This window comes from Aegilops tauschii, chromosome 1, assembly GCF_002575655.3.
Source record: "Aegilops tauschii subsp. strangulata cultivar AL8/78 chromosome 1, Aet v6.0, whole genome shotgun sequence".
Classification (NCBI taxonomy): Eukaryota; Viridiplantae; Streptophyta; class Magnoliopsida; order Poales; family Poaceae; genus Aegilops; species Aegilops tauschii.
Window position 1 is genome coordinate 221678884 of NC_053035.3, and position 72089 is coordinate 221750972.

At 43.2% G+C, this 72089-nt stretch overlaps 1 protein-coding gene across 9 annotated transcripts; it reads right to left on the reverse strand.

Annotated features, from left to right (window-relative positions):
- Positions 1-14914: 14914 nt before the first annotated feature.
- Positions 14915-19859, reverse strand: LOC109733364 (uncharacterized). 9 transcript variants are annotated; one of them, XR_012205663.1, is made up of 8 exons: positions 19111-19859; positions 18933-19014; positions 18766-18839; positions 18033-18191; positions 17203-17339; positions 16815-16939; positions 15719-15919; positions 14915-15155 (listed from the first exon to the last, which is right to left on the reverse strand). XR_012205663.1 is itself a non-coding variant. In XM_073511172.1 (6 exons), the coding sequence occupies exons 2-6, from the start codon at positions 18979-18981 to the stop codon at positions 16762-16764; spliced, it is 597 nt and encodes a 198-aa protein (XP_073367273.1). In that variant the 5' UTR covers positions 18982-19014; positions 19111-19859; the 3' UTR covers positions 16487-16761. The 9 variants fall into 9 exon arrangements, 1 of the variants encoding a protein (XP_073367273.1); XR_012205662.1 differs by having other exon boundaries at positions 14915-15158; XR_012205658.1 differs by having other exon boundaries at positions 14915-15172.
- Between the last annotated feature and the right edge of the window lie 52230 nt (positions 19860-72089).

The window sequence follows — 72089 nt, forward strand, 5'->3', positions numbered from 1 at the left end:
CTTCCAAGATAGTGGAATCATCACTAAATAAAGTCATGACCTCTCCAAATCCACTTTCATATTCATCACAATAAGCTTCAACATCCTCCAAAATAGTGGGATCATTACTTCCTAAAGTTGACACTCTTCCAAACCCACTTTCATCAATATAATCATCATAAGTAGGAGGCATGCTATCATCATAATAAATTTGTATATCAAAACTTGGGAGGCTAAAAATATCATCTTCATTAAACATAGCATCCCCAAGCTTGGGACAAACATTAATTGCAGCAAATATATTCTCAAATATGTCATTCTCATCAAACATAGCATCCCCAAGCTTGGGCCTTTTCATATCATAAGCATATAATCACTCTCATCATTAATAGTATGGATAGCACCAATACTATAGCAATTATCATCATCACAATGAGTAGTAGGAGCAACATCATTTGGGAGGGATACCTTTCTACCTTTGCTTCTCCGTATTTTCTTTTTCTTCTTCACATCATGTGTGGGTTTAACCCTCTTTTTTGAGCTCCTTATTAATGAGATTGGTTGAATAGAAAGCTCCTCCTCGTTACCTGATTCATCATAAGAAATAATAGGAGGATATTGGGAAGTCTCTTCCCTTTCATTAGTATTTTCATCATCTTCTATTTGCTTTCTTCTCTTTATGTAATTGGCAATATAAGGATTTTCAATGCAATTCACCGCACAATACATAAAACTTTCTTCTAGATCAATATCATGGAATTGCTTAAGGTTATATTCTGGAATATGCTTAGTTAGACGTTTCATTTCTTCATAACCCAAAAGCAAACTAACTTCATTATGATGTGCAAGGGAAATCAAATCATCACAATTTTTGGACACGATTCGATCATGAAACAATTTGCATCGGAGATGTAAATGACCACGTTCATTGCAAAGTTCACAAGTACGGCAAAGAAATTTTAAATTTTCAGCACAAACATCTAGCCTTTCTTGCAACCATTTAGTTTCTAAATACTTATGCCTCTTGCAAAATCTATCTTCCCTATTTGGTGTGTACTTGCAAACTCTATGCACTCCACAAAAGTTGACATGCTTATAAGAGACATTTTCATCATAACTAGTGCAATCATCATTAGTACTATGGATATTCAAAGAGTTCATACTAACAACATTGCCATCATTCTCATCATTCAAAGATTTAGTACCAAACATTTTATAGACTTCTTCTTCTAGCACTTGAGCACAATTTTCCTTTTCATCATACTTACGAAAGATATTTAAAAGATGAAGTGTATGAGGCAAACTCAATTCCATTTTTTATAGTTTCCTTTTATATACTAAACTAGTGATAAAACAAGAAACTAAAAGATTCGATTGCAAGATCTAAAGATATACCTTCAAGCACTCACCTCCCCGGCAACGGCGCCAGAAAAGAGCTTGATGTCTACTACACAACCTTCATCTTGTAGACTTTGTTGGGCCTCCAAGTGCAGAGGTTTGTAGGACAGTAGCAAATTTCCCTCAAGTGAATGACCTAAGGTTTATTAATCTGTGGGAGGCATAGGATGAAGATGGTCTCTCTCAAACAACCCTGCAACCAAATAACAAAGAGTCTCTTGTGTCCCCAACACACCCAATACAATGGTAAATTGTATAGGTGCACTAGTTCGGCGAAGAGATGGTGATACAAGTGCAATATGGATGGTAGATATAGGTTTTTGTAATCTGAAATTATAAAAACAGCAAGGTAACTAATGATAAAAGTGAGCACAAATGGTATTGCAATGCTAGGAAACAAGGCCTAGGGTTCATACTTTCACTAGTGCAAGTTCTCTCGACAATAATAACATAACTGGATCATATAACTATCCCTCAACATGCAACAAAGAGTCACTCCAATGTCACTAGTAGCAGAGAACAAACGAAGAGATTATTGTAGGGTACGGAACCACCTCAAAGTTATCCTTTATGATCGATCAATTCAAGAGTCCGTAGTAAAATAACACGAAGCTATTCTTTCCGTTCGATCTATCAGAGTTCGTACTAGAATAACACCTTAAGACACAAATCAACCAAAACCCTAATGTCACCTAGATACTCCAATGTCACCTCAAGTATCCGTGGGTATGATTATACGATATGCATCACACAATCTCAGATTCATCTATTCAACCAACACAAAGTACTTCAAAGAGTGCCCCAAAGTTTCTACCGGAGAGTCAAGACGAAAACGGGTGCCAACCCCTGTGCATAAGTTCATTGAACCCGCAAGTTGATCACCAAAACATATATCAAGTAGATCACGTGAATATCCCATTGTCACCACAGATAAGCACGGCAAGACATACATCAAGTGTTCTCAAATCCTTAAAGACTCAATCCGATAAGATAACTTCAAAGGGAAAACTCAATCCATTACAAGAGAGTAGAGGGGGAGAAACATCATAAGATCCAACTATAATAGCAAAGCTCGCGGTACATCAAGATCGTATCACCTCAAGAACAAGAGAGAGAGAGAGAGAGAGAGAGAGAGAGAGAGAGAGAGATCAAACACATAGCTACTGGTACATACCCTCAGCCCCGACGGTGAACTACTCCCTCCTCGTCATGGAAAGCGCCGGGATGATGAAGATGGCCACCGGTGAGGGATCCCCCCTCCGGTAGGGTGCCGGAACGGGCTCCCGAGAGGTTTTTGGTGGCTACAGAGGCTTGCGGCGGCGGAACTCCCGATCTATTGTGCCCCCCAATGTTTTTAGGGTATATGGACATATATAGGCGAAAGAACTCAGTCCGCGGAGCCACGAGGGAGGGGGCACGCCTAGGGGGTAGGGCACGCCTCCCTGCCTCGTGGCCTCCTCGAAGCTTCCCTGATGTCCACTCCAAGTCTCCTGGATTGCTTCCGTTCCAAAAATAACTCCCCCGAAGGTTTCATTCCGTTTGGACTCCATTTGATATTCCTTTTCTTCAAAACACTGAAATAGGCAAGAAAACAGCAATTTGGGCTGGGCCTCTGGTTAATAGGTTAGTCCCAAAAGTGATATAAAAGTGTAAAGTAAAGCCCATAAACATCCAGAACGGGTAATATAATAGCATGGAACAATCAAAAATTATAGATACGTTGGAGACGTATCAGTTGGATCCCAAGACTTTAAATCGATATCGGTTACTTCATATACACCTTTAGGCTGGTGTGTGGGCTTCCTTGGAGCATTCCTCCGTGTCCTGACCGGAAGGGTAATTGCTGCAGCTCTATCCCGTTCAAGATTACTTGATCCCTCACCATCTATTGAAGACCTAGGGTTGTCAGAATCAGATGAAGATACATTGCCTGAAGCATGAGTGTTGTCGCTGCTAGTCGACATCTACAGAGAACACATGCAAAAGAACACATGCAAAACTCAGGGAAGGAGGATAAGCATAACACTAACAACTTGGTATCAAGTTGTCTAAACATGTCATGCAATAATTAAGAAAATGTACGGCTCATTTGTTAAGTTTGTGTGACTCGTGCGCCCGCGATCTGTAAATCGGCAGTAACTTATTGGAACAAATATAGCTTATATGTACTAGTTAGGAAGGTAGATAATGAACATATACACGCTCTCCGTTATTTTATAGACAATTTGGGAACATACGGAACAAAATAGGAAGATGGATTGCGAGGAAATATGCCTCACCGTGATGGAGAGCAGTAACTAACAGGTTTCTTAATGCAAAATCGGCCGGACCACAGGAGAGGCGAGGGTTACAAGATCGATATGCTCGAAGGTGGCTGGCGAGCAAACGAAGACGGCGAGGCACGAGTAGCCGCGTGTTGGGAACGGCAATGGAGGTAGGCTTGACACCGAAGAGCGGGCACACGGCCGGGGTGAGCACGCCGGCGCCGGAGAGGGTTCTGCTGTGGATCTGGGGGAGGGGGAGCTGGCGATGGAGATTGGGTGGACTAGTTGAGTGAAACGCGGGTGGGCGGTGGGGGATGTTGGTGGCCTAGGTGAAAAGGGTGGAAAATATCCCCGGTCGCCACACGGAAAGGCCTATGCAAACGGTTGCCTCTAAGCACTCGTGTGCACAAAGAGAATAATTTTGTTTCAAATGAAGACGTGCTAATTTTGAAATGAATACGTGAGTTCATCGTTTCGCCTCTAAATTTTTCCCACATTAAGCAATCACCATTATACCACGGGTTTGATTTGCAGGCGCATTTCAGGTCTCGTGTGCTATATTTAAGACATTATTTATCATTTACCATGCATTTTGGCATATAAATCAAATACTAGCCGGACTGCATTTGCTGTCGAAAGGGATGAGGATTGTTGTTCGATCTGGGAGCATCCAATGGTGCGGACGTATGATCCGTGGGGTTTGGGTTCTGGCCAATCAGAACGCACGACTCAGATTGCACGCGCAGCAAGGGGGGCATCGGCCACGGTTTGGTAGACACACGGCTTTCGTGAGTGAACCATGTGCTATTTGAAAACATTTAAATGAACAACATCATATTTTTGTTTGAATGAAAACAAGAGTTCATCGTTTCGCCTCCAAATTGTTTTCCATGGTAAGAAATCACCATTGTACCCTATGGTTCAATTTTCTCGTGCATTTGAGGTATCGTTTGCTATATTTGTGTCGTTTGCTATAGTTGCAACTACACGTGGGTGATAGCTAGCAAGATCATTTGTGTGTAACTTTGGGAGTTTTCATTCATTGTTCGAGAAACGGGAAAAAATTCAAACAGTTCGGCTGCAGGGTGTGGCCAGAGGTGTAAGCCTTGTTGGTATTCTAATTACAGTAAATGCATATAGAGTCCGGAAATAACGAACATCGGTGTGTCACCGTGGCAGGATCCCATGGAAAATTTTTGGTAAAGATGGCACAAGTTTTGATGCTCACACCTTCCAAATCGGAGCATCTCACAAGAAGGATCATAGTTTCCAAAAGGAGACGCAACACTTCAGACTCCAATCGTCAGTGACTACATCGTTTCGCCTCGAATTTTTTTCACGGTAAACAATCACATATATACCCTAGGTTTGATTTTTCTGGTCCATTTCAGGTCTCGTTGCTATATTTAAGTCAATTTTTTGCACTTACCTTGCATTTAGTGCATATAAATTCAAAACCATTCTACAACTACATGTGGGTCTTAGTTAGCAAAGAAGGTGTACAAATCATTTGTGTGTCACTTTGCGGGTTTTCATCCATTGTCCGAGAAATGGGGAGAAGTTTCAAACATTTCGGCCGCGAGGTGCGGCCACCGGCGTAGGCCTAGTTGGTATTTTAATTATAGGGAATTCAGATGGAGTCTGTGCCCGTGGCATGCTCTCACGACCCCGGGGGAAATTTTGGTAAAGTTTGGCACAAGTTTTGATGATCGCTCCTTCCAAACCGGAGCATCTCACATGAAGGACCATGGTTTCCAAAAGGAGACGTGTCAATTCAAACTCCAGTGGTCGGTGACTTCATCGTTGGGCCTCATAAAAATTTCCACGGTACGCAATCACCATTATACCACGGGTTTGATTTTCTAACGCATTTCGGGTATCGTTTGCTATATTTAAGACCTTTTTTGAATTTAATGTGCAATTTGTGGATATAAATAGAATCACAACCGGAACTGCATGTGTTGTCGAAAGGGATGAGGATTGCCGTTTGATCAACGAGAATCCAATGGTGCAGAGGTACGATCCGTGGGGTTTGGGTTCTAGCCAATCAGAACGCACGACTCAGATCGCGTGCGTGGCATGGGGGCATCAGCCACGGTTTGGTGGACACACAGCTTTCGTGAGTGAACCGTGTGATATTTGAAAACATTTACATTAACTAACAGCATATTTTCGTTTGAATGAAAACATGAGTTCATCGTTTCGCCTCCAAATTTTTTTCCATGGTAATAAGTCACGACTATACCCTATGGTTCGATTTTCTGGTGCATTTTACCGGGGGGCAGGCATGGCTAGCAATCTCAAACTTTGAATATGATAAAAAAATCTCATTTGCTATATTTGAGTCATTTTTTGCACACACACACACATATATATATAAAGTCGCAACTACACGTGGGTGTTAGCATGATCATTTGTGTGTCGCTTTGCGAGTTTTCATTCACTGTCTGAGAAACAGGAAACAACTTCAAATAGTTCAGCCGCAGGATGCGGCCAGAGGCGTAGGCCTTGTTGGTATTTTAATTTCAGGAAATGCATATAGAGTCCGAAAAATAACGAGAATCATTGTGTCACTGTGGCGTGCTCTCACGATCGCATGGAAAAATTTTGATAAAGTTTGGCACAAGTTTTGGTGCTCGCACCTTCCATACCGGAGTATCTCACAAGAAGGATTATAGTTTCGAAAAGGAGATGTGGCACTTCGGACTCCAAATCGTCAGGTACTACATCGTTCCACCTCAAAAAAAATCATGGTAAACAATCGCGGATATACACTTTGTTTGATTTCCCGACCCATTTCAGGTCTCGTCTGCTACGTTTAAGTCATTCTTTGCACTTACCTTGCATTTAGTGCATATAAAGTCAAAAACCCTACTACAACTACATGTGTGTGTTTTAGTTAGGCTATACTTAGGCTACTCATAGTGGAGAGTATCGTATACTAGTATCATGCATATATATGAAAATAGTGTATGATACTACCTTTAATTATAGTGCATAGTATAATAGAGTAGTATCATAGATGATCATATTTATCGCCATGCATGACACAAATTAGCATCGCATTTAACATGATACGGTATCTACCTAGATTTTACTCTAACCCTCTCTATCTTCTTTAATTCTTTGCCACATCAGCATACTTGCTATTTCCGAGTGGATGATACCGGCTAAGATACCACCACTATGGCCAGCCTTATAGTGGGGAGTATCATATACTAGTATCATGCATATGATACTAGTGTATGATATTACGTACGTACCTTCGTAGTGCATAGTATCATAGAGTAGTATCATAAATGACCATATTTATGGCCATGCATGACACAAAGTAGTATAGCATTTATTATGTTACGGTATCTACCTATGTTACTCTAAACCACTCTCCCTTCTTTAATTCCTTGTCACATCATCATATTTGTTATTCCCGAGTGCATGATACCGGCTATGATACCCCCACTATGGCCACCATTAGCAAAGAAGGTGTACAAATCATTTTTTTGTCGCTTTGCGAGTTTTCATCCGTTTTTCCGAGAAGCGGGGAGAAGTTTCAAACATTTCGGCCGCGAGGTGCGGCCACTGGCGTAGGCCTAGTTGGTGGTTTAATTACAGGAAATACAGATGGAGTCCGGACATCATCAAAATCGATGTGTGCCCATGGCATGCTCTCACGACCCCGTGGAAAAAATTGGTAAAGTTTGGCACAAGTTTTGATGATCGCTCCTTCCAGACCGGAGCATCTCACATGAAGGATCATGGTTTCCAAAAGGAGACGTGTCAATTCAAACTCCAGTGGTTGGTGACTTCATCGTTTGGCCTCATAAAATTTCCACTATACGCAATCACCATTATACCACATGTTTGATTTTCTGGTGCATTTCAGGTATCGTTAGCTATATTTAAGACATTTTTTTGAATTTAACGTGCATTTTCTGCATAAATATAAAATTACAACTGGAACTGCATGTTTTGTCAAAAGGGATGAGGATCGCCGTTCGATCTGGGAGCATCCAACGGTGCAGACGTACGATCCGTGGGTTTGAGTTCTGGCCAATCTGAAAGCATGACTCAGATCGCGCGCGGGGTTTGGTCGGCACATGGATTTCATGAACGAACCATGTGCTATTCGCAAACGAGATTGCATATTTTTGTTCACACATACTGTAGTGAGATCAATTGAGTGTGCTACCTCTATGATATAAAAATATTAATGATGATGATGATGATGATAGTAATAAACAGTTCATATTCATTGCCTGAGCTGACAGCATATCAAGTTCAACATATTAACGGTTCTTACATCAACAGAAAACCGGGCATAACTCATAAATTCAGTACACGTGATAGTTCTAAATTGAACGAATTAAGTTGCAGGGTAGGCATAATGACTAGTCTTACGGCTTAATTCCCATGTACATGGGGGAACCGGGATTATTAGGTTGACCCCGAATGAACTTGGGTTTTCTGGTGATTTTACGCTTCTCTGTTACATGGGTGCATGATCCCTTGGCTGGCAACCCAGCAAATTCATCGTACTCGTCCTCATCAGCAACATCCTCGACACCCAGTACCCTCTTCTTCCCATGGATCACTACATGGCAGTTCTTATGCAAGGGTTTTCCGCATAGAAAATCTGGGTAGCATCACTGGCAAGAATGAACGGGTCCGCATGATATGCCATCGTTGTCCTGTTAACATAGGTCCTCCTGTAATCATCAACTTTTACATGACCAAGAGGGATCCATGCGCACCTGAATAATGCCACCTTAACTTTCACATAGTCAAGCTCCCAAATCTCTTTGATGCTTCCATAGTACACCCTTTTATCAGCTTCATCTACAGTCATGCATTCTATTCGAACAGAGATGTTCTGATATGAGGTCTTCTCATCACATTCCTTGGTGTAGAACGTGTATCCATTTATGTCATATGCTTGGTACGTCAACGTCGGTGATGGCTTTTGTGCCAACCACATAGCAATGTCATCGATGGATCCTTGTGCCAAACGATTCTTCAGCCATTCGGTGTAGTTCTTAGTGTGCTCCTTCATCTCCACATCTAATGAAGGCACCATTGGTAAGAAGCTTTGGCGTATCTCCGCCAAGTGTTCTTCGGCATAAGCGCTGAGAACTGGGTTGTTAAGCAGTACCGTCAAATGGGCTTTCTCTGCCAATTCTCTGGGTGCAGCCATTTGCGTGCCAGCAAGGACCGACTTACCTTTCAGCCTTCCCTCGTGGCGAGAGAGGGGCAAACCTATAGGTCTTTGTTTCATGTATTCGGTGCAAAACTCAACCACCTCCTCCGTGGTATAACCTTGTAGGATGCTTGCCTATGGATAGTTTCGGTTCCGACAAAAGAGCTTCATTATTCCCATGAACCGCTCGAAGGGATACTTGTTGTGAAGAAACACAGGGCCACAATACTTTAACTCATCGACAAGGTGCACAGTGAGATGGACCATGACATCAAAGAATGATGGTGGGGAAAATTCTCTAGGTTGGACAATATTCTTGTAATATCATCTTGCATATGATCCAACTCTTCGGGATCTACAACTTTTTGCCATAGTTGGTTGAAGAAAACACAGAGCTCAATGAGTGTGTTTCTTATATCTTTGTCCATCAGATTTCTGATGACCACCGGGAGGATTTGTGTCAACATTACATGGCAATCATGTGACTTCATGTGTCCCAACTTCATTTTACCTGAGCTCACATCCATGAGACTTCTGATGTTTGTGGAGTAGGAAGAGGGTGTCTTAACTGACAACAAATAGGTGAAGAACTGTGTTGCTCCTTTTGTACTAAAATTGTAACTCTCGTGAGCTTTGATGAATTTGTTATCATCATATGCTTCACTCTTGCATTTTGATTAATCAACAAGCATATCAAGCTGTGAACCGTCACCATCCTTTCTTTTACCTTTAATCTTGAGTAGAGTACCAAGGATAATTTCACATACGTTCTTCTCTACGTGCATGACATCGATGCAGTGACGTACACGTAGAATCTCCCAGTAAGGTAATTTCCAGAACACTGATTTCTTCTTAAACACTTGACCCTTGGGTGTTTGTTTCACAATCAATGTGTGCTTCTTACCAAGCACAATATTAATTTGTTTAGCCATGTTGTGGACCACCTCCCCATCATAGGGTCTTGGGCCCACACCTACCTCTGCCGTAGCATCAAATTCAGCTTTCATCTTTCGGCATGGGTGATTTCTCCGTAAGAACCTACGATGATGCAAATACATGGTTTTGCGCGAGTTGGGAAGAAATCTGCTAGCTGTCCTATCCATGCATGTGACACACCCTACATCTCCCTTTGTTTTCTACCCCGATGGGTTGCCTAATGCCAGAATATCTTGAATGGTGTGCACCAGCATCACATGTAGATCAAAAATCTCCTTTCTGTAAGCATCATAACATTTTATAGAAGGCGCATCTATCCACACTATCAGCAGTTCTTCTACCGATAGCTGAAAGTAAATGTCGATGTCATTTCCAGGTTGCTTCAGGCCTTGGATAATCATTGACATCATAATGTATTTTTTTTCTTCATACACAACCAAGGAGCTAGGTTATATACGCATAGAAGCGTCGGCCATGTGCTGTGATTGGTGCTCATATCGCCAAAAGGATTCATCCCGTCAGTACATTCCACGAGCCTTATACTTCTAGGATCCTTGGCAAAGTCTTGAAACTTGTTGTCGATTAATTCCCACTGAGCCCCATCTTTCGGGTGCCGCATATACTTATCCACAATTCGCTCATCATGATGCCACTGCAACCTCTTTGCCTCTCTAGGGTTTGCAAACAAACGCCTCAAACCTTGGAATTAAAGGCAAGTACCAAACAACCTTGAACGGGATTCCTGTCCTGATCTCGTCATCCAATTTGTACTTGTCCTTTCCTCTCCTGCGCTTGTATCGTGCATGCTTGCATGTGGGACATGCATGCAAATCTTTGTACTCACCACGGTACAATATACAATCATTCACACAAGCTTGTATCTTCTGTACTTCAAGTTCCAATGGGCAAACAATTTTCTTCGCTTCATTCGTGCTTCTGGGGAGCACATTATCTTCCAGAAGAATTTGTTTGAAAAGACGTAACATCTATGTGAAGCCCTTGTTTGATAGACCGTTTGCTACTTTAAATCTGAGAAGCGCCAGGGTGGCACTCAACTTGCAATATTTCTTTTTGCAACCTGGATACAATTCTTTCTTGGAGTCCGCATCGATGGTTGGCAGATCCTTGTACCCAATCATATCCTTTTTTGGGCCCTCGAAATATGCAATCATAGCAGCAAAATCGGGCATATCAAGATCGTCGTCATCTGCGTCAATGTCTTGGTTTTCCAGTGGGCGTTTCGGCTTTCCGGTGTTCCATTGGTAGATTGACGCCTCTGCCCCGATGTTAGATTCAACATCCATGTGACACTAATCGGGGTTTGGCATCTCGCAGCCCTAGGTATCTTCATCCATGACCTCCTCTTCACCGTGTCTGGTCCAACGTGTATATCCATCCATGAATCCCTGAGAGACTAAGTGCCATTGGACATCTGCAACTTCACGTGACTCTGTATTGGCACAATCAGTACATGGACACATGATGTAATCCGCATCACCAATTCTCCTCTTTGTACTTTCATCCAAATTCATGAACTCTGTCACACCACTGATAAAATCCGTTGTTCTCCGATTCTTCATTCATCGAGATCGTTCCATCTGCACCACATGAATGGTAATTAAAAACAAAACAACACCATTAATAAGATTAACTGCTGCCCAAAGATGCGTGCATGTCGGATTCAGGGTTCCGCAGACCCTTGAGAGGTTCGAACTCTGGATTGCGTGCGAAGAACTCGTCCTCCCCAGTCTGCCTGCTCACCAATTCCACGGCCTAGCTCGACGAACCAAATGGACAAGAGACATGGCCGTTTACCCAGGTTCGGGCCACCTTGCGGTGTAAAACCCTACTCCTCATTTGTGGTGGATTGGCCTCGAGGGGTTGTGGATGAACTAGTACAATGGACGAACAACCTCAGGAGGTGAGGTGTTCTTGTGCTCGATGAGCTGGTGAGCTGGTCAGGGTGGAATGGATCCGATCCCTTCTATGGTGGTGGCTAGGTCCTAATTATAGTGGCCTTGGTCCTCTTCCCAAATGTAGGCGGGAAGGGATCCCACAACGGCAAAATTCAAAGGGAGACAACTAGTACAAGTTATCCTGACAAAAGTAGTCTTCGCCTACAAAAGCGTCTGGTCGTGACGCCGCGGTGGGCTTCGCGATGACCTCCGTCCTGCCGTCCTGGCCGTCTTGGTCTTGTTGCACCGAAACAGAAACCTTTGCTTGATTCCTTGGAACTCCGCGCCTACGCTTGCCTCCTTAGCACCAAAGAGGAAACTGGTACACTGCACCCGTTGGCGCCCACCTAGCCTTGGTCATCATGGCTCACCTCATATGAACCTCACGAGGTGCACCTTGCATAGATATCTCCACTCCTCGGGAGCCAGCCTGGTGAGGCTGCCCCCCAGGGAGGTCTTGGTGTCGTCCGCCTCGCGAGGCTTGGCCCCTGCACTACAAAAAAAAGACACATCCGTGACATTTTGGGCCGAGCGAAAAAAATTTGTCATACTTATGACACTTCTATGACGATAATTGTGAAAAAACCCGGTATCATCATAGATGTGGTGGGCTCCTACTTCTATGACAAAAAATCATGACAGAAAATGGGCTTTTCGTCCTGGGCGGGCCGGAGACGCAGCTGCATGACATTCTTTGGGCCGTCCATGATGGAAAAAACCGTGGTAGAAGCGAGGGCGAGGAAAATTTCGGGGAGTTCCCGGTTACGGTGGGTGGTGGGGGCCGAGTGATGCGCGTCTCTCGTACACGTATGCGCATGTGTGCGAGGCGTTGGCTCTAACTGAACCCGAGCGAGGCGTTGGGCTCTAACTGAATCCGAGCGATTGCACTGCAGGCTACGCGTTACTGAACCTGAGTGATCAATTGATGGCTGTTAACTAAACCCGATCGAGCGATTCCTTCGCTACTGCTGTGGGGGTGGATGAACAGGACACCATGGCGTTGCCTCTGGATGAACAGGACCCCGATCGATCGAGCCGGTTGGGGCTGGATGAACAGGACCCCGTGGAGGGCTGGATGAACAGGACGACCCCGTGGAGGGCTGGATGAACAGTAGACGGTGGAGGGGTGCCCGTGGAGGGGTGGTTGAACAGTAGCCGATGGAGTAGCGCGCGGTGGAGGCTGGATGAACAGGAGCCCGTGGAGGCTGCAGGAGGTCGACGGTAGCCCGTGGAGGCTGGAGGAGGTCGACGGTGGAGATGAACAGTATCCCGTGGAGTCCCGTTTTGCGGTACGCCACATCCCTCCCGATGAACAGGACCCCCGTTTCGACCGTAGCGCTCCAACACAAGTCTGTTTCGTCCGTTTTGCGGTACACCACACCCCTCCCGATCAACAGGACCCCCGTTTCGACCGTAGGAGGTCCGTTTCCTCCGTTTTGCGGTACGCCAGACCCCTCCCGATGAACAGGATCCCGTTTCGAACGTGGTCGGTCGAACACAAGGCCGTTTCCTCCGTTCTGCGGTACGCCAGGCCGCGTTTTCATCGCCTGTTCCGTCCAAGCCCTCCTGATGAACACGACGACGCATTCCGTTCCGACCCAGCCGATTGGCTCCCCATGAACACGACGACGTTGTTTCTCCGTTCCAACCCAGCCATGTACACAAGCCCTGGCCGTACGTATGCGCGAGTAGGCGTTCGAGACCCCGCCCGTGTGTACACATACGTGGCCGTACTTTCTTTCTTGCACACTGGCCGCTGTACGTACGTGTACATGCTACGTGCGCGCCTCTACTACGACACGTGCGCGCCTCTACTACGACACGTGCGCGCCTCTACATCGACCAGTATATATGTACGTACACGTTCACGACCAGAATGATAACGCTACGTACGCTTCAATCAGGTGGGTCCCAACTGTCAGGCACTTCCTTGCGTGCGAAGATGTAGCTGGTGGGTCTCAGCAGTCAGGGGCGAATCATTTTTTTTTGCCTGGACGCACTTCCTTGCGTGCGAAGGTGTAGCTGGTCGGTCCCGGCAGTCAGGGGGGAAACGTTTTTTCGTGAAATACGGTGGCCCGTCCGGTGGGTCCCTGCTGTCAGGTGGAGGAATAATTATTTTGCGCGTAATAAGGAGGCACTTCCTTACGGCCGCCGTGGACCCAGCTGCCAGCCTCTCCACGCACAGTACTCTTCCGATGGAAGTCGGTCGTTGACCACATTGACCACGCCGCGCCGAGAGCACCACGGCGGTGGACGACGGCGAGGCCTAGGAAGGGGACGACGCGGAGCCGGGGAAGACGCAGCAGTGGATGCCCACGCGAAGAGGAGTACGAGGGTTCACTAGTTCGACTGCGGTGTGAGGCTGCCGTCGCCGCAGAATAACAGGGGGTGTGGGTGAGTAGAGGGATGGCCTGGCCAGCGGTGGGAGTAGTAGGGGCGGTGAGGCCTCCGCGGTATCACAGCCGGCCACGGGAGGCAGGAGCATGCGGCACGACCGGCACTGCTTCGGGCGGCTGGAGCACGAAGACCAGAGGTTGAAGAAGCACTACGGCCGTTGGATGGACATCATACGGTCACTGGGAGTATTGACTAAGTTGACAAAGCCCTCCGTCCCCGTCAACTTAGTAGGCCCACAAGTCAGCCTCCCACCAAGGTGGGTCCCAGCTAGCAGGGGGAGCATTCATTTTTTTCACTACAAGAAATATGTCAACTTCTGACCTTGACTATTGGTCACTGAAAGGTCATTGTTTTTCATTTGCGACCTTTTTTGACAAAAAACAGAAGGTCAAAAGCTGGCAGTCGTAAACTGAAATTAACGATCCTCTCTGTGAGAAGGTCATAGACGTTTACGACCAAAACAGAAGGTCGTTGAACCCATGACCTTTTGTTTTGGTTATTGAAAAGGTCGTAAATTAGAATCAGCCCGGTCCATTTTGATGTTTTAGATGGGCCAAGCCCAACAATTTAGCCTTTCTATTTTTTTTTCCTGTCAATTTTTGGTCGACTTCATGGGCCAAGCCCAACATTCCGGGAGTTTTAATGTTGGGTCATGGGCTTCTTGGCTCAAGAGTTTCAGTTTTTCTTTTTCTCAGAAGATTGGTTCCAATTGTCAATTTCTAGTAATGGGACCCGGTTGTCAGGGTCAAGTTCTTTAGATTTCATTTCATAGTAAATAAGTAACCAATATCTAAGTCAGCACTAGCAAAATACACTGCTTGAAATAGTAGCCAGAATGGCAATCACAGTATTACAACATGAATACATTTTTTTGTGGGTAAACGCGGATACATCATACAACACAAATACAATGGCAATGACAGTATTACAAGCTCTACTGCTTCTGTCGACCTTCTTCAACATGGACCTCCTTCAGTCCTTCTATAGCAGTCACAAACTCTCCTTCTCCTTTCAACCTTCTTTTGCATGGAGCTACTGTGAGAGGAAATCTATAGTTAAGAACAAAATACGTATATAAGCAGTTGGGTACATATCACTTTGGAAAGTACAAGATATCATTTGGCTGGACATGAATATCACTTGTGCATGGGACAGTAAAAGGAATTACAACTAAACAACAATTCAGCATGAATTGGTAAAATGAACTGGCAAAGAATGCACTGTCCAACTGATTCAGCATGAGAGTCCGACGGCGACAGCACCAAGCAAATTCAGTGAAGCGTATAAGTAGATTCAGACCAATTGGTAAAATGAAATCTACTCTAGGGAGGATCACAGATTCAGACCAATATTTGCAAGCATGTAAATACTGATTCAACACTAGGGAGTACTGACTTTTTCTGGCAGCGAGAAAGCAACTCAATTTGGCAAGCAGTGCAATACCAAGTGAATTTAGTCAAACATGCAAGTGAATTTAGAGCAGTAGCACTAGGGACTAGGAACTGACAGCAGTAGCACTAGATTCAGTCAAGTGAAAGTGAATTTAGAGCAGCAGCAAAATCAGGGAACGTGAGAGAGGTAGAGGGAGGCTCAACCATGAATTGCTGCTGCCCCATGGTTGGGTATGTAATTGTCGCCGCTCCTCCTTGTGGATGCCAAGGTCGGAGACGCCGGATCCGTGCGGCTATCCACCTCCTATCCGCACGAGCTGAAGCAAACCGTAGCAGGTAGTCCACCAGAACCTTCTTCCTCTTTGGTTGCACCAGCGGCGTCTGCAGATCCGCCATGGCCGGAGGCTGACTTCTAAAATGAAAAAGAGCACAATGAGATGTTAGCTTTGCCATGATGATATAGTAGTAACAGGGAAGCATACCAGGGATAAACTGTACACAGGGAAGGCAATAAATAACAAAAGCAGCAGTAACATATTCTCATGACCACCAGGACATAACCATCCCAATTCCATTTTACCATGTACTGTACGGTTTAAAATTGAAGCATATCAAGAAGAAATTGTACACAGGCAAGGCTGAAAAGAAGAACAGAACATTAGCATTGTCATGGCCCCCAAAGACAATATTTTAGACAATATTTTAGAAAATATTAGGCATTGTTCATCTTATATAACGAAAAAACTCATAAATGTCGATCGACTACTCCAGAAATGCAATATATAAACCCAGTTGGAATTGATAACTACAAGCTACAGCAGCTCAAAGTGGCAGTAGCTAAAACGCAAGCATTGTTCAAAGACAAACAACAAGAATCCCAGTAATGGATTGAACTCAAGATCCAGCATCACCAATCTTATTGTATGCAAACAATATTATTTTATTTGTTTATATTACTAAAAGGTGTATGAGGTCAGATCAAGAACACTATTATTAAAACAGACATGTCTTCCTTTATGTGAAGAAGTCTGCTCCCTTCATTAATTAGTAGTAATCATTCCATGCTTATCAACCGTGTGCGTGTGCTTGATCATGGTCTGGAGATTACACGCATAGAGGAATAGAATCCTAAACACAATAGCATCAAACAGCGGTAGGTGCTCAACCCATTTACCATACACAAGCAACACTCAAACCATAGCATGTGCATATATAACTTGTGTCACATTGGGGGGTTCAGAATGTACTCAATATATTCTAATAAATATAACATGACCGAATTTCTTTTGGTCAACATCACCTCCGAGCAACTTGATGTAACCACCACCGCAGACAAGCTTTTGCTCATGCTTCACCGTGAACTGCAGCACGAGTGTCTTGTCCTTCTTGCTGAACTCAGGGTACTCCGCCGAGATGGCATAGAACCTGTAGTCCACAAGTAGTAGATATGACAATAGCAGTAGTATAGATTGTAGTAGTAAGCATGCAAGGAAGCACTGCAGCATTTGCTAAACTTTTCAGCTAAAGAACTCTATCTCAAAAGGCCTGAAAGAAGATTACATAAGCACCAGAACACCCTAACCACCACCAATTCTCTTCATAGTTGATGAGACGACATTTACCGTACATAAATCTGATGTAAAAAATTAAGCAATATGATACAACAGCAGGCAAGTAGTATATATCACTCATGGGCATATGGAGCGAGGCGGGAGGCGAGGCGGAGGTAGTTCATGTGCTCAGTGCGCTTGCGGATGGCGCTCTCTGCATAGATCTGGGCGCCGTCGGTGTTGCCCTTCTCGATGGCCTTCTTCACCTTGAGCTTCTGCCATTCAACATATAAACATATAAGTAAAGTATACTAATTCTAGAAGAGAAAACACAAAGCAATAAAGGATAAATGGACCATTTCCCCACAATTTTTTTCCTGATTCAAACATCTAAAGTCCAGCCACTGATGTCTTAAGCATGTGTTGTTGGTATGACCACACATGAGAATCAACTTCAGAGAATAAAAATCACATTTGCTCAAATTATGCAAGAAAATCAAGGGCCCCTGCCCTCCCACTTTCCTAGAACAAAATGAATACATGAGCAGCAGCTCTATAGGACTGATGATGCATGTACTACCTGGGAAAAAGCCACCAGTAGCAGTTTGTTATAGTAGCAGGGTCAGTGAACTTTCCAAATATGGATTCAGCAAATGCATAGTGAGTTCACTTGTTAATTGGCTAGTTTAGTTCTACTAATAACCTACAGAGCAACTAAAACTGTGCTGCTATATATAGACACACAGCGTAGATGAGAAAAATGGAAGACATGAATTTGATGCTATCTTGAAAGTAAAAAAGAACTATATTTATCACAACTTTGAAAAGTAACTAAATAGTGCAATGGTATAATATTTGATACGGCAACCAGGAAGTGGTATAATACAAATGCTGATTAACCAAATTACAAAAGAGATCCCAAACATTTGGTGCTCACAGGTAGAACTTAAGAATCATTGGTGAATTACTAGTGCAGGTGGGTAAGCTCCAGGTGCAGGCGGGTATCCTTGCTGTGGAGGGTAACCTCCCTGCTGCGGCAGGTACCCTGCCGGAGGGTATCCCCCCTGGCCACCGGGTGGGTACCCATGACCATCATTGCCTCTTCCCATTGCTCTCGAAGGATCTAACTGCACATATCATGATCAGACAAATGTTTGTACACGATATATAGAGAAATGTTGCTGTCCCCCCCAAGCATAGTGCTCGAATTACAGGACAGAAATCTTGCAGTCTTTAAGCACAGGAATTTCCAATAAACACGTGATGTACTGTATGTAACAGTTGCTAATATATTTTCTTGTCGGTTAGAGGGCCTGTAGCACCCACCGCCACATTGATGTGTTTATGCCAGCTAGAGCAGAACTAATCGTTCTCATTCCAAAACATTTGACTTGGTAAAAGAACCATATGCTTGAGTGAGTGGTGCGTGCAAGCAATCAGACATGGTCCTCTGACTAAAATAAACAGGGCAGCAATAGCCAACCATTCGTGCCGACCTGCCTACCCAAATCCCCATCCCAATTTCCATGTGACCAAACCATGTCCATGTACCATCGTGCCTAACAAGCAGCAATCTATCCATACAGGACGGGTGAAACATGCATGTACTAATCAAACATGAAAGGCATGCATACATGATTAACCAATCGTGGAGAATTTGCGGGTTTTCTGAACCAAAGGCAACAGAGAGATGGAACAGACCTTCCATTCCATGGCACTGGCAGGAGAAGGAGGATGCTCTCCTCGTCGTGCCATCGCTGGCTGATGTGCCTCACCTACAGAGAAGAGAAGAGAAGGGACGAGGGGGTCAGGGAGAGACGGAGAGAAAAGGTCAAGTAGAAGAAGACAAGGGGAGGAGGGATTCATACCGTAGCACCGACCGTCGTCGAGGTCTTGGAGGCTGCGGTGGGTCGCCATGGCCGTTGCTGGTCGCCGTTCCTCCTATCCTACCTGCAGAGATAGAGACAGAGACAGAGACGGGGTGAGATAGAGAGAGAGAGAGGGAGATTGAAGGAGAAGAAGAAGAGGAGGATGAGGGATTCATACCAGACCATAAAGCCGTCGTGGATGCCTTGGAGTGCTGCGGTGGGTCGCCATGGACGGGCGGCTAGGATTTCCGGCCAGTGGGAGGAGGGTGGATCTGACGGCGGCTTGAGCTGCTGCTGGAGTGGGTGTGGATCCACTGCTGGAGGTGGAGGGAGGGAGAGAAGGGTCGCCGGCGATGGAGGAGGCCGGGGTTGAGGGAGGTCGGCGGCGGCGGTTGGGTTGGATCGAGACAGGGGAGGAGGAAGATGATGCGGGGCTGGGGCTGGGGTTGGGGGAGTGGAGATCGGCGGCGGGGCCGGGTTTGGGGTTGCGGGAGAGGAGAGGATAAGGCGCGGCTCGGGAAGGAGGGTGCCGCCTCCGGCGACGGGAAGCTAGGGTTAGAGAGTGGTGAGGGAGAGGCCATGGCTATGGCTCGCCGGGTGTGACGCCGTCGTCGATGAGCGGCAACGCGTCTGTCGCCGACGAGGCCGAGGCGGGCGACGCGCACGTCTACTATGGAAGAGGCGCCGGGGCCATGGGAGAAGGGGCCAGCGTTGGACAGGACACGCAGGTGGGAGATCTGAATCGTTGGAGAGGGAGAGAGAATGAGGAAGGGCGCGGGCGGCGAGGTTGGTCGAGGACGAGGGAGACGAGGGGAGAGTGAGGGCGGGGCGGAGGTGGGTGGCGGCGAGGTTCAGAGGGGTGGGTGGCGGCGACGAGGGGGACGAGGGGGATCTGCATCGGGGGAGAGGGGAGAGGATCTGACGGGGGAGGGAGAGAAAGAAAGAAAGAATGGAGGCGGGGGGGGTGGGTGGAAAATGTCCATGAGGACAGACCTAGGGTTTCGGCTCGGGTGGGTTTGGGCCGTTGGATCCGGAAGCATCCGATGGTGGTTGATGCGTGATCCGCGTGATATGCTCATGGTCCAATCAGAACGCAGCAAACCATTTGATGGCCTTATGACCATATAAATTGGTCGTGATCGATTCAATATAAAAAATTTCATTCCATTTTTCAGTGCTCAAAATGAGTTTTTTTGTGAAAGTCCTATCAAATATTTGTTCAAATGATATCATATTTTGCACAAGTTTACATCTTCGATTTGCAAACAATATTGACAAAGGGAGTTTTTATTTCCTTTGCATGAAAGATCAATTTTCCATTTTTCGAGTGCCCAAAATAAGTTTTTTTTGAAGGACCTATAATATATTTGTTACAAAATTATGCCAAATCAATTTTCTAAAATACTAGGACATATTTAATGCACAATTGACCAAATGGTTGGGTGTAAAAAGTTTTGATGCACCTCTCGTGAAAAAAGACAAATTTCCGCCGATTCAGCTGAAAGCGGGTCAAATTTGAACTGCAGCTGCCTTATAGTTTTCTCTTTATTTTTTCTAAAAATCATTTCTAGGTACATAAGTATCTATTTAATCAGAGAAACACCAAAAAAATCCAAGATTCAACCACTAGCTAGGAACGGTTATTCCCGCCATTTTGACCGCATTTTGAAACGGGCATAAAAAATTAAAAAAAAATCAAAAAATTGGAAAACCTTCACATTGTGTCATTATATGTGGCCAAGTTACCAACAAAAATTATAAACTTGTAATACGGCAATTATTTTAAAAAAGTGTTCTCAGAAACGAGCTATCAAGTGTGAAGATTCATGGTTTTCAAGCCAAATGATCAATCTTATGGCCACATTCATGACATAGTTTGTTCAAATGATCTCATATTGTGCAAGTTTACATCTTGGAATGGTAGACAATGTTGCCTAAGGAAGTTTTCATTTTCTTTGGACGAAAAATTCATTTTCCATTTTTCGAGTGCCCAAAATGAGTTTTTTTGTGAAGGACCTATAATATATTTGTTGCAAAATTGTACCAGATCAATTTTCTAAAATACTAGGACATATTTAATGCACAATTGACCAAATGGTTAGGTGTCAAAAGTTTTTATATACCTCTGGTGAAAAAGACAAATTTCCGCCGATTCAGCTGGAAACGGGTCAAATTTGAACTGCAGCTGCCTTATAGTTTTCTCTTTATTTTTTCCAAAAATCATTTCTAGGTACATAAGTATCTATTTAATTAGAGAAACACCAAAAAATCCAAGATTCAACCACTAGCTAGGAACGGTCATTCCCGTCGTTTTGACCGCATTTTGAAACGGGCATAAAAAATTCAAAAAAATCAAAAAAATGGAAAACCTTCGCATTGTGTCATTATATGTGACCAAGTTACCAGGAAAAATAATAAACTTGTAATACGGCAATTCTTTTAAAAAAGTGTTCTCAGAAACGAGCTATCATGTGTGGAGATCAATGGCTTTCAAGCCAGATGATCAATCTTATGGCCACATTCATGGCATAGTTTGTTCAAATGATCTCATATTGTGCACAAGGGTGCATATTGGGATGGCAAACAATCTTGCCTAAGGAAATTTTCATTTTCTTTGGACGAAAAAATCATTTTCCATTTTTCGAGTGCCCCAAATGAGGTTTTTTGTGAAGAACCTACCAAATAATTGTTGCAAAATTGGACCAAATCATTTTTCTAAAATACTAGGCCGTATTTAATTCACAATTGACCAAATGTTTGGGTGTCAAAAGCCTTGATCCACCTCTGGTGAAAAAGACAAATTCCCGCTGATTCAGTAGGAAGCGGGTCGGATTTGAACTGTAGCTGCCTCATAGTTTGCTCTTTATTTTTTCCAAAAATCATTTCTAAGTACACAACTATCTATTTAATCAAAGAAACATCAAAATGTTTCCAAGATTCAACCACTAGCTAGGAACGGTCAAGCCCGCCGTTTTGACCGCATTTTGAAACGGGCATAAAAAATTCAAAAAAATCAAAAAATTGGAAAACATTCCCATTGTGTCATCATATGTGACCAAGTTTCCAAGAAAAATAATAAACTTGTAATACGGAAATTATTTTAAAAAAGTGTTCTCAGAAATGAGCTATCATGTGTGAAGATTCATGGCTTTCAAGCCAAATGATCAATCTTATGGCCACATTCATGGCATAGTTTGTTCAAATGATCTCATATTGTGCACAATGGTGCATCTTGGAATTCCAAACAATGTTTCCTAAGGGAGTTTTCATTTTCTTTGCACGGAAAATTCATTTTCCAATTTTTGAGTGCCCGAGATGAGGTTTTTTTGTGAAGGAACTACCAAATAATTATTCCAAAAATGGACCAAATCAATTTTATAAAATACTAGGCCATGTTTAATGCATAATTGAAAAAATGGTTGGGTGTAAAAAGTTTTGATCCACCTCTGGTGAAAAAGACAAATTCCCGCCGATTCAGTAGGAAGCGGGTCAAATTTGAACTGCAGCTGCCTCATAGTTTGCTCTTTATTTTTTTCCAAAAATCATTTATAGGTACATAAGTATCTATTTTATCATAGAAACACCAAAAGTTTTCCAAGATTCAACCACTAGCTAGGAACGGTCAAGCCCGCCGTTTTGACCGCATTTTGAAACGGGCATAAAAAATTCAAAAAAATAAAAAAAATTGGAAAACCTTCGCATTGTGTCATTATATGTGACCAAGTTTACAGGAAAAATAATAAACTTGTAATACGGAAATTATTTTAAAAAAGTGTTCTAAAAAATGAGCTATCATGCGTGAAGATTCATGGCTTTCAAGCCAAATGATCAATCATATGGCCACATTCATGGCATAGTTTGTTCAAATGATCTATATTGTGCACAAGGGTGCATCTTGGAATTCCAAACAATGTTGCCTAAGGGAGTTTTCATTTTCTTTGCACGGAAAATTCATTTTCCATTTTTCGAGTGCCCGAAATGAGGTTTTTTGTGAAGGAACTACCAAATAATTGTTGCAAAAATGGACCAAATCAATTTTATAAAATACTAGTCCATGTTTAATGCACAATTGACAAAATGGTTAGGTGTAAAAAGTTTTGATCCACCTCTGGTGAAAAAGACAAATTCCCGCCGATTCAGTAGGAAGCGGGTCAAACTTGAACTGCAGCTGCCTCATAGTTTGCTATTAATTTTTTCCAAAAATCATTTCTAGTTACATAAGTACCTATTTAATCATAAATACATGGTTTGGTTGCGATACGTCGAGGTTTGGATGGTGGCCGAGGGCCCCAACTCTAGAGCGCGTAAACTCACATGCCCGCCGCGTGGTCACCGCGTGACCATGGCGTTGCCATGTGTTCTGGGCGGCCTAGGCATGTCTAGTGGGTTGGGCACTCCCCAGGTAGGTGCTACGAAGAAAATCACAACATAAGATTCTCACGAGGAGACCGATCGATGCTCAAACATGAATAAGCAGCCAAGTGTTTGATTAGCGGTACGGGAAATGCACATGGCTAATGGGCGTGAGTTTTGGCTGAGGATGATCAGTTACTAAGAAGACCGTCTTCACAAATTTTCAGCTCAAAAGAAGGAGCCTAGGTGGTACTTGCTTTGCAAAGTACCACATTGGACATAAATACGAATGTTGAAGCTGGGCTCAAAATAATGAATGGATTGAGCTGGCATTTGGTGGAGGATGGTTATTTGGGCATAGGAAAGCACTGTAGAAAATGGATACCATTTGGACATGCCAAAGTGGTACTTCCTTCACAAAGTGTTTTTCTGAACAGAATAGGAAAATTAATATTTTTGAATTATTTTTGAACTAGGCAAGGAAGGTTTTTTACATATTTGACGAAGATATGACCCAAAGAATTTATGAGATTTTTTGGGAATTTTGGGAATGACAGAAATATAGGTTGCTCCACAACCTAGGGCAAAAACTGCCACATGGACATGACACATAGGCAAAACTGATGAGGTGGCGCCTAGTCATAGCAACCCACCACAATTTACAAGGTTATGACCATCTATATTGGTCATGATCAGCTAGAAATAAGGCAGCGGACCAGTGCTATCTGCTTTATGACCATTTCGTGTAAGGAAATTACGACCTTTCTGACCAAAATGGTCGTTATAGTTTAGGGTTTGGAGCCTCCCGAACAGCTTTTGACCAATTGGTCTGAAATGGTCATAGATCTATGACCAATTCTTCCAGGGTCACTGACAGAAGGTCACTAGTTGACATATTTCTTGTAGTGTTTGTGCGTAATAAGGAGGCACTTCCGGTGGGTCCGAGCTGACAGCGGAGGGAACCTTTTTTCGCGAAATACGGTGGCCCGTCAGGTGGGTCCCAGCAGTCAGGGGGGAAACGTTTTTTCGCAAAATACGGTGGCCCGTCCAGTGGGTTCCTGCTGTCAGGTGGAGGAATCATTATTTTCCGCGTAATAAAGAGGCACTTCCTTGCTGCGGCCGTGGACCCAACTGTCAGCCTCTCCACGTACAGTATACTTCCGATGGAAGTCGTTCCTTGACCACGTTGACCACGCCGCGTTCCGTTGCATGCATGCATCCATGGGCGTGGTGCGTCCCCACTATCAGCCTCTCACGTACAGTCATCTTCCGATGACTCTCGGTTGTTGACCACGTTGACCACACCGTGCCGAGCGCACCAAGGCCGGTGGACGACGGCGAGGCCCCAGACTGGAACGACCCGGAGATGGGGAAGACGGGGCAGTGGAGTCGCAGATGGAGAGGAGTGGGAAACTTGACTGGTTCGCGGGTGGGCGCTCTACTGCTACTACTAGGAAAACCCTTACCAGTAGCGCTGGGTTTCTTGCTATTAGTAGCGCGGGCGGGCGCGCTACTGCTACGGCGCTACAGCTATTTTTTAGCAGTAGCGCTTGTTTGGCCCAGCGCTACTGGTATCTAAAGCTAGCTGTAGCGCGTTTTCACCCAGCGCTACTGATAATTATCTACAGCGCGTGGAACTAGCCAGCACTACTGTTACTTGAGTGCTACTAGTAATCTTTACCCCCACGCCACTGCTAACTTTTGTATTTTTTTTTGCGTTTTGGCTCTGTACACAATTAAACAGATCCACCGTTTATACAATAACATGCATATTCATTGAAAAGCAAGTGAGTCATCGATGAGCCAAAGTTATTAGAAGTCTCAACATGTCTCAAATATCTTATCATCATCAATCATGGTCGAATACATGTCTCGAAATAGCGTTACAAGTCATTACAAGTTCTCAATACATGCAACTACATGGTCACATACTCATGTTTCATCATCAATGTAGACTATGATATGACGCATAGAAGATAAGAGCAATCACGATGATCAAAAGCGGTATTATGTAGTAGTTTTTGAAGCGGCGCTGGTTCTGAATCCCCTGTTGTGCCATGAACCTCAAGTAACTAGCTTCGGCTTCCGCTCTGCTATCAAACCCTTTCTGGCTTCTGCCAGAGACCTGGGCCTGACACTCTGGCCACTTATCATACACACCAGGAACATGCCCTACATACACGGCATACCACTTCCTCGCCATCGTTGATCTATTACCTGTCAGAGATGCACATATATATACCATGAAGCGAATTCAACAAAACAATTATGAAATAGAAGCAACATATATAGTAAACATAGTTAACTAATTTTATCGTACCGAAAGTAATTAACTAGAGCGCGGCACCATACATCTAATAGTTTCGTCGTACAGAAAGTAACAAGTAACTAAACAGACACATTGTTTTTAAGCAGTGCACTCTTCCCATCTGTCCATATCCGGAAGGGTGCACCCAAGCTTAGTGAAAGGCGTCATGTCCTGACGCTGTAGGGCAATGCGGGTTCGGATGTCAGCTCGCGATATTGGGCCGGCGTAGAACATCCCATTCTCTTCGAGGACATCTTTGATGATGATGGGCGCAATTTCCTGTTGGATCCGGTAGAAATCATTTCGAAGTCGATTATCGGCACGGCTCCAAAGGCTTCGACCCATCTCTGGATATGGGTATCGGATGAAGATTTCATGCAAAGTGATTGCACATCCCTTCTGTAGTCCATCATTAGATGGATGACGTAGAATCCATCATTCTCACTTCTTGCCGGTTGCTGGATGCAACAGAAGTCAGTCTTGTGGCTGAAACAAAGCCCGGCCTTATTTGTTTTTTTGTGTTGGATGTAGCCACCCCGCATGCTGAAGCCCAGCATAGCTCTGTCCAGAACATACTTTATGTGTGTGTAATCTTTCTTCTGTATGTTCTTCGACGGGTCCAAATATAGAGCGCGGGAGTAACGCGGGTAAAGAACAATGAGAACGGCACGACACCCCCCGCTGCGCAAAATACACGATCAAGTTTAGCCTCCATGCGTGCAAAGTAACTATTGAAATGCACGAAAGGATGTATGTGTTATAGTGCTATCCGCAGATGACTTACCTGGGATGATAAGGTAGGAGAATCGTTTCTTTGTCCTTATTGCTGACCAAGAATTCTTCGATGTACTGACTCGCATATTGACGGTTGGCGTCGTTGATTGACAAGAAGCCCTCATGCATGTAGTATGGGTCCGCGACCGCAAGACCGGTGACTTGCTCTCTCCTGACGATGTAGTTCATGTGCAGTGCATACAGGCGGACGAACGTAAAATCGAGTGTCCTCATTTGAAACATCTGGAAGATGTAATCAAACCTCAGGAAGAAGAGGTCCGCGGGGCATGTGTGGACATACATCTTGCAACTGCTCGGCACATGAACCGTATAAAGTGGGTATCCTGGATCATCCGAGGCGAGGAGGCTTCTCTCTGTCGAAAGCACATGGTCATGGAGTCTCCTGAGATCCCCTTCTATGGCAGCTAGTGCATTCGCCGGTACCATTGGCTGTCCCGCGACATGGATTAATGGCGCATGTTTCATCGGTACATGGTCAACCTTGGTCGAAGGCGGCTGGCTGCTAGAACCAACATTGCCAGCTTTATTGGATTTTCTCGCCGCCGGTCTCTTCCTCTGCTTCTTCTTGGTGGGTTGAGGTGCTGGTGGGTCTGTCAAACCCTCCCTGAGCACCACCCCTAGTGTTGTCGGGTTCAGCATTGGACGACTCTAGCTAAGTAGTTGAGCTTGGGTGGAGCCGGCATCTGGAGGCGTGTCCTGCGAGGATTGCATGAACAAAGACTTCTTGCACTCCTGAGGACGTTCCGGCTCTGGTACATGCATCTCATATTCATATGGTTGACTCATTGTTACTTCGTTGTCAAAGGCAGTGTTGAAATACTGGTTAGGGTCATCGTCGGCCTCCTCCATGTCATGATCCCTATCCTCTTCCATTGGGCAGATGGCATCATCTGCCGGCGGAACGGTTGGCCCTCCTTCCTCATGTCTCTCGATCTCAGCAAGCAGCACAGACGATGGTTGTACTTGTGTAGGTGGTGTTGTGGTCATACCTTCCTGAGGTCCCGTTGATGTGCTCCCGGCCACCTCGACACGAAGAAGATTTTTCGGCCACAGGATCGGCCAATTTTTGCATTGGCCAAGCTGCGTGGGGGTCTCGTCATCCTCTCCATCGGTTTGTATCGGACGAGGGAGACCCTCGTAGCCCGCTTTCACACTCGCCACGGAGACCCTTAAGGCGTTATCAGGCATCTACCGGTGGTGAAACAATCGATCCTTAGGCTTCACTATAGTACCCTTCCCCACATCCACCAACCCGCCCTTCATGTTGTAAAGGAGGGTGCACGGAGTGGAGTCGGCCTACAAATACATATACGTGTGGCGTCAGAGATCCAAAAAGAACGGCAACTGAAGATTAATTAATTAGTTGAGTTGATGAAGGTGCGACGACGCGTATTTACCGTGAGGGCATCGAGCTCAGCCAATGTCGACGACCCAACATTCAAGCCAGAGATGGAGCTAGGGCTGCTGTGAGAGCTGGGCGGAGGAGCAGGTGCTGGAGGAGGTGCGGGTGCGGTTGCCATACTAGGTACGGGTATGGGTGCGATGTTCATTGAGTTGCTCCCGGTGAAGCTGGGCATGGGAAAATCACTTGGTGGCACATTTGGATTTTGTTGCACCCATGTGACCACTGTTGGAATCAAGCTTGTAAAGGCATCCACGAAATCAGATCTACAGGCAGCGATTATCTCAGCTTTGGTCTCAGCTTTTGCTTTCCCCATCGCCCGCGCCACCTTCTCGTCGATAGTCACTTGACTGAACTTCTTTCTCTGTCTTTTGGCCTCGGGGTCCTTGCTATAATAGTACTTCCAAGTGGCCCCATCCCCGGCGCCATGCACACGTCCATATTGCGGCCGCTGGCCGGGCGGGTGTCCCATCATTATGTTCATGGCCCGGATGAAATGAGTGTCCCACTTGTACTTCACCGACGACTGAGTCGACTGAGTCGACGAGTCGCTCTCGGCCGCAAGCTTGTGTTGCTCTCTCTGCAAAATGGACCGTGAATCATTTACGAATGTGACTAGAATGTAGTAGACTTCGTTGATCAGAACGTATGTAAAGTGGTAAAAGGATAATTACCAGTAATCTCATGAATTTCCTAGTCGGCCCGTCGGTGAAAAAATGTTTTTCTTGGGGTCCCACGAGAATCGGGCCCTGATGAGGTCGTGCTCCTGCTGGTCGTTGAACTCAGCCAATGGGTCTGGGATCCCCTGACGTTCACGTTCTGCGTCCTCCTTAGCCCACACGGGCCTCTTTCCCGTGTAACCACGACTTCCAAGGCGGTGGTTCCCCATGTTCTTTGCCTGCAGCTGCTTGCCTCTCTCTGACCTGGCCTTGGCATCTTCTTCATTGCAAGTCTCCTTGAACTTTTCAAAGTCCTCTATCGTAATTTTCGGATTGTCTGCAACAATCTCGGCGTAGGTTTCATGGTCTACTTGAATCGCCTTTTTCACCCTAGTTTTCCAAGCACTCAATGCGTTGCTGAACTTCCCTAGGGCTTTGTTGTTGATTTTTTTCATGGCATCATCATCCCATGGGTCGACTTCGTCATTACGACCGGGGAATAGGAATCTTGCGTGCAACCTAGTTAGAAGCAACTTCTTCAACTGATCATTCTTCCGTATTTTTATGGTGTTGATGTTAGCGGTATCCCGTAGGATGCATGCTAGTTGGTTGCCGTAACACGCTGCCACTTCTCGCGACTCTATTGGCTCGAACTCGCCAGGGTGCACCGCCGTGACCACCAGTCTTCCGGTGCCGAGCTCATTTCGGCGTCGTGTCCTCTTTTCCTTCTTTCCCTCACTGGCTTGGGAGGTCCCACCTTCTGTGCTATAGTTAGGAACATCATCAGCGCCAGTCTCAGTGCCGGTGTCATTGGTGGCATCAGTGTCGGCGCCGGCGCCACCACCGTCGTCATTCGTTGACAAGGCGGTCCGGACACCCAGCTTCCTGTCTCTCCTGATCCACCAGAAAGTCGAGGTAGGCGTGTGCTCGACCTAATTGGGAGTGAGAACCTCCGGCCTCATCGGTGTCGGTCATGTTTCCTAGGGTTCAATGTCGTAGTCGTTTAATTATCGAGCTTTATATAATAAAGTGAATAATGACAAAAAAGTGACCTTTGTTTTGCCAGAAATGTCGTTTCATTCCCGTCGCGACAAATCTCAAGCACTCGATATGTCCAACTTTCTAGCACAAGTCATGCCGAAATTCACGGAAAATTTCGGCATGACCTTTGCTAGAAAGTGCACATATAGAGCGCCTGAAATTTGCCGGAATGGAAATGAATCAACATTTTCGGCAAAACATAGGCCACTTAGCAATCGGTTTCTGGCAAAACAAGCACAGACATAGTAGTGCTACGTCTTGAGCTTGCGTTGGTTTTCCTTGAAGAGGAAAGGGTGATGCAGCACAGTAGGGTAAGTATTTCCCTCAGTTTTTGAGAACCAAGGTATCAATCCAGTAGGAAGCTCCACAAAAAGTCCCTCGTACCTACACAAACAAACAAAGAACTCGCAACCAACGCAATAAAGGAGTTGTCAATCCCTTCACGGCCACTTGCGAAAGTGAGATCTAATAGAGATGATATGATAAAGTAAATATATTTTTGGTATTAAATATAGATGCAAATAAAAGTAGATTGGAAGCAAATATGATAAGAGATAGACCCAAGGGCCATAGGTTTCACTAGAGGCTTCTCTCAAGATAGCTTAAGTATTACGGTGGGTGAACAAATTACTGTCGAGCAATTGATAGAAAAGCGAATAATTATGAGATTATCTAGGCATGATCATGTATATAGGCATCACGTCCGCAACAAGTAGACCGACTCCTGCACTCCTGCCTGCATCTTCTACTATTACTCCACACATCGACCGACTCCTGCCTGCATCTAGAGTATTAAGTTCATAAAGAACAGAGTAACGCATTAAGCAAGATGACATGATGTAGAGGGATAAATTCATGCAATATGATATAAACCCCATCTTTTTATCCTCGATGGCAACAATACAATACGTGCCTTGCTGCCCCTGCTGTCATTGGGAAAGGACACCGCAAGATTGAACCCAAAGCTAAGCACTTCTCCCATGGCAAGAAAGATCAATCTAGTAGGCCAAACCAAACTGATAATTCGAAGAGACTTGCAAAGATAACCAATCATACATAAAAGAATTCATAGATTCAAATACTTCTCATAGATAAACTTGATCATAAACCCACAATTCATCGGATCTCGACAAACACACCACAAAAAGAGTTTACATCGAACAGATCTCCACAAGAGGGGGGGAGAACATTGTATTGAGATCCAAAAAGAGAGAAGAAGCCATCTAGCTAATAACTATGGACCCGAAGGTCTGTGGTAAACTACTCACAACTCATCGGAAGGGCTATGGTGTTGATGTAGAAGCCCTCCGTGATCGATTCCCCCTCCGGCGGAGCGCCGACGAAGGCTCCAAGATGGGATCTCGTGGATACGGAAGGTTACGGCGGTGGAAATTGTGTTTCGGATACTCCCTGGATGTTTTCGGGGTACGTAGGTATATATAGGAGGAAGAAGTAGGTCGGTGGCCGCACGTGGAGCCCAGGAGGCAGGGGCGCGCCCTGTAGGGGGGGGCGCCCTCCACCCTCCTGGCCGCCTTGTTCGCTTCTTGACTTGCACTCTAATTCCTCTGGATCCGATTCGTTCCAAAAATAACGCTCCCGAAGGTTTCATTCCGTTTGGACTCCGTTTGATATTCCTTTTCTTCGAAATACTGAAATAGGCAAAAAACAGCAATACGGGCTGGGCCTCCGGTTAGTAGGTTAGACCCAAAAATGATATAAATGTGTAAAATAAATCCCATAAACATCCAAAAGGGGTAATATAATAGCATGGAACAATCAAAAATTATAGATACGTTGGAGACGTATCAAGCATCCCCAAGCTTAATTCCTGCTCGTCCTCGAGTAAGTAAATAATAAAAACAGAATTTTTGATGTGGAATGCTACCTAGCATAATTCTTAATGTAATCTTCTTTATTGTGGCATGAATGTTCAGATCCAAATGATACAAAATAAAAGTTCATATTAACATGAAAATAGTGATACTTCAAGTATACTAATCAAAGTAATCATGTCTTCTCAAAATAACATGGCCAAAGAAAGTTATCCCTACAAAATCATATAGTCTGGCTAAGCTCTATCTTCATCACACAAAGTATTTAATCATGCACAACCCCGATGACAAGCCAAGCAATTGTTTCATACTTTAATAATTTCAAACTTTTTCAACTTTCACGCAATACATGAGCGTGAGCCATGGACATAGCACTATATATGGAGTAGAATGGTGGTTGTGGAGAAGACAAAAAGGAGAAGATAGTCTCACATCAACTAGGCGTATCAACGGGCTATGGAGATGCCCATTAATAGATATCAATGTGAGTGAGTAGGGATTGCCATGCAACGGATGCACTAGAGCTATAAATATATGAAAGCTCAACAAATGAAACTAAGTGGGTGTGCATCCAACTCGCTTGCTCACGAAGACCTAGGGCAATTTGAGGAAGCCCATCATTGGAATATACAAGCCAAGTTCTATAATGAAAAATTCCCACTAGTATATGAAAGTGACAACATAGGAGACTCTCTATCATGAAGATCATGGTGCTACTTTGAAGCACAAGTGTGGAAAAAGAGATAGTAGCATTGTCCCTTCTCTATTTTTCTCTCATTTTTCTTTTTTTCTTTTTTTCTTCTTTTTTTATTTGGCCTTCCTTTTTTTCTTTTTGGCCTTTCTCTTTTTTTTTCCTTTTTTTTATCTATATTTTTTTATAAAGTCTGAAGTCTCATCCCGACTTCTGGGGGAATCATAGTCTTCATCATCCTTTCCTTACTGGGACAATGCTCTAATAATGAAGATCATCACACTTTTATGGATTTACAACTCAAGAATTACGACTCAAAGCTAGAACAAGATATGACTCTATTGTTGTAAATATGCCCTAGAGGCAATAATAAATTGGTTATTATTATATTTCCTTGTTCATGATAATCGTTTATTATCCATGCTAGAATTGTATTGATAAGAAACTCATATACATGTGTGGATACATAGACAAGACCATGTCCCTAGTAAGCCTCTAGTTGACTAGCTCGTTGATCAATAGATGGTTACGGTTTCCTGACCATGGACATTGGATGTTGTTGATAACGGGATCACATCATTAGGAGAATGATGTGATGGACAAGACCCAATCCTAAGCCTAGCACAAGATCGTGTAGTTCGTTTGCTAAGAGCTTTTCTAATGTCAAGTATCATTTCCTTAGACCATGAGATTGTGCAACTCCTGGATACCGTAGGAATGCTTTGGGTGTACCAAACGTCACAACGTAACTGGGTGGCTATAAAGGTGCATTACACGTATCTCCGAAAGTGTCTGTTGGGTTGGCACGAATCGAGACTGGGATTTGTCACTCCGTGTAAACGGAGAGGTATCTCTGGGCCCACTCGGTAGGACATCATCATAATGTGCACAATGTGATCAAGGAGTTGATCACGGGATGATGTGTTGCGGAACGAGTAAAGAGACTTGCCGGTAACGAGATTGAACAAGGTATCGGGATACCGACGATCGAATCTCGGGCAAGTAACATACCGATTTACAAAGGGAATTGTATACGGGATTGATTGAATTCCCGACATCGTGGTTCATCCGATGAGATCATCGTGGAACATGTGGGAGCCAACATGGGTATCCAGATCCCGCTGTTGGTTATTGGCCGGAGAACATCTCGGTCATGTCTGCATGGTTCCCGAACCCGTAGGGTCTACACACTTAAGGTTCGATGACGCTAGGGTTATAGGGAATAGATATACATGGTTACTGAATGTTGTTCGGAGTCCCGGATGAGATCCCAGACGTCACGAGGAGTTTCGGAATGGTTCGGAGGTAAAGATTTATATATGGGAAGTCCCGTTTTGGCCACCGGAAGAGTTTCGGGCGTCACCGGTAATGTACCGGGACCACCGGAGGGTTCCAGGGGTCCACCGGGAGGGGCCACCAGCCCCGAAGGGCCCTATGGGCTGTATGTGGAGAGGGACCAGCCCCTTAGTGGGCTGGGCGCCTCCCCCCCCAATTCCCATGCGCCTAAGGGTTTGGGGGAACCCTAAGGGGAGGCGCCCCCTTGCCTTGGGGGGCAAGGCAACCCCCCTGGCCGCCGCCCCCTCCTTAGATTGGATCTGAGGGGGCCGGCCCCCTCTACCTTGCCCCTATATATATGTGGGGGGTGGGAGGGCAGCAGCAACCCAAGTTCTGGCGCAGCCCTCCCCCTCTTCCATGTCCTCCTCCTCTCCCGCGGTGCTTGGCGAAGCCCTGCAGGATTGCCACGCTCCTCCATCACCACCACGCCGTCATGCTGCTGCTGGACGGAGTCTTCCCCAACCTCTCCCTCTCTCCTTGCTGGATCAAGGCGTGGGAGACGTCACCGGGCTGCACGTGTGTTGAACGCGGAGGCACCGTTCTTCGGTGCTTAGATCGGAATCAACCGCGATCTGAATCGCTACGAGTACGACTCCTTCATCCGCGTTCTTGCAACGCTTCCGCATCGCGATCTACAAGGGTATGTAGATGCACTCCCCTTCCCCTCGTTGCTAGATTACTCCATAGATTGATCTTGGTGATGCGTAGAAAATTTTGAATTTCTGCTACGTTCCCCAACAGTGGCATCATGAGCTAGGTCTATGCGTAGTTTCTATGCACGAGTAGAACACAAAGTAGTTGTGGGCATCGATTTTGTCAATTTACTTTCCGTTACTAGTCTTATCTTGATTCAACGGCATCGTGGGATGAAGCGGCCCGGACCGACCTTACACGTACACTTACGTGAGACAGGTTCCACCGACTGACATGCACTAGTTGCATAAGGTGGCTAGCGGGTGTCTGTCTCTCCCACTTTAGTCGGATCGGATTCGATGAAAAGGGTCCTTATGAAGGGTAATAGAAATTGGCATATCACGTTGTGGCTTTTGCGTAGGTAAGAAACGTTCTTGCTAGAATCCCATAGCAGCCACGTAAAACATGCAACAACAATTAGAGGACGTCTAACTTGTTTTTGCAGGGTATGCTATGTGATGTGATATGGCCAAAAGGATGTGATGAATGATATATGTGATGTATGAGATTGATCATGTTCTTGTAATAGGAATCACGACTTGCATGTCGATGAGTATGACAACCGGCAGGAGCCATAGGAGTTGTCTTAATTTATTGTATGACCTGCGTGTCAATGAATAACGCCATGTAATTACTTTACTTTATTGCTAACCGTTAGCCATAGTAGTAGAAGTAATAGTTGGCGAGACAACTTCATGAAGACACGATGATGGAGATCATGATGATGGAGATCATGGTGTCATGCCGGTGACGAAGGTGATCATGCCGCGCCTCGAAGATGGAGATCAAAAGGCGCAAGATGATATTGGCCATATCACGTCACCTTATGATTTGCATGTGATGTTTGTCATGTTTACATCTTATTTGCTTAGAACGACGGTAGCATAAATAAGATGATCCCTCACTAAAATTTCAAGAGATGTGTTCCCCCTAACTATGCACCGTTGCGAAGGTTCGTTGTTTCGAAGCACCACGTGATGATCGGGTGTGATAGATTCTAACGTTCGAATACAACGGGTGTTGACGAGCCTAGCATGTACAGACATGGCCTCGGAACACATGCAAAACACTTAGGTTGACTTGACGAGCCTAGCATGTACAGACATGGCCTCGGAACACAAGAGATCGAAAGGTCGAACATGAGTCGTATAGTAGATGCGATCAACATGGAGATGTTCACCGATGATGACTAGTCCGTCTCACGTGATGATCGGACATGGCCTAGTTTGACTCGGATCATGTATCACTTAGATGACTAGAGGGATGTCTATCTGAGTGGGAGTTCATTAAATAATCAGATGAACTTCATTATCATGAACATAGTCAAAAAGGTCTTTGCAAATTATGTCATAGCTTACGCTTTAGTTCTACTGTATAAGATATGTTCCTAGAGAAAATTTAGTTGAAAGTTGATAGTAGCAATTATGCGGACTGGGTCCGTGAACTGAGGATTGTCCTCATTGCTGCACAGAAGGCTTATGTCCTTAATGCACCGCTCGGTGTGCTGAACCTCAGCGTCGTCTGTAGATGTTGCGAAACATCTGACATACACGTTTTTGATGACTACGTGATAGTTCAGTGCGTAATGCTAACGGTTTAGAATTGTGGCACCAAAACGTTTTTGAAACGTCGCAGAACATATGAGATGTTCCGAAGACTAAAATTGGGATTTCGGACTAGTGCCCACGTCAAGAGGTATGAGACCTCTGACAAGTTTCTTAAGCCTGCAAACTAAGGGAGAAAAGCTCAATCGTTGAGCATGTGCTCAGATTGTCTGAGTACTACAATCACTTGAATCGAGTGGGAGTCAATCTTCCAGATGAGATAGTGATGGTTCTCCATAGTCACTGCCACCAAGCTATTAGAGCTTCGTGATGAACTATAACATATCAGGGATAGACATGATGATCCTTGAGCAACTCGCGATGTTTGACACCGCGAAAGTAGAAATCAAGAAGGAGCATTAATTGTTGATGGTTAGTAAAACCACTAGTTTCTAGAAGGGCAAGGGCAAAAGGGATACTTCATGAAACAGCAAATCATTTGCTGCTCTAGTGAGGAATCCCAAGGTTGAACCCAAACCCGAGACTAAGTTCTTCTGTAATGAGGGGAACGGTCACTGAAGCAGAACTACCCTAGATACTTGGTAGATGAGAAGGCAGGCAAGGTCGACAGAAGTATATTGGATATACATTGTATGAATGTGTACTTTACTAGTACTCCTAGCAGCACCAGGGTATTAGATACCGGTTCGGTTGCTGAGTGTTAGTAACTCGAAATAAAAGCTGCGGAATAAACGGAGACTAGCTAAAGGTGAGATGACGATATGTGTTGGAAGTGTTTCCAAGGTTGATGAGATCAAGCATCGCATGCTCCCTCTACCATCGAGATTGGTGTTAAACCTAAATAATTGTTATTTGGTGTTGAGCATAAACATGATTGGATTATGTTTATCGCAATACGGTTATTCATTTAAGGAGAATAATGGTTACTCTGTTTATTTGAATAATACCTTCAATGGTCTTGCACCTAAAATGAATCTCGATCGCAGTGATACACATGTTCGTGCCAAAAGATATAAAATAGTAATGATAGTACCACATACTTGTGGCACTACCATTTGAGTCATATTGGTATAGAACGCATGAAGAAGCTCCATGTAGATGGATCTTTGGACTCACTCGTTTTTGAAAAGATTGAGACATGCGAACCATGTCTATTGGTATATATGCATGAAGAAACTCCATGCAGATGGATCGTTTGGACTCACTTGATTTTGAATCACTTGAGACATGCAAATCATACCACATGGGCAAGATGACTGAAAGGCCTCGTTTTCAGTAAGATGGAACAAGAGAGCAACTTGTTGGAAGCAATACATTTTGATGTATGCAGTCCAATGAGTGCTGAGGCATGCAGTGGATATCGTTATGTTCTTACTTCATAGATGATTTGAGTAGATGCTGAGTGTATTTACTTGATGAAACACAAGTCTGAATTATTGAAAGGTTCAAAGTAATTTCAGAGTGAAGTTGAAGATCGTCGTGACAAGAGGATAAAATGTCTGTGATATGATCATAAAGATGAGTATCTGAGTTACGAGTTTGGCACACAATTAAGACATTGTGGAAAGTGTTTCACAATTAATACCGCCTGGAACACCATAGTGTGATGGTGTGTCCGAACATCATAACTGCGCCCTATTGGATATGGTGCATACCATGATGTCTCTTATCAAATTACCACTATCGTTTATGGGTTAGGCATTAGAGACAACCGCATTCACTTTAAATAGGGCACCACGCAATTCCGTTGAGACGACACCGTTTAGAGAAACCTAAGTTGTCGTTTCTTAAAAGTTTGGGGCTGCGATGCTTATGTGAAAAAGTTTCAGGCTGATAAGCTCGAACCCAAAGCGGATAAATGCATCTTCATACCCAAAACAGTTGGGTATACCTCCTATTTCAGATCTGGAAGCAAAAGTAATTGCTTCTAGAAACGAGTCCTTTCACGAGGAAAAGTTTCTCTCGAAAGAATTGAGTGGGAGGATGGTGGAGACTTGATAAGGTTATTGAACTGTCACTTCAACTAGTGTGGAGCAGGGCACGGGAAGTTGTTCCTGTGGCAACTACACCAATTGAAGTGGAAGCTTATGATAGTGATCATGAAACTTCGGATCAAGTCACTACCAAACCTCGTAGGACGACGAGGATGCGTGCTACTTCAGAGTGGTACGTGATCCTGTCTTAGATATCATGTTGTTAGACAATACTGAACCTACGAGCTATGGAGAAGCGATGGTGGGCCCATATTCCGACAAATGGTTAGAAGCCATGAAATCCGAGATATGATCCATGTATCAGAACAAAGCATGGACTTTGGTGAACTTGCCCGATGATCGGCAAGCCATTGATAAATGGATCTTTAAGAAGAAGACGGACATGGACGGTAATGTTACCATCTATGAAGCTCGACTTGTGGCAAAGAGTATTTTCACAAGTTCAAGGAGTTGACTACGATGAGATTTTCTCATCCGTAGCGATGCTTAAGTCCGTCGGAATCATGTTAGCATTAGCTGCATTTATGAAATCTGGCAGATGGATGTCAAAACAAGTTTCCTTACCAGTTTTCGTAAGGAAAGGTTGTATGTGATACAATCAGAAAGGTTTTGTCGATCCTAAGGATGCTAAAATGTATGCTAGCTCCAGCGATCCTTCCATGGATTAGAGCAAGCATCTCGGAGTCAAAATATACGCTTTGATGGAGTGATCAAAGTTTTTGGGTTTATACAAAGTTTGTTAGAAACTTGTATTTACAATAAAGTGAGTGGGAGCGCTACAACATTTCTGATAAGTATATGTGAATGACATATTGTTGATCCGAAATGATGTAAAATTTCTGGAAAGCATAAAGGGTTGTTTGAAAGGAGTTTTTCAAAGGAAGACCTGGATAAAGCTGCTTACATATTGGGCATCAAGATCTATAGAGATAGATCAAGACGCCTGATGATACTTTCAAAGAACGCACACCTTGACATGATTTTGAAAGAGTTCAAAATAGATCAGCAAAGAAGGAGTTCTTGGCTGTGTTACAAGGTGTGAGTATTGAGTAAGACTCAAGACCTGACCACAGCAGAAGAGAGAGAAAGAACGAAGGTCGTCCCCTATGCTTTAGACGTAGGCTCTACAGTATGCTATGATGTGTACCGCACATGAAGTGTGCCTTGCCATGAGTTGGTCAAGGGGTACAATAGTGATCCGGGAATGGATCACATGAAAGCGGTCGAACTTATCCTTAGTATCTAGTGCACTAAGGAATTTTCTCGATTATGGAGGTGAAAAGGAGTTCGTCGTAAAGGGTTACGTCGATGCGAACTTTGACACTAATCCGGATGACTCTGAGTAGTAAACCGGATTCATATAGTAGAGCAGTTATTTGAAATGGCTCCAAATAGCGCGTGGTAGCATCCACAAGATGACATAGATATTCGTAAAGCACACACGGATCTGAAAGGTTCAGACCCGTTGACTAATAACCTCTCTCACAAGCATAACATGATCAAACCAGAACTCATTGAGTGTTAATCAAATAGTGATGTGAACTAGATTATTGACTCTAGTAAACTCTTTAGATGTTGGTCACATGGTGATGTGACCTGTGAGTGTTAATCACATGGTGATGTGAACTAGATTATTCACTCTAGTGCAAGTGGGAGACTATTGGAAATATGCCCTAGAGGCAATAATAAATTGGTTATTATTATATTTCCTTGTTCATGATAATCGTTTATTATCCATGCTAGAATTGTATTGATAGGAAACTCAGATACATGTGTGGATACATAGACAACACCATGTCCCTAGTAAGCCTCTAGTTGACTAGCTCGTTGATCAATAGATGGTTACGGTTTCCTGACCATGGACATTGGATGTCGTTGATAACGGGATCACATCATTAGGAGAATGATGTGATGGACAAGACCCAATCCCAAGCCTAGCACAAGATCGTGTAGTTCGTTTGCTAAGAGCTTTTCTAATGTCAAGTATCATTTCCTTAGACCATGAGATTGTGCAACTCCCGGATACCGTAGGAATGCTTTGGGTGTACCAAACGTCACAACGTAACTGGGTGGCTATAAAGGTGCATTACAGGTATCTCCGAAAGTGTCTGTTGGGTTGGCACGAATCGAGACTGGGATTTGTCACTCCGTGTAAACGGAGAGGTATCTCTGGGCCCACTCGGTAGGACATCATCATAATGTGCACAATGTGATCAAGGAGTTGATCACGGGATGATGTGTTGCGGAACGAGTAAAGAGACTTGCCGGTAACGAGATTGAACAAGGTACCGGGATACCGACGATCGAATCTCGGGCAAGTAACATAGCGATTGACAAAGGGAATTGTATACGGGATTGATTGAATCCCCGACATCGTGGTTCATCCGATGAGATCATCGTGGAACATGTGGGAGCCAACATGGGTATCCAGATCCCGCTGTTGGTTATTGGCCGGAGAACGTCTCGGTCATGTCTGCATGGTTCCCGAACCCGTAGAGTCTACACACTTAAGGTTCGATGACGCTAGGGTTATAGGGAATAGATATACGTGGTTACCGAATGTTGTTCGGAGTCCCGGATGAGATCCCGGACGTCACGAGGAGTTCCGGAATGGTTCGGAGGTAAAGATTTATATATGGAAGTCCCGTTTTGGCCACGGGAAGAGTTTCGGGCGTCACCGGTAATGTACCGGGACCATCGGAGGGTTCCGGGGGTCCACCGGGAGGGGCCACCAGCCCCGAAGGGCCCTATGGGCTGTATGTGGAGAGGGACCAGCCCCTTAGTGGGCTGGGCGCCTTCCCCCCAAGGCCCATGCGCCTAAGGGTTTGGGGGAACCCTAAGGGGAGGCGCCCCCCTTGCCTTGGGGGGCAAGGCAACCCCCCTGTCCGCCGCCCCCTCCTCAGATTGGATCTGAGGGGGCCGGCCCCCTCACCCTTGCCCCTATATATATGTGGGGGGTGGGAGGGCAGCAGCAACCCAAGTTCTGGCGCAGCCCTCCCCCTCTTCCATGTCCTCCTCCTCTCCCGCGGTGCTTGGCGAAGCCCTGCAGGATTGCCACGCTCCTCCATCACCACCACGCCGTCGTGCTGCTGCTGGACAGAGTCTTCCGCAACCTCTCCCTCTCTCCTTGCTGGATCAAGGCGTGGGAGACGTCACCGGGCTGCACGTGTGTTGAACGCGGAGGCACCGTTCTTCGGTGCTTAGATCGGAATCAACCGTGATCTGAATCGCTACGAGTACGACTCCTTCATCCGCGTTCTTGCAACGCTTCCGCATCGCGATCTACAAGGGTATGTAGATGCACTCCCCTTCCACTCGTTGCTAGATTACTCTATAGATTGATCTTGGTGATGCGTAGAAAATTTTGAATTTCTGCTACGTTTCCCTACATCTATATGAATGCCTCCGGCGGTGTACCGGGATATGCAATGAATCAAGAGCGACATGTATGCAAATTATGAAGGTGGCCTTGCCACAAATACGATGTCAACTACATGATCATGCAAAGAGCAATATGACAAAAGTAATGCGTGTCATATGAACGGAATGGTGGAAAGTTGCATGGCGATATATCTCGGAATGGCTATGGAAATGCCATAATAGGTGGGTATAGTGGCTGTTTTGAGGAAGGTATATGGTGGGTGTATGGTACCGGCGAAAGTTGCGCGGCACAAGAGAGGCTAGCAATGGTGGAAGGGTGAGAGTGCGTATAATCCATGGACTCAACATTAGTCAAAAGAACTCATATACTTATTGCAAAAATCTAGAAGTCATCAAAAACAAAGTACTACGCGCATGCTCCTAGGGGGATAGATTGGTAGGAAAAGACCATCGCTCGTCCCCGACCGCCACTCATAAGGAAGACAATCAATAAATAAATCGTGCTCTGCTACGTCTTGAGCTTGCGTTGGTTTTCCTTGAAGAGGAAAGGGTGATGCAGCACAGTAGCGTAAGTATTTCCCTCGGTTTTTGAGAACCAAGGTATCAATCCAGTAGGAAGCTCCACAAAAAGTCGCATGCACCTACACAAACAAACAAAGAACTCGCAACCAACGCAATAAAGGGGTTGTCAACCCCTTCACGGCCACTTGCGAAAGTGAGATCTAATAGAGATAATATGATAAAGTAAATATTTTTTGGTATTTTATATTATAGATGCAAAAAGTAAAGATGCAAATAAAAGTAGATCGGAAGCAAATATGATAAGAGATAGACCCGGGGGCCATAGGTTTCACTAGAGGCTTCTCTCAAGATAGCTTAAGTTTTACGGTGGGTGAACAAATTACTGTCAAGCAATTGATAGAAAAGCGAATAATTATGAGATCATCTAGGCATGATCATGTATATAGGCATCACGTCCGCAACAAGTAGACCGACTCCTGCCTGCATCTACTACTATTACTCCACACATCGACCGACTCCTGCCTGCATCTAGAGTATTAAGTTCATAAGAACAGAGTAACGCCTTAAGCAAGATGACATGATGTAGAGGGATAAATTCATGCAATATGATATAAACCCCATCTTTTTATCCTCGATGGCAACAATACAATACGTGCCTTGCAACCCTTTCTGTCACTGGGTAAGGACACCGCAAGATTGAACCCAAAGCTAAGCACTTCTCCCATGGCAAGAAAGATCAATCTAGTAGGCCAAACCAAACTGATAATTCGAAGAGACTTGCAAAGATAACCAATCATACATAAAAGAATTCAGAGATTCAAATACTTCTCATAGATAAACTTGATCATAAACCCACAATTCATCGGATCTCGACAAACACACCGCAAAAAGAGTTTACATCGATAAGATCTCCACAAGAGAGGGGGAGAACATTGTATTGAGATCCAAAAAGAGAGAAGAAGCCATCTACCTAATAACTATGGACCCGAAGGTCTGTGGTAAACTACTCACAACTCATCGGAGGGGCTATGGTGTTGATGTAGAAGCCCTCCGTGATCGATTCCCCCTCCGGCGGAGCACCGGCGAAGGCTCCAAGATGGGATCTCGCGGATACAGAAGGTTACGGCGGTGGAAATTGTGTTTCGGGTGCTCCCTGGATGTTTTCGGGGTACGTAGGTATATATAGGAGGAAGAAGTAGGTCGGTGGCCGCACGTGGGGCCCAGGAGGCAGGGGGCGCGCCCTCCACCCTCCTGGCCGCCTCGTTCGCTTCTTGACTTGCACTCCAAGTCCTCTGGATCCGATTCGTTCCAAAAATAACGCTCTCAAAGGTTTCATTCCGTTTGGACTCCGTTTGATATTCCTTTTCTTCGAAATACTGAAATAGGCAAAAAAACAGCAATACGGGTTGGGCCTCTGGTTAGTAGGTTAGTCCCAAAAATGATATAGATGTGTAAAATAAAGCCCATAAACATCCAAAAGGGGTAATATAATAGCATGGAACAATAAAAAATTATAGATACGTTGGAGACGTATCAAGCATCCCCAAGCTTAATTCCTGCTCGTCCTCGAGTAGGTAAATGATAAAACAGAATTTTTGATGTGGAATGCTACCTAGCATATTTCTCAATGTAATTTTCTTTATTGTGGCATGAATGTTCAGATCCAAATGATTCAAAATAAAAGTTCATATTGGCATAAAAATAGTAATACTTCAAGCATACTAATCAAAGTAATCATGTCTTCTCAAAATAGCATGGCCAAAGAAAGTTATCCCTACAAAATCATATAGTCTGGCTAAGCTCTATCTTCATCACACAAAGTATTTAATCATGCACAACCCCGATGACAAGCCAAGCAATTGTTTCATACTTTAATAATCTCAAACTCTTTTAACTTTCACGCAATACATGAGCGTGAGCCATGGACATAGCACCATTTGTGGAGTAGAATGGTGGTTGTGGAGAAGACAAAAAAGAAGAAGATAGTCTCACATCAACTAGGCGTATCAACGGGCTATGGAGATGCCCATTAATAGATATCAATGTGAGTGAGTAGGGATTGCCATGCAACGGATGCACTAGAGCTATAAATATATGAAAGCTCAACAAAAGAAACTAAGTGGGTGTGCATCCAACTCGCTTGCTCACGAAGACCTAGGGCAATTTGAGGAAGCCCATCATTGGAATATACAAGCCAAGTTCTATAATGAAAAATTCCCACTAGTATATGAAAGTGACAACATAGGAGACTCTCTCTATCATGAAGATCATGGTGCTACTTTGAAGCACAAGTGCGGAAAAAGAGATAGTAACATTGTCCCTTCTCTCTTTTTCTCTCATTTTTATTTTTTCTTTCTTTTTCTTTTCCCCTTTTTTTCTTTTTCATTGGCCTCTTTTTTTTCTTCTTTTTTTCCGCCTTTTTCTCTTTTTTTCCTTTTTTTATAAAGTCCGAAGTCTCATCCCGACTTGTGGGGGAATCATAGTCTTCATCATCCTTTCCTCACTAGGACAATGCTCTAATAATGAAGATTATCACACTTTTATGGATTTACAACTCAAAGCTAGAGCAAGATATGACTCTATATGAATGCCTCCGGCGGTGTACGGGGATATGCAATGAATCAAGAGCGACATGTATGAAAATTATGAAGGTGGCTTTGCCACAAATACGATGTCAACTACATGATCATGCAAAGAGCAATATGACAAAAGTAATGCGTGTCATATGAACGGAACGGTGGAAAGTTGCATGGCAATATATCTCGGAATGGCTATGGAAATGCCATGATAGGTAGGTATGGTGGCTGTTTTGAGGAAGGTATATGGTGGGTGTATGGTACCGGCGAAAGTTGCGCGGCACAAGAGAGGCTAGCAATGGTGGAAGGGTGAGAGTGCGTATAATCCATGGACTCAACATTAATCAAAAGAACTTATATACTTATTGCAAAAATCTAGGAGTCATCAAAAACAAAGTACTACGCGCATGATCCTAGGGGGATAGATTGGTAGGAAAAGTCCATCGCTCGTCCCCGACCGCCACTCATAAGGAAGACAATCAATAAATAAATCGTGCTCCGACTTCATCACAAAGCGGTTCACCATACGTGCATGCTACGGAAATCACAAACTTCAACACAAGTATTCTTTAAATTCATAACCACCCAACTAGCATGACTTTAATATCACTACCTCCATATATCAAAACAATTATCAAGCATCAAATTGATCATAGCATTCAATTCACTTTCTATGATAGTTTTTATTATACCAAACTTGGATGCTCATCATTCTAGGACCAAATTTGTAACCAAAGCAAATACCATGCTGTTCTAAAAGACTTTCAAAATAATATAAGTGAAGCATGAGAGATCAGCAATTTCTTCAAAATTAATCCACCACCGTGCTCTAAAAAATGTAAGTGAAGCACTAGAGCAAAAACTATCAAGCTCAAAAGATATAAGTGAAGCACATTGAGTATTCTAGCAAATTTTAATCAAGTAGGCTTCTCTCAAAAGGTGTGTACAGAAAGGAGTGGTAAACTAAAAAGCAAAGACTCATATAAAACACGACGCTCCAAGCAAAACACATATCAGGTGGTGAATAAAAATATAGCTCCAAGTAAAGTTACCGATAAACGAAGACGAAAGAGGGGATGCCTTCCGGGGGCATCCCCAAGCTTAAGCTTTTGGCTATTCTTGAATATCTTGGGGTGCCTTGGGAATCCCCAAGCTTAGGCTCTTGCCACTCCTTATTCCATAGTCCATCAAATCTTTACCCAAAACTTGAAAACTTCACAACACAAAACTCAACAGAAATCTCGTAAGCTCCGTTAGTGAAAGAAAACAAAACCACCACATAAGGTACTGTAATGAACTCATTCTTTATTTATATTGGTGTTAAACATAATTTATTCCAACTTCTCTATGGTTTATAAACTATTTTACTAGCCATAGATGCATCAAAATAAGCAAACAACACACGGAAAACAGAATCTGTCAAAAACAGAACAGTCTGTAGTAATCTGTAACTAACGCAATTTTCTGGAACCCCAAAAATTCTACCAAAATAGGACGTCCTAGGAAATTTATCTATTGATCAGCAGCAAAAAGCATCAACGCAAAAGCACTTTTCTGTGATTTACTAAATTTTTTCTCGTGCGCGCAAAGTTTCTGTTTTTCAGCAGAATCAAATCAACTATCACCATAAGTTATCCTATAGGTTCTACTTGGCACAAACACTAATTAAAACATAAAAACACATCTAAACAGAAGGTAGATGATAAATTTATTACTAAACAGAAACAAAAACAAAAAACATAAAGAAAATTGGGTTGCCTCCCAACTAGCGCTATCGTTTAACGCCCCTAGCTAGGCATAAAAGCGAAGATAGATCTAAGTAGTGCCATCTTTGGCACTAAATTCATAAGTAGCACGCATGATAGATTCATAAGGTAATTTAACTTTATTTCTTGGAAAGTGCTCCATGCCTTTCCTTAATGGAAATTGGAATCTAATATTCCCTTCCTTCATATCAATAATCGCACCAATCGTTTTAAGGAATGGTCTACCAAGAATAATAGGACAAGTAAGATTGCAATCTATATCAAGAACGATAAAGTCTACGGGCACCAAATTTCTATTTGCAACAATGAAAACATAACTGATCCTTCCCATTGGCTTTTTAATGGTGGAATCCGCAAGGTGCAGATTTAAAGAGCAATCATCAAGATCATGGAAACCTAGAATATCACATAAAGCTTTCGGAATCGTGGAAACACTAGCACCCAAATCACACAAAGCAAAACACTCAAAATCTTTAATTCTAATCTTTATAGTAGGTTCCCACTCATCATAAAGTTTTGTAGGTATAGAAACTTCCAAATTAAGTTTTTCATCATAAGATTGCATCAAGGCATCAACGATATGTTTGGTAAAAGCTTTATTTTGACTATAAGCATGAGGAGAATTAACAACGGATTGCAACAAGGAAATACAACCTTCTAAAGAACAATTATCATAATCAAATTCCTTAAAATCCGCAATAGTAAATTGATTATCTAGAGTTTCAGTTTCTTCAATCTCACTTTTACCAATTTTAGCATCAAGATCTATAAACTCCGAATTTTTAGAACGCCTTCTAGGTAAAGGTGGTTCATATTCAGACCCATTATTATCAAGATTCATATTGCAAAACAAAGATTTAATAGGGGACACATCAATAACTTTAAGATCTTCATTATTATTATCATAGGAAATAGAAGAACACGCTTTTATAAAGCAATCTTTCTTAGCACGCAATCTAGCGGTTCTTTCTTTGCACTCGTCAATGGAAATCCTCATAGCCTTGAGGTACTCATTGATATCATGCTTAGTAGGAGTAGATTTAAGTTTCAAAGAATCAACATCAAGCGAAAGTCTATCAACGTTCCTAGCCAAATCATCAACTTTAAGCAATTTTTCTTCAAGCAAAGCATTGAAATTATTTTGAGAAATCATAAATTCTTTCACACCATTCTCAAAATTAGAGGGAATCTTATTAAAATTACCATAAGAATTATTGTAGGAATTTCCATAATTATTAGAGGAATTACTAGGGAACGGTCTAGAATTAAAATTTCCTCTATAAGCATTGTTACCGAAACTATTCCTACCAACAAAATTCACATCCATAGATTCATTATTATTCTCAATCAAGGTAGACAAAGGCATATCATTGGGATCAAGAGGAGTATTTTTAGTAGCAAACAATTTCATAAGTTCATCCATCTTTCCACTCAAAACATTAATTTCTTCTATAGCATGCACTTTTTTACTAGAAGATCTTTCGGAGTGCCATTGAGAATAATTAGCCATAATATTATCAAGAAGTTTTGTAGCATCTCCAAACGTAATTTCCATAAACGTGCCTCCTGCGGCCGAATCTAAGAGATTTCTAGAAGCAAAATTCAACCGGCATAAGAGTTTTGTATGATCATCCATAAATTCAAACCATGAGTAGGGCAATTGCGAAGCATCAATTTCATTCTTTCCCAATATTGGGCAACATGCTCATGATCAAGTTGTTTAAAATTCATAATATCGTTCCTAAGAGTGATGATCTTAGCGGGAGGAAAATACTTAGAGATAAAAGCATCTTTGCACTTGTTCCAAGAATCAATACTATTTTTAGGCAAAGACGAAAACCAAACTTTAGCACGATCTCTAAGTGAAAACGGAAATAAGTTCAATTTAACAATATCATTATTCGCATCTTTCTTCTTTTGCATATCACACAAATCAACAAAGTTGTTTAGATGAGTAGCGGCATCTTCGCTAGGAAGGCCGGCAAATTGATCTTTCATAACAAGATTCAGCAAAGTAGTATTGATTTCACAAGACTCAGTATCATTAAGAGGAGCAATCGGAGTACTAAGGAAATCATTGTTATTGGTATTGGAGAAATCACACAATTTGGTATTATCTTGCGCCATGGCAACAAGTAATGCGACACACAAGCAAACGGAAAAAGGCAAGCGAAAAAAGGGAAAGAAGATTGGGAAAGAGGGGGCAAATAAAACGGCGAGGGTGAAGTGGGGGAGAGGAAAGCGAGAGGCAAATGGCAAATAATGTAAATGCGAAGGAGATGAGTTTGTGATGGGTACTTGGTATGTCTTGACTTGATGAAAGCTTCCCCGGCAACGGCGCCAGAAATCCTTCTTGCTACGTCTTGAGCTTGCGTTGGTTTTCCTTGAAGAGGAAAGGGTGATGCAGCACAGTAGCGTAAGTATTTCCCTCAGTTTTTGAGAACCAAGGTATCAATCCAGTAGGAAGCTCCACAAAAAGTCCCACGCACCTACACAAACAAACGAAGAACTCGCAACCAACGCAATAAAGGGGTTGTCAATCCCTTCACGGCCACTTGCGAAAGTGAGATCTAATAGAGATAATATGATAAAGTAAATATTTTTTGGTATTTTATATTATAGATGCAAAAAGTAAAGATGCAAATAAAAGTAGATCGGAAGCAAATATGATAAGAGATAGACCCGGGGGCCATAGGTTTCACTAGAGGCTTCTCTCAAGATAGCATAAGTATTACGGTGGGTGAACAAATTACTGTCGAGCAATTGATAGAAAAGCGAATAATTATGAGATCATCTAGGCATGATCATGTATATAGGCATCACGTCCGCAACAAGTAGACCGACTCCTGCCTGCATCTACTACTATTACTCCACACATCGACCAACTCCTGCCTGCATCTAGAGTATTAAGTTCATAAGAACAGAGTAACGCCTTAAGCAAGATGACATGATGTAGAGGGATAAAGTCATGCAATATGATATAAACCCCATCTTTTTATCCTCGATGGAAACAATACAATACGTGCCTTGCAACCCTTTCTGTCACTGGGTAAGGACACCGCAAGATTGAACCCAAAGCTAAGCACTTCTCCCATGGCAAGAAAGATCAATCTAGTAGGCCAAACCAAACTGATAATTCGAAGAGACTTGCAAAGATAACCAATCATACATAAAAGAATTCAGAGATTCAAATACTTCTCATAGATAAACTTGATCATAAACCCACAATTCATCGGATCTTGACAAACACACCGCAAAAAGAGTTTACACCAAATAGATCTCCACAAGAGAGGGGGAGAACATTGTATTGAGATCCAAAAAGAGAGAAGAAGCCATCTAACTAATAACTATGGACCCGAAGGTCTGTGGTAAACTACTCACAACTCATCGGAGGGGCTATGGTGTTGATGTAGAAGCCCTCCGTGATCAATTCCCCCTCCGGCGGAGCGCCGGCGAAGGCTCCAAGATGGGATCTCGCGGATACAGAAGGTTACGGCGGTGGAAATTTTGTTTCAGGTGCTCCCTGGATGTTTTCGGGGTACGTAGGTATATATAGGAGGAAGAAGTAGGTCGGTGGCCGCACGTGGGGCCCATGAGGCAGGGGGCGCGCCCTGTAGGGGGGGCGCCCTCCACCCTCCTGGCCGCCTCGTTCGCTTCTTGACTTGCACTCCAAGTCCTCTGGATCCGATTCGTTCCAAAAATAACGCTCCCGAAGGTTTCATTCCGTTTGGACTCCGTTGGATATTCCTTTTCTTCGAAATACTGAAATAGGCAAAAAAACAGCAATACGGGCTGGGCCTCCGGTTAGTAGGTTAGTCCCAAAAATGATATAGATGTGTAAAATAAAGCCCATAAACATCCAAAAGGGGTAATATAATAGCATGGAACAATAAAAAATTATAGATATGTTGGAGACGTATCGTGCTCCTACTTCATCACAAAGCTGTTCACCATACATGCATGCTACGGGAATCACAAGCTTCAACACAAGTATTCTTTAAATTCATAATTATCCAACTAGCATGACTCTAATATCACTACCTCCATATCTCAAAACAATTATCAAGCATCAAATTGATCCTAGCATCCAATTCACTTTCTATGATAGTTTTTATTATACCCAACTTGGATGCTCATCATTCTAGGACCAAATTTGTAACCAAAGCAAATACCATGCTGTTCTAAAAGACTTTGAAAATAATATAAGTGAAGCATGAGAGATCAACAATTTCTTTAAAATTAAGCCACCACCGTGCTCTAAAAGATATAAGTGAAGCACATAGAGTATTCTAGCAAATTTCTAATCAAGTAGGCTTCTCTCAAAAGGTGTGTACAGCAAGGATGATTGTGGTAAACTAAGAAGCAAAGACTCATATAATAAATGACGCTCCAAGCAAAACACATATCATGTGGTGAATAAAAATATAGCTCCAAGTAAAGTTACCGATAAACGAAGACGAAAGAGGGGATGCCTTCCGGGGGCATCCCCAAGCTTAGGCTTTTGGCTATTCTTGAATATCTTGGGGTGCCTTGGGAATCCCCAAGCTTAGGCTCTTTCCACTCCTTATTCCATAGTCCATCAAATCTTTACCCAAAACTTGAAAACTTCACAACACAAAACTCAACAGAAATCTCATAAGCTCCGTTAGTGAAAGAAAACAAAACCACCACATAAAGTACTGTAATGAACTCATTCTTTATTTATTTTGGTGTTAAACCTACTGTATTCCAACTTCTCTATGGTTTATAAACTATTTTACTAGCCATAGATGCATCAAAATAAGCAAACAACACACGAAAAACAGAATCTGTCAAAATAGAACAGTCTGTAGTAATCTGTAACTAACGCAAACTAATGGAACCCCAAAAATTCTACCAAATAGGAAGTCCTAGGCAATTTATCTATTGATCAGCAGCAAAAAGAATCAACGCAAAAGCACTTTTCTGTGATTTACTAAAAAAAATCTCGTGCGCGCAAAGTTTCTGTTTTTCAGCAGAATCAAATCAACTATCACCATAAGTTATCCTATAGGTTCTACTTGGCACAAACACTAATTAAAACATGAAAACACATCTAAACAGAAGGTAGATGATAAATTTATTACTAAACAGAAACAAAAACAAAAAAAACGTAAAGAAAATTGGGTTGCCTCCCAACTAGCGCTATCGTTTAACGCCCCTAGCTAGGCATAAAAGCGAAGATAGGATATCTAAGTGGTGCCATCTTTGGCACTAAATTCATAAGTGGCTCACATAATAGATTCATAAGGTAATTTAACTTTCTTTCTTGGAAAGTGCTCCATGCCTTCCTTAATGGAAATTGGAATCTAATATTCTCTTCCTTCATATCAATAATCGCACCAATCGTTCTAAGGAAAGGTCTACCAAGAATAATAGGACAAGCAAGATTGCAATCTATATCAAGAACGATAAAATCTACGGGTACCAAATTTCTATTTGCAACAACGAGAACATCATTGATCCTTCCCATTGGCCTTTTAATGGTGGAATCCGCAAGGTGCAAATTTAAAGAGCAATAATCAAGATCATGGAAACCTAGAATATCACATAAAGTTTTCGGAATCGTGGAAACACTAGCACCCAAATCACACAAAGCAGAACACTCAAAATCTTTAATTCTAATCTTTATAGTAGGTTCCCACTCATCATAAAGTTTTGTAGGTATAGAAACTTCCAAATTAAGTTTTTCATCATAAGATTGCATCAAGGCATCAACGATATGTTTGGTAAAAGCTTTATTTTGACTATAAGCATGAGGAGAATTAACAATGGATTGCAACAAGGAAATACAACCTTCTAAAGAACAATTATCATAATCAAATTCCTTGAAATCCGCAATAGTAAATTTATTATCTAGAGTTTTAGTCTCTTCAATCTCACTTTTACCAATTTTTGCATCAAGATCTAGAAACTCCAAATTTTTAGAACGCCTTCTAGGAAAAGGTGGATCTTATTCAGTCCCATTATTATCAAGATTCATATTGCAAAACAAAGATTTAATAGGGGACACATCAATAACTTTAAGATCTTCATCATTATTATCATGGAAACTCGAAGAACACACTTTTATAAAAGCAATCTTTCTTAGCACGCAATCTAGCGGTTCTTTATTTGCACTCATCAATGGAAATTCTCATAGCTTTGAGAGACTCATTGATATCATGCTTAGGAGGAGTAGATCTAAGTTTCAAAGAATCCACATCAAGCAAAAGTCTATCAACGTTCCTAGCCAAATCATCAACTTTAAGCAATTTTTCTTCAAGCAAAGCATTAAAATTCTTTTGAGAAATCATAAATTCTTTCACGCTATTCTCAAAATCAGAGGGCATCTTATTAAAATTACCATAAGAATTATTGTAGGAATTTCCATAATTATTAGAGGAATTACTAGGGAACGGTCTAGAATTAAAGTTTCCTCTATAAGCATTGTTTCCAAAACTATTCCTACCAACAAAATTCACATCCATAGATTCATTATTATTCTCAATCAAAGTAGACAAAGGCATATCATTAGGATCAAGAGGAGTATTTTTAGTAGCAAACAATTTCATAAGTTCATCCATCTTTCCACTCAAAACATTAATTTCTTCTATAGCATGCACTTTTTTACTAGTAGATCTTTCGGTGTGCCATTGAGAATAATTAGCCATAATATTATCAAGAAGTTTTGTAGCATCTCCTAATGTGATTTCCATAAACGTGCCTCCCGCGGCTGAATCTAAGAGATTTCTAGAAGCAAAGTTCAAACCGGCATAAAATTTTTGTATGATCATCCATAAATTCAAACCATGACTGGGGCAATTGCGAATCATTAATTTCATTCTTTCCCAAGGTTGGGCAACATGCTCATGATCAAGTTGTTTAAAATTCATAATATCGTTCCTAAGAGTGATGATCTTAGCGGGAGGAAAATACTTAGAGATAAAAGCATCTTTGTACTTGTTCCAAGAATCAATACTATTCTTAGGCAAAGACGAAAACCAAACTTTAGCACGATCTCTAAGTGAAAACGGAAATAACTTCAATTTAACAATATCATTATCCGTATCTTTCTTCTTTTGCATATCACACAAATCAACAAAATTGTTTAGATGAGTAGCGGCATCTTCACTAGGAAGGCCGGCGAATTGATCTTTCATAACAAGATTCAGCAAAGCAGTGTTGATTTCACAAGACTCAGTATCATTAAGAGGAGCAATCGGAGTACTAAGGAAATCATTATTATTGGTATTGGAGAAATCACACAATTTGGTATTATCTTGTGCCATGGCAACAAGTAATCCGACACACAAGCAAACGGAAAAAGGCAAACGAAAAAGAGAGGAGAAGATTGGGAAAGAGGTGGCAAATAAAACGGCAAGGGTGAAGTGGGGGAGAGGAAACGAGAGGCAAATGGCAAATAATGTAAATGCGAGGGAGATAGGTTTGTGATGGGTACTTGGTATGTCTTGACTTGATGAAAGCTTCCCCGGCAACGGCGCCAGAAATCCTTCTTGCTACGTCTTGAGCTTGCGTTGGTTTTCCTTGAAGAGGAAAGGGTGATGCAGCACAGTAGCGTAAGTATTTCCCTCAGTTTTTGAGAACCAAGGTATCAATCCAGTAGGAAGCTCCACAAAAAGTCCCTCGTACCTACACAAACAAACAAAGAACTCACAACCAACGCAATAAAGGGGTTGTCAATCCCTTCACGACCACTTGCGAAAGTGAGATCTAATAGAGATGATATGATAAAGTAAATATATTTTTGGTATTTTATAATATAGATGCAAAAAGTAAAGATGCAACTAAAAGTAGATTGGAAGCAAATATGATAAGAGATAGACCCAGGGGCCATAGGTTTCACTAGAGGCTTCTCTCAAGATAGCTTAAGTATTACGGTGGGTGAACAAATTACTGTCGAGAAATTGATAGAAAAGCGAATAATTATGAGATTATCTAGGCATGATCATGTATATAGGCATCACGTCCGCAACAAGTAGACCGACTCCTGCCTGCATCTACTACTATTACTCCACACATCGACCGACTCCTGGCTGCATCTAGAGTATTAAGTTCATAAAGAACAGAGTAACGCATTAAGCAAGATGACATGATGTAGAGGGATAAATTCATGCAATATGATATAAACCCCATCTTTTTATCCTCGATGGCAACAATACAATACGTGCCTTGCTGCCCCTGCTGTCATTGGGAAAGGACACCGCAAGATTGAACCCAAAGCTAAGCACTTCTCCGATGGCAAGAAAGATCAATCTAGTAGGCCAAACCAAACTGATAATTCGAAGAGACTTGCAAAGATAACCAATCATACATAAAAGAATTCAGAGATTCAAATACTTCTCATAGATAAACTTGATCATAAACCCACGATTCATCGGATCTCGACAAACACACCGCAAAAAGAGTTTACATCGAATAGATCTCCACAAGAGAGGGGGAGAACATTGTATTAAGATCCAAAAAGAGAGAAGAAGCCATCTAGCTAATAACTATGGACCCGAAGGTCTGTGGTAAACTACTCACAACTCATCGGAAGGGCTATGGTGTTGATGTAGAAGCCCTCCGTGATCGATTCCCCCTCCGGCGGAGCACCGGCGAAGGCTCCAAGATGGGATCTCGCGGATACAGAAGGGTACGGCGGTGGAAATTGTGTTTCGGGTGCTCCCTGGATGTTTTCGGGGTACGTAGGTATATATAGGAGGAAGAAGTAGGTCGGTGGCCGCACGTGGGGCCCAGGAGGCAGGGGGCGCACCCTGTAGGGGGGTGCCCTCCACCCTCGTGGCCGCCTCGTTCGCTTCTTGACTTGCACTCCAAGTCCTCTGGATCCGATTCGTTCCAAAAATAACGCTCCCGAAGGTTTCATTCCGTTTGGACTCCGTTTGATACTCCTTTTCTTCGAAATACTGAAATAGGAAAAAAAACAGCAATACGGGCTGGGCCTCCGGTTAGTAGGTTAATCCCAAAAATGATATAAATGTGTAAAATAAAGCCCATAAACATCCAAAAGGGGTAATATAATAGCATGGAACAATCAAAAATTATAGATACGTTGGAGACGTATCAAGTAGCAGCAACATAAGCTGCAAAACTGATAACTGGCATTCTACAGTGCTGCAAAAGTGATAATCAACGGCTCTGATAATCAACAGTACAACAACATAGATTGGCAACTCTGAAACTTAGAGGCCACTCCAGCAACATAATACAGCAACATAAAATTATCTAACTAAAATGTGCACGGTCGTGATCACCAACAGCACAACTCACCTGTGCTTCGAAGGCAGGCCTCCCATCGAGGAAACAAAGAGGAGCAACAAATCCTAGTAGCAGGAAGAAGAAGCCTAGCATTGCGAGAAGATCTCAATACATGTTCATAGGAGAGCTATCTATTCTCTTAACTACAAAATTTACTGAATCATAGGAGAGCTATCTATCTCACTACATAGAAGATCTCAATAGCAGCCAAATCATCACACACACACTGAATTTACTGAATCATGCATGATTCAGTTAACTGAATTTACTGTCAATAGCTGTCAATTGCATGATTCAGTTAACTGAATTTACCGAATCAGTTCACTAAAGTTTGCACAGTTACCAAAACTGAAATGTTCAGTTAACTGAAAATTTCAAAAATTTCTGTAACACTAACTGACACTAACTAAGTTGCAAATTAAGCTAACTAACACTAACTAACACTAACTAACACTAACAACAATTAAATTAAGCTAACTAACACTTGGGAGGGGAGGGAAAGGCACCTGTCTAGTGCTCGCTGGCGTTGCTGGGCGTCGCCGGTTGCTTCACGGAGGGAGGCGCTGAAGGGGTCGGGGTCGATGGCCGGCGTCGGGGTCGCCGGGGTCGCCGATCTGCAGAGAGCGGGAGGGGGTCGGGGCAGGGCGAGGCGGGGCTGGCATGGGCGGGGCTGGCGTCGGCGGCGGGGCGGGCGGGGCTGGCGTCGGCGGTGGCGTCAGAGGGGATCGACGAGCGGAGCGAGTGAGAGAGACAGGAAAGAGGGGGCTAGCGGACCGGTGCTATAGCTAACTTAGCTATAGCGCGTGTTGGCAAAACGCGCTATAGCTAAGTTAGCTATAGCGCTGGTCCAGCAAAAACGCGCTACTGCTAGTTTTTTTCTTTATTTATTTTTCTTTTTTCTTTTCCTTTTTGTTAGCTATAGCGTTTCCCTGGATAAAATGCGCTACTGCTAGTTTTTTTATTTTTCTTTTTTTATTTTCCTTTTTCTTAGCTATAGCGCTTCCATGGATAAAACGCGCTACTGCTAACTTTTTTTCTTTTTCTTTTTTTATTTTTCTTTTTATTGTTTTATTTTTCTTGCATAAAAAAAGTGGCATAGGTCAGTAAGCGTCTCACGCATATGTGTGTCCATAATCCCTTTAAGTGCAACCGGCAGTAACTGCGTCATCATCACATGACAGTCGTGAGACTTCATCCCACTGAACCTTTTTTTCTTAGTGTCCAGATATCTGCTTATCTTCCCACAGTATCCGGAAACTTTGATTCCGGCAAGGCACTTGAACAATCGATCGACCTCCTTCGGATCTAAGGTGAAGCAAGAGGGGGGGCAATGTTGTTCTTCCTTCTTGTTTACTTTTTTGCCCCTATCTTCCGTCTCCGTCTCCGTCTCGGTCTCCTCTGACGACCTTTTACCGGGCATTTGGAGATCTTTCCTGATTTTCAAAAATTCCAAGTCTTTTCTTGCCTTCGGCCCATCCTTGGTCCTCTCCGGCATGTTCATCAATGTTCCAAGCAAACTCTCGAGGATATTTTTTGTGATATGTATTTGATCAAGGCTATGAGGCGTGTCGAGTATGGGCCAGTATTCCAAGTCCCAGAAAACAGATCTCGTCTTCCATATCTTCAGCAGGGGCTCCGGCGCCTTTTTCTTCGTCTTTCCCAGCGAGGGGCACTCTTCCTAGTTCTTCAATAACTCATATATTTCTGCACCGCTACGCTTACGTGGAGGACCTCGATTCTCAGCCTTACCATTGAATAGATCTCCACGCTTTCTCCATGGGTCATCCTTCTCGAGCCATCTTCGATGCCCCATGTACACGATTTTCGAAGACCCGCCATCTTTCGATAGCTGCAAAGAAGTTGTATCATCCATGCACCTCGTGCATCCGCAATATCCGTGGCACACCTGGTCGGAGAGATAGCCGTAACCGAGATAGTCATGCACCGTCGTGATCAGCGCGGCTCTCATGTAGAAATACTCTCCTTTGCTTGCATCCCATGTCTTGGCCGGCGTTGTCCATAAGGTCTGTAACTCCTCTTTCAGTAACCCGAGATACAGATTTATATCATTTCCCGGTTGTCTCGGCCCTTGAATAAGCATAACCATGTGTACGTATTTTTCCTTCATGCACAACCAGGGGGGAGGTTGTACATCCATACAAATACGGGCCATGTGCTATGATTGGTGTTCTGGTTGCCAAATGGATTCATGCCATCACTACTAGCGCCAAGCACGATGTTCCTTGGATCATTTGCGAAAAATTCAAATTCAGCATTTAATGCTCTCCACTGGCTAGCATCTGCGAGGTGTCTCAGCTTTGGTTCATCTCCGTCATCTGGCTTCACCCTCTCCGCGTGCCAGCGCATAAGCTTTGCTTCCTTAGGATCTATGAAATACCGCTGTAGACGCGGAGTGATCGGAAAGTACCATACAACTTTCTGTGGAGCTTTCTTTCCGGCCTTTTTATATCGTGAAGCATTGCACTTTGGACAGATGGTTTTTTCCGCGTGCTCGTTCCGATATATGATGCAATCATTGATGCATGTGTGATATCTAATATGTGGCAGATCAAGAGGGCACACGATTTTCTTTGCCTCCTCGACACTAGTAGGACACAGGCTTCCCGCGGGAAGAACCTTCTTTAGGCACTTCAGAAGCTCATCCAGGCTTCTATCTGTCCATTTGTTTTTTTCCTTCATCTTTAGAAGTTCTAGTGTGAAACTCAAGCGGGTCACCTCGGGATTATTGCAACCATCATACAAAGGAGTCATCGAGTCTACCTCCAGTTGCGCCAGTTTGGCCTCCTCTCTAGAAGCAGCTCTGTCGCTAGTCGTCTTCTTGCGAAGCAGGTCTCGAACCTGCGGGTCCCGCATGGTTGAACCTAGTAGCGATGAAGACGGTGGCGTGTCCGCGTCTTCTCCGCCTTGAACTGCCTCTTCGCCATCGACATTTCCGAGGCCGTCTTCCTCTTCGGGCACATAATCGGTCATCTCTTCGTCTGGTGGCCCCATGTCGTTATTTCCTGCCCCGTCGACGTCCTCCTCCTCCTCATCATCATCTTCTTCACTTATCCACCGAGTATGGCCATGCATGAAACCATGCATGAGCAGGTGCACCTTGAATTTACCACCCTTAAAGGGGTCGAGCCTGACTCTTCCTTTGCATTTTCGACACGGACATAAAACATCCCTCAGTCTTTTTTCATACATGTCATCCACAACGGATTGCCAGTATCTTTCCACCATCCTTCCATTGACCTTCATGATCACCTGCGGGTGGAGCAAATATTATAACCACGTATATATGCATGCATGGATCAAATTCATACAAAAATTCGGCATGACCTTCCCTAAACATAGGACACATTGAGTTTGCACGCCCGAAATTCGCCGAAACGGAATTGAATTGACAATTCGGCAAAACATAGGCAACTCATGTCACCCACATTATTTCATCAAATACACAATGTAGGCAACTCAAATTATGCCACACACAATTTGGTATATATATTCTCATATCGCCCATATATATATAGTTTCGGTCCTATCCACACAAACACCTTTTTTTGCTCACCTATGTGTCGAGAGGGATATCAAGCACCTTTCTTCTTAATTACCTAGTAGCTCTAGATATATAGCTCTAACTAGCTAGCTAGCTAGGGAGAGAGAGAGAGCTAGCTAGCTAGGGAGAGAGAGAGCTAGCTAGCTAGGGAGATAGTGGGAGAGGAGAGGGAGAGAAGAGGGAAGGCATTAATGGAAGTGGGAGGAGGGAAAAGAAGAGGGGGAGGGAGGGCATTAATGGAGGGGGTGGTGGTGGAGGGCACAAAGAAAAGGGGGATGGTGGAGGGTAAAGAAGAGGGAGAGGGAGGGGGGCTCTAACGGAGGGGTGGTGGAGGGGCAAAGAAGAGGGGGAGGGAGGGCTCTAATGGAGGGGTGGTGGTGGGGGAGCATTGAAAGGAACAAGCAAGGTGCAAGGAAAGGGGGAGAAAGGAAGGGGGAAGAAGAGAGGGGAGGAAGAAGGGGAAAGGTGGTAGGTGGCTGGCGGGCATGGCAGTAGCGCGGGTCACCTATACGCGCTACTGCTATGGCAGCTTGCAAAATATCTACGGCTAGGGTTGCACTACTTATAGAGCTGGCCAGAAACACACGCTACTGGTAAAATGTTATACATAGAAAAATTAGCAGTAGCGCGCTTAGACAAACATGCACTATAGATCCTAAACTAGCAGTAGCGCAGGTTGGAGGACAGGCGCTGCTGCTATTTTTTGACCAGGGGGTGTGGTGTGTTACACTTAGTAGTAGCGTGGGCCTAGGTAACAAGCGCTGCTGCTAAATGATACCAATAGCGCTGCTTGTAGCCAGCGCTACTACTAACTACTAGTAGCGTTGGGTTGCAAACAAACGCTACTGGTAAACTTCTATCTATAGGCATTTTCCTAGTAGTGTCGGGTGCGCGGCAGCACAACCGCGGTGCCGCCCATGGGAGACAGGAGCAAGAACAGAGGTTGAAGAAGGAGCACGGCTGTTGGATTAACATCCAATGGTCCAGCTGCTAGAATCATTTGTTGATTAAGTTGACAAAGCCGTGCGTACACGTCCGCTTAGTAGGCCCACAAGTCAGCCACAAAATCTAACGGGTCCCAGCTGTCAACGGGATGAATAATTTTTTCGCAAAACAAGGAGGCACTTCCTTCCGTACGAAGATACAGCCGATGGGTCCCAGCTGTCAGGTGGAGAAAACATTTTTTCAGCTTAATAAGGAGGAACTTTCCTTGCGTGCGACCATGGACCTCGTGGGTCCCAGCCGTCAGGCTCTCCACGTACAGTCCTCTTCCGATGACTCTCATTTGTTGACCACGCCGCACCGAGCGCAGCAAGGCGGTGGACGACGGTGAGGCCTCGGACGGGAACGACTCGGAGATGGGAAGACGCGGTAGTGGAGTCGCAGACTGAGAGGAGGAGGAGGGTTATAACTAGTTCTGTTCCGGCGTGGGGCTGCAGTCTGTGGAGAATAACAGGAGGTGTCGAGGGGTGGAGGGATAGCCTGGCCGGCGGTGGGGTAGCGCTTCGCAGTGATGCATGCTAAGCAGAGCCGCTAGCCGCCGGAGGCCGGACCAGGCGGTCCCGGCGACGCTGGAGGAAGAACACGAGAGATTGAAGGTGCATGCCGGCTGTTGGATATAAATCCAATGACTGTGGATGTCACAATCATTTGTTGACCAAGTTGACAATGCCCTGCGTAGGCTTCGACCTATTGGCCCACATGTGAGCCTGCAAAAATGTGGCATATATTTAACCCATGTTTTCTAGAATGTACAGTCCATTTGCTGGGCTGGGTGAACAAATAATTTCGCATCAATCAGGCCCATATATATTTTCTAAGAAATCCCAGCCCATTTGCACTTCCTTGAAATACACGAATTAGCTGGGCTCGTTATATATAATGTTATGTTAGAAGGAGCAATTAATATCAAACAATAAACCGGAGAGGCACATTTTTTATATATAATTAACAAATTTGCGAGTTATTGCTCAAAATAAAAATGAGCGCGTTATTATTAAATTGGTCCTTAAAATCTTCGCAAGCTTTTGTACACAATCACCAGGATTTTCCTTGCCTGTGAGTCAAAAACAACCAGGATTTTCCTTGACAACTTCTGTTAAACATTTACTTTTATAAGTTAATAACACGTGGGATGTTTTATAATGTATATATAAGTCTCTATAAAATATACGATAATAGTACTAATATAAATATATATAATGTGGTTAGAAGGGAAAACATAGATTGGACACAACATTATTATTCTTATATATAGATAAATAGAACATTGACCTGCGTTTTATTAAAAACATATATTGGGCTGCCGATCTTTAAGAAAAAGCCCATAGGCCGGTATGGACCTCAAAAAATAAGTTGAAACCACTGTCTCCGTATGTCGTGGGCTACGCATGTTAAAATACAAAACCTAGGCCTAGCTGATACTTGTTCGTCCTCTAGAAAAAAATGATACCAGATCCCCGAGCGAACTGGATTAAAGAGGGGGCCGGCGGCACGACTGAAGAAGCACATCAGGAGCGATTTTTTTTCTTCAGTGGATGGCTCTCGATAGCGTTTTTTTACTTGCCTCTGCACCATACAACTTGTATTTTTAGCCTCCCAGTCCGTCGTGGTGGACCAGCAGCCCATTTGCTGGGCGGGCCAACCTACAGAAACCAGCACTCGATTTTTCATCAAGCCCCAAAAACAACGCAGTACTATGTTTGTTTTGAGGCCGAAAACATTACGGCAGGGGTTGAGCGGGGGAGAGGGGAAGACAGAGTAATAAAAAGATTAAAAAGAGCTGATGCACCATTGCTACCCTAACAAAGCAGGTGCAATTCTTCTCGGGAAGAAGGTGTGCCGTTGACACCCACACGTCACATGCCCCACAGTAGGCATACTAACAAGTTCACACACAAATACAACAGAAAAAGTAAACATTCGTATCAAACTCAGGTTCACAGGACACGTTCATATTCATAGCCAACATTCACTATCAACAACTCAAAAGATTCATACATACACAAGCTCAACATATCTATGCATCCAAATGATTGATAGATCACACGACAATATTCATACATAATTCACAAAAAGATTCAGATATACACATGTTCAGTATGTTTATGCATCCAAATGATTGAGATCACAACCAATATGATCCATGGACGAACTTTAATTACCTAGGGTACAGACTGGTAAATGGTGTTCAGTCGGAGGTACTTCTTGCTAAAATTAGTTCTTGTACGAGTAAACTTTCGAGTACATAAGAGGCAGCACAGACAATCTGAACTTTGCTTGTAGGTTTATCCTCAAATAGTGGCCTCGTGCCGAGCGAGGTTTGAGCAACTTGGCCACTACTTTCATCCAACTAGTTTACTGGTTCATGTTGGTCCTGTAGCTCGCCAAAATTCTACATTGCAGACGAGAAAGGAGGCGGTTGAGAAAATGAACCACCCAAATTTTTTGTGCAGTTCAACTGAAATGGAGCATCCCTGGCGGGCAGACTGATTAAGTGCCAGATGAATATACGCGTGAACCAACTTGTCTGGAATCTTTAGACTCCATGCCATACAGTTCGCTACCATATCTGCCGATAACCAAAAGGCACAAGTTGGGACCAAAGACTGGACTGTGTTCTTCTGGGCTATGCGCCAAGCAATATTTTTGGCGTTCACTCTCCTAATACTTGGGAGTTTGACAACTGGTTGACGCCGGTTGATACTCGAATGAATATAGGCACTTCTTGTCAACATCGATGCTTGTCTGAGTGAACTTTGGAGTACATGGCAGCAGCATAAGTATTTGTCCATCTGATCATTTTGTGCAGTTATACTAAAATCACCCAATGCAATGATTTGCCTGCGAGTTTAGGCTCCAAGTTACTCCTTTATAAAATCGGCAAACAGTAGCACAATACCAAATTACCAATACATGACAAGCACAATAATCAGGATAAAGACCAGTACCAACCTGTGTGAGGTAGCATATCAATTACTATTTCCTTTGACTGGAAGCCGAGATAAGCGAAGCGACTGACAGCGAAGGAAGAAAGCAAGCCGAGATTAGCGACTGACAGGAAAGGACAGAAGCTGTCGAGGCAATGAAGCACCCAAAGTTTTTGCGCAGTTCCACCAAAATCGAGCATCCCCGTTGACACATATATTGGAGAGTGAGATTACTGTAATAGTGGGACTAGTTGATGAAACATACACTAACAAATAGAAGCACCCTCATTATCTTAATGGGTAAACTTAGCAACATAGTAGCCTTGCTTAAAGAGAGGTATTAGTTTATTTAATCAGTGCCAATTAGCTCAACACTCATAGCATTGCCATTTATCATAGGTTGCAAAACTTTAATGTGCAAAGATAAAGGAGTTTCTCATGACAGTAGCACGATACAAATAGAGATGACAGCAAACTAATATGGATGAAGGCCTTAGGCCCGTACCAACCTGAGAAAAAAAGCTTATTCATGTAGTCCCATAAGAGATGATAAAGCACTCACTGGAATCACTCAATAGTATATATTTTTGTGCACTTCAAATGTATGGTTGAAATCACTCTTGTTTACCAGTGCTGAGATTATATCGAAAGATTATCAAGAACTTCCAGCAGAGTTAAAGCACTGGCTGGGATACAGTTCATTGTATTGTCTTGTGTAGTTCCACTAAAATGTATGATTGGCACAACATGATCCCTGTTTGCACAAGTAGGAACAAGGTGAAACCTTCATTAGCTTAGTGAGAAAGGATAGGAAGACATTAGCATATTACTCAAACAGTAGCATCAAATTCATGATGGACAATACGCAAAACATTGCCTCATTGAACCAATGGCAATAAATTGACATGCAAAACAATAGCACTATTATGTCATGACACTAATAATATTCCCTCCCTGCTCCACCACATGATTCACCTCCATAGAAAAACATACACACATACATGATTCATCATAGGGTCCTACTAAAGATTTGTTTAACTCCGACAGGAAAATTAGGCAGCACTAAATTAGTGGTACTTAACTACTCCTTATTAATTAAGTGAGACAGCAGAAGTGGAAGGGCTCCCTGGAGGATCGTCTCACATGTAAGTAGTAGTTGCCGGAGCCCTTGAATGGCCTCGACTGAGGCCTCTGGCTTCAGCAAGATCACCTTGGCACTGTTTCTTCTTCTTCTTCTTCCTCTTCATGCTCTGTTTCTCTTTCTCCTCGCCAGTTGGTGAAACCAAGTACATGATTATCCTTCTAATTCAGAATTGGTTTTGTCAGTGAGGGAGTACAAGTGTACTTGTAAAAAATAGCATTATTTTCTCATGGGAGTCGGAAAATAGAGATGAACACATGCATTAAATATCATTCTTACCTAAAGGAAGGTTATGGCACCAATATGGATGATGAGGATTGGAACACAGATCTCCCTTTGTGTAGTTCCACCGAAATGAACCAACTGTTCCATTCTGACATTCCAGTTAAACAGCACAAAAGTCACTTCTTTTAAGAAGAGTTTTGTGCAGTGCACCAAAAGGTCACAACAGCAACCAGGTGAATTGGATATCCCTGTTTGCACAAAAAGGTACAGAGGAAACAGTCAGAGTCTCAAACAATTACAGGCAAAAACATTTGGCTAAACTTGTCATGGTTTATAACAGTGGCATGGCTTCATTTTTACCAGGGACATTAGATTAAGAACAGCTAAATATTTGGTATAAGGGCATGGGACAGTAGGTGCACCAGCAGTCCAGCACCATGTACGTAAACAGGGGCATAAAGTGGTGATTCATAGTTTGTTGCCCCGAGAAACAAACATCCAAGAAACATATTTGGGTTGGTCCCATTTTTGTTCACTCTAGCCACCTACTCCTATGTGTGGATAGCAAATCTAGTCCTGGTCATACCACTGTGTACAGCGTTACCCCTATATTTCCCTTTTCTACCATGAGACCGGTTGGATGACCAGTCTGTACTACTTTCACCCCCTTTCCTTCCTGTTTGTACCAAGTCCGATGTACATACTAAATTCCCCCACCCCCACTTTATTTCTTGTTTGAACCAAGTACTCCCTCCGTCCGGAATTACTTGTCATCAAAATGGATGTGTCTAGAACTAAAATACATCTAGATACATCCATTTCAATGACAAGTATTTTCGGACGGAGGGAGTACAAGATTCGACTCCATGAAGTAGCTTTACCTCTAACAATAGAAAAAAAATAGGTGACGTTGGACCATCCGATCGAGAGGGGCTGAGAGGTAGAAAATGATGCACATGCAACGACGTAGCGAGCTGGGGAAGTAGAGCTAAGGCGGTTTTGAACGAAGATATACCTGAAGGTCGTCGGGATGTGGATAGGTGGGCGGCGGGAGGCCGGATCCGCCCACAGGCAGCGACGAAGGGATCGGAGGACCTCCCGCGCCGACGCTCGGCCAGAGATAACGGTGCGGCCGACAGTGGGTCTCCTCCCTCGCTGTCGATGACGGCCTAAAGGCTGCCCCTCCTCCCCTTCACCGGCGGAGGGGGATACGTGCGGATCTGTAACCAACGGTGAGGATAGAAAGACAGTGTTTTTTGATGGGAGAAAGACAGTGTTACTACCCCTATCTTGTTTAGATCTGGAGAGGATGAGAGTGTGTGAATAGAGCAACCCTAGCAAGCAAGCGCGGAGGCTCTGGCCTATATATACGTAGTGGGGTAGTTTTCCTTTTTCACTCCATCAAAACAATCGTTTAAAATTGTGTACTACATGCCAGGTCGCGGTTTTTTTAGTTGTTGATTGTTTTTTGAGATAGCTACCCGCTTCTTCCAAGTGGTGTTACAGTGTGCCAGGTCGCACTTTGTATCGTTCAAGTCTGGTACTACAAGTCCCTCCATTAAATGAACAACCACCCCCTCGTAAAAATTGTGAACAAGCCCACGGCTAAAATTAGCGGAAACGTGGGTTGCCCCAACATGCATTATTATTTATATTTTCTACTCCCTCCGTTCCTAAATATAAGTCTTTTTTATTAGCCACACCTAAGACAAGAATTTTTTTATTAGCAGTGAACCCCACATGTCGTAGACACAAAAATTGTGGCAAGGTTCCCTTCGGCAAGCCAAAGTGTGTCTAACAATTTGAGCAACTCAAGTTAGGCAAGTGTGGGAAAAATAATGTGGCAACATAAGACAAACATAGTCACAATCCAAACAGCCCCGTAATTTTTTGTGACATGCATGAAAATTTGGTTAGTTAAATTTATAGTCAAATTTTGGCAAGGTGCATCAAATCAACACATGCAAGGATCAAAAGGAAAGTCACAGCATGCATGCATGCATTGTACTCCCTCCGTTTCCAAATATAAGTCTTTTTAGAGATTGCAACAAGTGACTACATACGAAGCAGAATATGTCTACATACATCCGTATGTTGTAGTCCATTTGAAATGTGTAAAAAGACTTATATCGAGTGCAGTGCTTTGATGTGTCGCGTCAACTCGTACAAGACCGAGAAATTTGATTACTACAATGCCCTCTCCCACGCGGACTGAGCTCCGGTGCCTTAACTGCACCTGCTTTTGGCTGCATGACAGGAGGGCCAACCACCTGTTGGGCCCACCTGTCATAGACGCAAAGGCAGGAGCAGTAAGTAGAAGCTTTCGCTACACGCTATCCCTCCCGCACGAGGTGGACGGACATGCAACAGTGGATTTGATATTGTAGAAGTAGGAGTAACATCAGTGTTCGTCTTCTCGAAGAGGCGAAGAGCCAAGCGCAACCCGAACGTGGCAGTTGTGAACGCTCGCGTGGTGCGGTGCCTTGGAGCACGCATATAGTATCCAGGCTCTTGCATGAGACAAAATTGCTATTTGAGCCCACTATTGTAGTACTAGTACTTGCTACACCCTCCGTCTAGGTGAGTAAGTCGTTGAATTTGTAGCTAAGCTTCCCTCATTGAATTGTTTAACAATTAAACTCCATCATCCATTGGTTGATACTCATTCTGCATAGGTCCACGCGCTTAGCACCGTTTCCTCCTGGGGTCACCAATGTTTATTTGCTAATTAATAGCATTGCATGCAATGAACTAGCCACTGAAAGTCATTAAAAGCATGCACACCTCTCATCTCTTATTGGTTGATATGTCAAGAAACAAGAAACAAGGTAGAAGTTAATGCACCGTGCCTAAGTGTTTTGGGACTATTTGGTTTTCGTAAGATGACTTACACACCTAGACGGAGGGAGTAGTATAGCCCTGTAAACCGGAAAGGAGTATTTGCCTTTCTAGAGATTTCAACAAGTGACTAAACTACACCGCGTGCAGTACTCCCTCCCTTCCGGTTTATAGGGCTCAAATCTCAAATCTCATGAACCAAGGCATTTTGCGATTGGAGGAATGTATCTCGTACTTTACAAAATTACCCTAATTGAACTTAATTATGTAGTTCTCTCGTTTTCCTCTCCGCCTTGGTCGCGGTGCACAATATTGAGCACTCCTATATGACTAGCCGCTCTATCTACATGCGGGACATTTCAAAGCATCCGGGCCCGCGTGCCATCCACCAAATCACAACGAGGTGCTAAAGTCGACACTCACCTGTCACCCCGGTGTGGCCATCATGACCCGTCATATCAAAAAACCCTGATACGTCTCCAACGTATCTATAATTTATGAAGCATTCATGCTATTTTATTATCTGTTTTGAATGATTACGGGCTTTATTAGACACTTTTATATTACTTTTGGGACTAACCTATCAAACGGAGGCCCAGCCCATATTGCTGTTTTATTGCCTGTTTCAGTATTTCGAAGAAAAGGAATATCAAACGGAGTCCAAACGGAATGAAACCTTCGGGAGCGTGATTTTTGGAAAGGATATGATTCGGGAGACTTGGAGTTCAAGCCAGGGAAGGTTCGAGGAAGACAGGAGATAGGAGGGCGCGCCCACCCCCTGGGCGCGCCCCCTGTCTCCTGGGCCCCTCGTGGCTCCCCCAACCGACTTCTTTCACCTATATATTCCCGTATACCCTAAAACCATCGAAGACGAAGATAGATCGGGAGTTCCGCCGCTGCAAGCCTCTGTAGCCACCAAAAACCTCTCGGGAGCCCGTTCCGGCACCCTGCCGGAGGGGGAACCCATCACCGGTGGCCATCTTCATCATCCCGGCGCTATCCATGACGAGGAGGGGGTAGTTCACCCTCGGGGCTGAGGGCATGTACCAGTAGCTATGTGTTTGATCTCTCTCTCTCGTGTTCTCTCCATGGCACGATCTTGATGTATCGCGAGCTTTGCTATTATAGTTGGATCTTATGATGTTTCTCCCCCTCTACTCTCTTGTGATGAATTGAGTTTTCCTCTTGAAGTTATCTTGTCGGATTGAGTCTTTAAGGATTTGAGAACACTTGATGTATGTCTTGCCGTGCTTATCTATGGTGACAATGGGATATTCACATGATCCACTTGATGTATGTTTTGGTGATCAACTTGCGGGTTCCGCCCATGAACCTATGCATAGGGGTTGGCACACGTTTTCGTCTTGACTCTCCGGTAGAAACTTTGGGGCGCTCATTGAAGTATTTTGTGTTGGTTGAATAGATGAATCTGAGATTGTGTGATGCATATCGTATAATCATGCCCACAGATACTTGAGGTGACAATGGAGTATCTAGGTGACATTAGGGTTTTGGTTGATTTGTGTCTTAAGGTGTTATTCTAGTACGAACTCTTGAATAGATTGATCCGAAAGAATAACTTTGAGGTGGTTTCGTACCCTACCATAATCTCTTCGTTTGTTCTCCGCTATTAGTGGCTTTGGAGTGACTCTTTGTTGCATGTTGAGGGATTGTTATATGATCTATCTATGTTATTATTGTTGAGAGAACTTGCACTAGTGAAAGTATGAACCCTATGCCTTGTTTCCTAGCATTGCAATACCGTTTACGCTCACTTTTATCATTAGTTACCTTGCTGTTTTTATATTTTCAGATTACAAAAACCTATATCTACCATCCATATTGCACTTGTATCACTATCTCTTCGCCGAACTAGTGCACCTATACAATTTACCATTGCATTGGGTGTGTTGGGGACACAAGAGACTCTTTGTTATTTTGTTGCAGGGTTGTTTGAGAGAGACCATCTTCATCCTACGCCTCCTACGGATTGATAAACCTTAGGTCATCCACTTGAGGGAAATTTGCTACTGTCCTACAAACCTCTGCACTTGGAGGCCCAACAACGTCTACAAGAAGAAGGTTGTGTAGTAGACATCGAGCTCTTTTCTGGCACCGTTGCCGGGGAGGCTAGGTAAGCGGTACTCACACCCCGTCAACTAAGCTCTTTTCTGGCGCCGTTGCCAGGGAGGTGAGTGCTTGAAGGTATATCTTTAGATCTTGCAATCAAATATTTTTGTTTCTTGTTTTATCACTAGTTTAGTTTATAAAAGAAAAACTACAAAAAAATGGAGTTAAGCTTGTCTCATACGCTTCATCTTTTTAATATCTTTCGTAAGTATGATGAAAAGGAAAATTGTGCTCAAGTGCTAGAAGAAGAAGTCTATAAAATGCTTGATACTAAATCTTTGAATGATGAGCATGATTGCAATGTTGTTAGTATGAATTCCTTGAATATCCATGATGCTAATGATATGCAAAGCCACAAGCTTGGGGAAGCTATGTTTGATGAAGATGATATGTTTAGTCCCCCAAGTTTTGATGAGAATATTTATTATGATGAAAGCATGCCTCCTATTTATGATGATTATATTGATGAAAGTGGGTTTGGAAGAGTGTCAACTTTAGGAAGTAATGATCCCACAATTTTGGAGGATGTTGAATCTTATTGTGATAACTATGAAAGTGGATTTGGAGAGGTCATGACTTTATTTAGTGATGAATCCACTATTTCAGAAGAGGTTCCAATTGATTATGAGAACAAAGTTGCTATCTATGATGATTATTGTAATGACATGTATGCTATAAAGAATAATGATAACCATGAAACTTGTCATCTTGATTTTAATTTTCAATTGGATTATGCCTCACATGATAGTTATTTTGTTGAGTTTGCTCCCACTACTATTCATGAGAAGAATTTTGCTTATGTGGAGAGTAATAAAATTTCTATGTTTGTAGGTCATGAAAATAATTCTTTATGTGCTGGTTATATTGTTGAATTCATTCATGATGCTACTGAAAATTATTATGAGGGAGGAATATATGCTTGTAGGAATTGCAATAATATCAAGTTTCCTCTCTATGTGCTTAAAATCTTGAAGCTATGCTTGTTTTGCCTTCCTATGCTAGTTGATTATTGTTCCCATAAGTTGTTTGATCACAAAATACCTATGCATAGGAAGAGGGTTAGGCTTAAATGTGCTAGTCATATGCTTCATGATGCTCCCGTTATGTTTCAATTCTTATCTTTTATGTGAGCATCATTGTCATCATCATGCCTAGCTAGAAAGGCATTAAAGAAAAGCGGTTGTTGGGAGACAACCCAATATTTACCTTTACTGTTTTTGTGTGTCCACATGATTATGCTACTGTAATAATCATGTTTTATAGCTTTTGTTTCAATAAAGTGCCAAGTAAGACCTTTGGGATAGCTTATGGTGATAGTTGTGTTGATCCTGCTGAGAATCAGAAACTTTTGCACCCAGTAAATTAGTTTTGTTAATTCACAGAAACGTGCTTATGATATGATTCTTTTTGCTCTGGATTGGTACATGAATTTCTTAGGATTTTCTAATTTGGTAGAATTTTTGGAGTTCCCGAAGTATACGTTTGATACAGATTACTACAGACTGTTCTGTTTTTGACAGATTCTGTTTTCTATGTGTTGTTTGCTTATTTTGATGCATCTATGGCTAGTATTAAGTGGTATGAACCATAGAGAAGTTGGAATACAGTAGATATTACACCAATATGAATTTAGAATGAGTTGATTACAGACCCTAAGTGGTGGTTTTATTTTCTTATACTAACGGAGCTTACGAGTTTTCTGTTGAGTTTTGTGTTGTGAAGTTTTCAAGTTTTGGGTAAAGATTCGATGGACTACGGAATAAGGAGTGGCAAGAGCCTAAGCTTGGGGATGCCCAAGGCACCCCAAGGTAATATTCAAGGACAACCAAGATCCTAAGCTTGGGGATGCCCCGGAAGCCATCCCCTCTTTCGTCTTCGTTCATCGGTAACTTTACTTGGAGCTATATTTTTATTCACCACATGATATGTGTTTTGCTTGGAGCGTCATTTTATTTTGTTAGTATTTGCTTGCTGTTATTTTGATTAATGTTTTGCATCTATATTTTCAATAAAAATGTCAAGGATAGCCTTTACCATGCTTATTTTGCTAGTATACATGTTGCTGTTTGAAAACAGAAAGTTTACCGCTGTTGCAAACATTCCCTAGAAAAGTCAGAGAATGATATAATGTTGAAACTTTTTGCATATTGAGCTCTGATAAATCTTATACAGCGTAGTATTTTTCTCATAATTTTTTGAGTTAGGGAAGTATGATGAATCTTGCATTCTTTACAGACTATACTGTTTTGGCAGATTGCTGTTATGGTTGCATTGTTTGCATATGTTTGCTTGTTTGATGATTCTATTTGAGGATAGGAGTATTAAATATGCAGAGGCATTTAGTATGAAATGTTGAATAATAATTTTAGTGATTTGTTACAGTAGAAAATGATAAGGTTTTGCATTGGTTTATACTAACCTATCTCACGAGTTCTTGTTGAGTTTGGTGTGGATGAAGCTTTTTGATAAAAAGAGAAACCATGATATGAGAGGAATTAAGGAGACACAAAAGTTCAAGCTTGGGGATGCCCAAGGCATCCCAAGATAATATTTCAAGAAGTCTCAAGCATCTAAGCTTGGGGATGCCCCGTAGGCATCCCACCTTTCTTCTTCAACAACTATCGGTTAGTATCTGTTGAACCTAAGTTTTTGCTTCTTCACATGAGTTGTGATATCCTTGCAATGTCATTTTATTTTGTTTTGCTTGCTGTTTGAATAAAATACCAAGATGTGAAATTCTTAAATGAGAGAGAGTCTTCGCATAGTTACATAATTATTTAGCTACTCATTGATGTTCACTTATATCTTTTTGGAGTAGTTTGTCATTTACTCGTGTGCTTCACTTATATCCTATGAGTAAATTGTTGAATGAGTTAATTGTCATAAATCTGAAATTATATAGTTCTCACTTGCTTATCCCATGGGGAGTAATGACTTCACATCTAAGAGGTAGAGGTTGTAAATTTATTGAAGGTTAGCAAGCATTGTATTGGTCATTTGAACAATTCATGAAAGAATATTGAAGGAAGAGAGATTTCACATATAAATATACTATCCTAGACATCTTTTATAATTGTGAGCACTCATTAAGTATGACATGCTAAAGAGTTGATGTTGGACAAGGAAGACAACATAATGGGTTA

Bases quoted from the DNA above. Each gene is read 5' to 3' on its own strand.
- LOC109733364 (XM_073511172.1), bottom strand. From the start codon at position 18,981: ATGGCGACCCACCGCAGCCTCCAAGACCTCGACGACGGTCGGTGCTAC. The intron at 18,840-18,932 runs GTATGAATCCCT...TCTTCTCTGTAG, and splicing joins CGACGACGGTCGGTGCTACG to GTGAGGCACATCAGCCAGCG. The intron at 17,340-18,032 runs GTAATTCACCAA...GTTGAATGGCAG, and splicing joins GAGCTTACCCACCTGCACTA to AAGCTCAAGGTGAAGAAGGC.